The sequence below is a fragment of the Coffea arabica genome, chromosome 8e, assembly GCF_036785885.1.
Source record: "Coffea arabica cultivar ET-39 chromosome 8e, Coffea Arabica ET-39 HiFi, whole genome shotgun sequence".
Taxonomy (NCBI): Eukaryota; Viridiplantae; Streptophyta; class Magnoliopsida; order Gentianales; family Rubiaceae; genus Coffea; species Coffea arabica.
Window position 1 is genome coordinate 40,935,392 of NC_092324.1, and position 72,089 is coordinate 41,007,480.

The 72,089-nt window shown below is 33.5% G+C and overlaps 3 protein-coding genes and 1 long non-coding RNA gene across 4 annotated transcripts; 2 read left to right on the forward strand and 2 right to left on the reverse strand.

The window, feature by feature from the left end:
- Positions 1 to 22,233: 22,233 nt before the first annotated feature.
- On the forward strand, positions 22,234 to 24,492 carry LOC113704777 (zinc finger BED domain-containing protein RICESLEEPER 2-like). The gene is made up of 2 exons (XM_027226651.1): positions 22,234 to 24,342; positions 24,436 to 24,492. The coding sequence occupies exons 1-2, from the start codon at positions 22,234 to 22,236 to the stop codon at positions 24,490 to 24,492; spliced, it is 2,166 nt and encodes a 721-aa protein (XP_027082452.1).
- Positions 24,493 to 26,508: 2,016 nt separating this feature from the next.
- On the reverse strand, positions 26,509 to 28,529 carry LOC113703537 (premnaspirodiene oxygenase). Its single transcript, XM_027224934.2, has 2 exons — positions 27,419 to 28,529; positions 26,509 to 27,307 (listed from the first exon to the last, which is right to left on the reverse strand). Exons 1-2 carry the CDS (start codon positions 28,331 to 28,333, stop codon positions 26,690 to 26,692), a joined length of 1,533 nt encoding a protein of 510 aa, XP_027080735.1. The 5' UTR covers positions 28,334 to 28,529; the 3' UTR covers positions 26,509 to 26,689.
- A 6,195-nt stretch (positions 28,530 to 34,724) lies between these two features.
- On the forward strand, positions 34,725 to 39,907 carry LOC113702701 (viridiflorene synthase). The gene is made up of 7 exons (XM_027223829.2): positions 34,725 to 34,888; positions 36,250 to 36,520; positions 36,623 to 36,995; positions 37,433 to 37,651; positions 38,199 to 38,337; positions 38,693 to 38,938; positions 39,363 to 39,907. The coding sequence occupies exons 1-7, from the start codon at positions 34,769 to 34,771 to the stop codon at positions 39,651 to 39,653; spliced, it is 1,659 nt and encodes a 552-aa protein (XP_027079630.1). The 5' UTR covers positions 34,725 to 34,768; the 3' UTR covers positions 39,654 to 39,907.
- Positions 39,908 to 63,373: 23,466 nt separating this feature from the next.
- LOC140012571 (uncharacterized) lies at positions 63,374 to 65,574 on the reverse strand. The gene is made up of 2 exons (XR_011819750.1): positions 65,080 to 65,574; positions 63,374 to 64,975 (listed from the first exon to the last, which is right to left on the reverse strand). It is a non-coding gene; the product is annotated as an uncharacterized lncRNA (long non-coding RNA).
- Positions 65,575 to 72,089: the final 6,515 nt, after the last annotated feature.

The window sequence follows — 72,089 nt, forward strand, 5'->3', positions numbered from 1 at the left end:
TAGGATAGTTTAATTAGTTAATCCATCCTTCTTGTTTATTAGTTAGGCAAAGAATAAGAAGGAGGTGAAGATGGAGGAGATCAACTCATGTGACAAGGGTTACATTTCTTTCCAAAGTCTTTTATCTTTTGTACTTGATTCTATTATTTAGTTAATATACAAGTTTGGATTCTATGTTTATTAGGTGTTTCTAAAGTTTATGCCTTGGGTTTTGTTGAACTTTCTATGATTGTTAGTGTTTATTATTTGGCTATTTGATGATATTATTTTGAACAAGTTATTTATCACTTTTGCTCCTCTAATCGTGATTAATCGGCTATTAATTGTCATAATCTTAAGGTGTTTAGTTTCAATGAAAGTTGAGATTTAACACTAGTTTAAGAAAGTGATAAATCTAGGGAGTACACTCACGAAAGTAGAGGTGCACCTTTGTGGGTTTAGTAACTTGTTTCATGTAATTTCATAGAAGAAATGATCTTATAGTTAGTTTCATAAACACGAAAAGTAGGTATGAATTAACTATAAGTATAGTTGGTACACCACGAAAGCTGGTATCACGTATATTAAGAAATTAGGCCATAACTAGTCAAGATAATACCATTTATTTTACCGGTAATTTCACTTGCATGAGTTGTTAGGCATACCATAACCTAAGGAGTTTTTAATTTACTATTTTCTTGCATAAGTTTAGTATAGTTTTGTTTCTTTTAATTCATTGATCGTCTAAATAATAGAGAAACTTTAGTAGTGCCGGTAATTGTCCAATCTTCCTTGTGGGATCGATTGGATATATGCCATAAACTACTAATTTGATCTGTATACTTACAGTCAAAACGAGTATAAATTGGATTTAAACTTGTACACATATCAAAAACCCGTCAGAGAACATCCTCGACATCTATAGCATCTACAAATTGATTAAAATCAGCCACAACATTGAAATATTATCCTCCACTTGCTAACTTTTCATTACAAAATCTAATTGAAATCACAGGCTAATAAAGAAGCCCTTAAAAAATATGAAACACAGCTATAGATTTAACCAGAAATTCATAATCTCATAATTTCTACCCCTCAAAAACTTTTCATGTTTATCTCTTATCCCCTGTTCCTCTATAATTGCAAGTTTTTGAATTAGCTACTCTATGCGATAAATTCGGTAAAGACGTGGATAAGAAAAATAGGAATTATACACAGATATTTAAGGAACTAAGGGGGCGCTTGGTTCAAGCTTAGGAATTGGAATTGTAATTGGAATCATACAAAAAAACTTAGTATGGGTTTTGGACAAAGGTATGATTACAAATGGGGGTGCTTGGTAAATATTGGTAAGGAATGGGTATCAAATTTAATAATAAATTTTTTACCTTTAATTTCTTTTTTCTTTTCATATCTTTCTTCTTCCTCGTTCAAATGCTTATCCCACATACTCATCCACCATATATATATTCATATATAAATATTAATTATCTGTTTAAAATATATTTATAAATATTTATAAATATAAATATAAATATATTTATATAAATAAATAAATATATTTATTTATATAAATTTATATAAATAAATATATTTATTTATATAAATTTATAAATATATTTATTTCAAATTTGTTTTATAATATGTATAGTAATATATATTAATATGTATATTTCAATTATGTATATAATATATATAAATTATAGTAATATTAATATGTATATTTCAATTATGTATATTATATATATTATATCAATTGAAATAAATAATATATATTTATATATAAATATTTTTGTTTAAAAATATTTATATATATTTATAAATTTATTTATATTTATATTTATACAAATATATGTGTTTATATATATTTATATAAATATATTTATTTCAATTTGTATATTTCAATTAATATTTATATTTTATTATATATAAATTATATTAATATTAATATGTATATTTCAATTATGTATATTAGATATATTATATCTATTGAAATAAATATATATATTTATATAAATATATAAATATATATTTCAATTTTTTATAATATTTATATTAATATATATTTATATATGTATATTAAATATATATTAATATACATATAAATATATATTAATATACATATTATAAAATAAAATTGAAATAAAAAATATTATATATATAAATAAATAAATATTAATATATAGAAACAGAGACAGTATATATTTAAAAAAAATCCCAAAAATAATTTTTTTTTTAAGATTTGGGAATCAAATGTGGGATTCATCAAAACCCTCCAATCTACTTGGGTATTGAGAGTGGCTGTTTTTTCATAAATCATTCCAAGATTTCAAAACCTATACCCATTAGCCAAGCAACAATTTTGGGGTTCATTCCAATTCTTGATTCCTATACCCTCCAACCAAGCACTCCCTAAGAGTACACAAAATAAAGGCAAAAATTTGGGTAGACCTAGTTGGACCATGTGGTCTGATAGGCATGGGGAGTGTATATAAAAACAACCTCTGCCTCAAGTTTTAAATTTGTAACTTCTTGAATACCTTACACAAAACTGCAACTATATAGGTCATGTTTGAGTATAGGGTATTAAAGATCGATCCCACAGGGAAGATTGATCAATTACCGACGCTATTCAAACTCCTTTATTATTTAGACGCTTATAAATGCAAGTCAAGTAAATCTAAGCTACAAACATAAGAAAATATGACGTGAAAACTACAATAGAAAGATCCTAGGGAATGGAATTTCTAACCACTTTTAGCTAGCAAGATTACTTGGGTAATTGAACACTACTACCTCAGTTAGTTATGGCGTAATTTCCTTATGTATGTGAAACCTCCTCTCGTAGTGAATCAACTATACTTATAACTAATTCATACTTACTCTCGTGGTTATAAAATTATCTACAAGTTCATGAACTTCTATGAAATTACTATAAAACAAGTCGCAAATGTGCACCTCTACTTTCGTGAGTGTATTACTTAAGTTTAGCACTTTCTTGAACTAATATTGAATTGTAACTATCATTGATAATCCAATATCTTCAAATAATCACAATTAATGGGCAGTTAATCGTGATTGTAAGAACAAAAGAGCTAAATAACTAAGTCAAAGCAATAGCATCATCCTTCCAAGCAAATCTCACAAACAAATGATTGCAAGTTCATCCAATCCAAGGCATGAAACTTTAGTTAAACATAAAGCAAATGATAATACAATCCAATCTTGTATTAAAACTAACAACGAAATCAAATATAAGAGTTAAAGTGTTAAGAGAGATCAAACCCTTGTCACTAGAGTTCAACTTCTCCATCTTCATCTCTCTTTGCTTCCTTGTTGAGCTAATACAAGAATTGAAGAACAACCCACTAATTCTAAACTAATCATACACTAATCCAACCTAGACTAGAAAAATTAAGGATTTCTAGTTTTAGATCTACATTTTGATGGTGTTTTTCTCCCTCTTTTTCTTTGCAAAATTTGTCCAAGAGGAGTCCCTTTTATAGGGAAAAGGAAAGGCTCAATTATTGTGCAAGTTGCACAAGTTACGCTATTATTTTGACTCGAATCCACGGATTGTCGGCTGGATTGCTTCCTTGTTTCTGCTGAATTAGCTCTTATGCAAAACATAAAAGTTGTAACCCTTTGAGATAATTTCCAATGGCTCAAGAATCAAGCCATTTCGAGATTTATGGACTGAGTTATGGCCAAAATACTAATGATTGGTCAGAAAGCATTGTCGAAGAAAAGTTCTTCAGTAATTTGGACTTTTGGCTATGAAAACGTAAGAACTGGATTTTAGTGCCTCATAAGAATTGTAGTCCTTCTTCTTATCTTTAAGATGGTTTAAGAAACATCTCAATCTAAGCTTTGTAGCTCAAGTTATAGCCAATGTACCAAAATATATCATTGCTGCCAATGCTTTTCTTCTTGTTTCTTGCTTGCATTTTATCCTTTGATCCTTCATGTCACTTGATTTCCACTTCAAATTATCAAAAATCATGCAAATATCTTGTCAACTCCCTTCAAGTGATGATTGAATTATCAAAACCTATAAAAAAAACATGAAATTTGAGCACTTAAGTCCATAGAAATGCAAATTTTCTTACTTAACCACAAAATGCAAAACTTAACTAAAAACCTAATTATTTGACTCAAATTTAAATGAAAACACACTAAAATACACATAAAAAACCATATACAAATATGCAAAACAAGCACTAATCACACCCCCACACTTGAATCTTTGCTTGTTCTCAAGCAATGGACAAAAATAAACCAAAGCTAATGATCCAAAGTAGTGGTATTGCACACAATAGAGACTTATGTGTTAAGGTACAAAAGAAATGATCACCGTGTGAACTTTGAATCCCAATTCTAGTACTTGATAATATCAAACAAAGGAAAGCTTATTATACCATCATTTGATTAAATCCAATACCATTTAGCATCCCTAATCTAATCATGCTTTTCATGCAACTAACATAATCAACAAATGCAAAAACTAAACTTGTAACCTCCCCTTACAAGAACCAAGAAAATTTTCTCAATTTGACCACACATTTTGCTTTTTTTATTTTTATTTTATTTTTCTTGCTCTTATTAAGTTTTACTTGAGTAGTGAGCTTGTCTTTTGATGTGAAACCAAACATTCGTAGATGAATCCCCCTGGTTACTTGATCAAGTCACAAACTCTCGCTGCGTTACATACTCTTAATTCTAGTACCGTTTTACGTGAAAGTCGACATTTTTAAATGAAGACCCTCGGTTACTAAGTACTTTGAATCATTGGAGTAGATTTTGTATGATCAATAATCAAGCAGTCTTTCTCTTTTCCTCTTTTGTGAAAGACAAAACCACATTACTTGATCCTTGTAAAAACTAGAACGAAGGAGAAAATCACAAGAAAAGCTTCACATTCGTCAATCACACCAATCACACTTCTAAGACAAACAAACTAAGAATAATATACTTCACGAACTTAAAGAAGTTTTGGCATGATAAACTCCACTTTATAAGGTATTACTTTTCCTAAAATCAAAAGTCTAGGCTCACACAATAACAATCTCAAAGTCCTTTCATACAAGCTCATGCCAAAAAGTATGAAAGCATCAATTCAAATTTAAACTTCCTTTCCCCAAACTTAAATTTGACATTATACTCAGTAAGAAAGAAGATAAAAAAGAATTAGAAATGATACTCTTTATGTACTTTTGACATGATTCAGTTAAAACACAACAACAAAACATTGTTGGCAATAAATTTTTGGAAAAATTTTGGCAGAGTTTCCTCTTACAACTGGACGAAACTCTCTGCCAATAATCCCAACTTTCAACAATTTACATGTACCAACATCACCATCTATCCAAATTTTCAACAAATGCATCAATTTCCGCATGAATACCAAGGAATGCATTCAATTTCAACCATTCACCCCTACACTTCAATTATACAATATCCTCAGTGTGAAAAGGTAAAGGGAAAGAAAAAAGAATACTCTCCTAGCGTAATAGGTGATTTGTTGTGGTTGCACACCAAGTCTCTATTAAAAAAGCTCCTTTTGCCTGTATTCTTCAAACCTATAAAATAGAGACAAACACACTTAAAACACACCAAAGACATGAAACTAAAGATACTATTGGATTGCCTCTCAACAAGCACTTGTTTGTAGTCATTAGCTTGACTATTTCACCTCATTTTTCAAGGAGGTTTTGTCAATGAATAATCCACCATTAGAGGATCTGGTGGATCATTAAATGGTGGCTTGATAGCAAAGGCCACATATTCAAATGATATGTGAGATGAAAATGGCTTACCAATTTCAAGTGAGTCGTAAATATTACCTTGAATGTGCATTACTTAAGTACTCGCCAAAGGAAATGCCGCATGATCTTTTTAAGCTATAATACCTTTAAAACCTATACTTTCAATACATTTCTCAAGAGAGGTGAAATATGAATCATTAATACTCACCTTTTGAGATTCAAAGTAAGTCCCAAAGATATTATCATGTGAAATGGATATTTCTTCATTGAAACACACATTTGATGCATCATTTTCATCAAAATGTAATCCATTTCCATATACAGCATTCCCATCATTCATGCTAGGGTCATTTTTCATATTTTTAGAAAAAATAACTTTACACAAAACATGTAATTGTTCTTGTATTCTACCAAAATGAGAAGTTAATTCATCTAACCCATTCTCAATTCTAGCAAAATGATCGGAAGTCGCCGATAAGTGTATGTTTATGTGTTTTAAGTATGTTTTATTAGTTAGTTTTGGTGTGTTTTATTTAGTTTTATAGCTAATTAACTAGGATTTTAGTGAAAATATACATTTTGTGGTTTAAAGTGTAAAAATTACATTTCTATGGATTTTAATGGTAAAAATTTTATGTTTTTGTAGATTTAATGATTCAATCATCAATTGGAATAAATTGAGAAGATAATTGGATGATTGATGATGATTTGAAGTAATAAAAAGAGAATATGAAGCGCAAAAGATAAAATACAACTTAGTATACAAGAAGCAAGTTTTCTGGCTTTGACACCTTGTGGTATTTCAACTATATCTTGAGCTACACGCATTGGATTGAAGTGATTCTTGAACCATTTTGAAGCTAAGAGATAGATCTATATTTGGTATGAGACATTGAAGTCCAGTTTAGACGTTTTCATAGTCAAAAAGTCAAAATACAGAAGTGCAACTCTGTTGTCAAAAGCTGAAACAGAGCTCTGACCATTCGAGGGTATTTTGATCATTTCTCAGTCTACAAAGTTTCAAATAGGATGATTCTTGAGGCATTGGAAATTTAATCAAAGGTCTATAACTTTCATGTTTTGCATAAGAGCTAGTTCGGCCTTTATCATTAAGAAAATGGTAGTTGAAGTGGTGTCAAATTCACAAAAGTGAAAACGCGACCCTTGAATACGTGGCTTGAAGTCGCGTATTCCAAGGTTGTGTATTCCTCAATTTTGGCTGCAACTTGCTCTGCAACTTGTGTTTTGTTCACACAAGCTTTTTGACCCATTTTCCTGCAATAATATCGGTGGAAATAGCCCAAGACAGCTGCAAAAGAATCTTTACAACTCAAATCTAGCTTGTTTATGGGCTCAAGAGAAATCTTAACATGATTTAACACTTTGTCTTTTGCATGGAATTCCTCTATAAATAGCAGCCTTAGAGGACATTTTCACAACTTTGAAAGGCTCACAAAAAATGTAGTCTTCATTAGAATTTCCTTAGTTCATTAGTTAGAGTAGTATAGTATAGTTAGTGTAGTTTTTCCTTCTTATATTTATAGTTAGATTTGGATGAACATTGAGGAGCAAAGATGGAGAGCTTGATTTCATGTGACAAGGGTGATATCTCTTCTACTACTTTCTCTCTTGTATTTGATTTCATGTTTAGTTATAATACAAGTTTGGATTTGTATTTTTAACATGTGTAGTTAAAGTTTATGCCTAAAGTATGAATGAACTTTCTATATCTTGTTAGTGATGTTTATTTGATTATTTGATGATATTATTTTGAGCAAGTTATTTATCACTATTGCTTTTCCAATCATGATTAACCGGCCATTAGTTGTGATAATCTTAAGGTGTTAAGTTTGCAATGAGAATTGGGATTTAACACTATTTCAAGGAAGTGATAAACTTAGGGAGTTCACTCATGAGAATAGAGAAGCACCTTTGTGACTTTAGTGACTTGTTTTATGTAATTTCATAGAATAAATGAGATTGTAGTTAATTTTATAACCTGAAAGTAGGTATGATTTAGTTACAAGTATAGTTGATTCACTACAAGAGTAGGTTTCACATACATTAGGAAATTACGCCACAACTAACCAAGATAATAGCATTTAGTTAACTAATAATCTTATTTGCAAGAGTAGTAAGGAATTCGATACCTTTAGGAGTTTTCTAGTGTTATTTTCATTACTTTTATTTTTATGGTAGTTTAGATAATAAAGGAGTTCGAAAACCACAGGTAATTGAAAATTTTCTCTGTGGGATTGATACTTAATACCCTATACTCGTTCACGATCTGTATACTTGCAGAAAAATTGCGTATGGGGTATTTAGGATGTTATAAATGTAAAATTTGACTGTGGATGAACTAATTATTATATGTATACTCTGCGCTCGTCAGTCGCATTAGCACGCTTTTTTATGACTAAATCAAATTGATCAGAAGAATTTTCTAGCTAACTCCCAAGATACATTAGAATCATTAGCTAATCGTTCACTTTCCAATTGCCAAGGTAAAAAATGCATTAGCTAACCTGTCTATTGCAAATTCCCAAGATGGTTTAGATTCAAATTGGACAAATTCGGGTCAGTAATCATAAGAACATAAACAATCACTATATGATCATTGATTATTCCAACCGTAAACATAAGAATTACCCCAACTAGAGTTGCATTGATCAAAACAAGAATTATAATGCCCAAATTCATCATAATAATCAACATTTTGTATTTGAATACATGTATGAGTAGCATGATAATCTCCACACAAGTCACAAATTATATGATTAGAATTAAAAGTATTAACATTCTTCTTTTGCTCAAGCATGTGTGTAATAGTGTCCAATTGAACTTTTAATGTTATAACATCAAGTTTAGCCTTTAAACTCTATAAACCATCTTTAAACGAAATGCCTTCGGTAATTTCTTGGTTACCTCTATTCAAGGAGCTTTGCACTTGGTAACCATCCATTGCCAATCTTTCATTTCTCAAGCATTATTTGCCCTTGTATTCTACTCTCCTTGAGTCCCTAAACATGTCTTCAAAGTTGTTCAAAAATAAGTTTAGTCAATAAAAATAGGTAACTCGACACATATAAAAATAACACTAAACACAAAATAAAAGACTTAACAAGACACCACACATAACAAATAAGAATACAACAAAAACAAGAAAAGCAAGTAAAATTGTCTAAATTAATAAAGTAGTTCTTAGCACTGATATTGAACAAATCCTTCCCGACAACGACGCCAAAAACTTGATAGGCGTGTATATAAAAACAATCCCTGCCTCAAGTTTTAAACTTGTAATTTCCTGAATACCTCACACACAACTACAAGTATACAGGTCATGTTTGAGTATAAGGTATTAAGGGTCGATCCTATAGGGAAGATTGATCAATTACCGATGCTATTCGAACTTCTTTATTATTTAGACGCTCATAAATGCAAGTCAAGTAAATCTAAGCTATAAACATACGAAAATATGAAGTGAAAACTACAATAGAAAGCTCCTGGGGAATGGAATTTCTAACCAGTCTTAACTAGCAAGATTACTTGGGTAATTGAACACTACTACCTCAGTTAGTTATGGCGTAATTTCCTTATGTATGTGAAACCTACTCTCGTAGTGAATCAACTATACTTATAACTAATCTATACCTACTCTTGTGGTTATAAAATTAGCTACAAGTTCATGAACTTCTATGAAATTACTATAAAACAAGCCACAAAGGTGCACCTCTACTTTTGTGTGTGTACTACCTAAATTTAGCACATTCTTGAACTAATATTGAATTACAACTATCATTGATAATCCAATATCTTCAAATAATCACAATTAATGATCAGTTAATCATGATTATAAGAACAAAAGTGCTAAATAACTAACTCAAAACAATAGCATCATCCTTCCAAGAAAATCTCACAAACAAATAATAGCAAGTTCATCCAACCCAAGGCATGAAACTTTAGCTAAAGATAAAGCAAATGAAAATACAATCCAATCTTGTATTAAAACTAACAAAGGAATCAAATAAAAGAGTTAAAGTGTTAAGGGAGATCAAATCCTTGTCACTAGAACTCAACTTCTCCATCTTCATCTCTCTTTGCTTCCTTGTTGAGCTAATACAAGAATTGAAGAACAACCCACTAATTCTAAACTAATCCTATATTAATCTAACCTAGACTAGAAAAACTAAGGATTTCTAGTTTTAGATCTACATTTTGATGGTGTTTTTCTCCCCATTTTTCTCTGCAAAATTCGTCTAAGAGGAGTCCCTTTTATAGGGAAAAGGAAAGGCTCAATTATTGTTCAAGTTGCACAAGTTACGCTGCTATTCTGACTCGAATGCACAGATTGTTGGCTGGATTTCTTCCCTGTTTCTACTGATTTAGCTCTTATGCAAAACATAAAAGTTGTAACCCTTTGAGATATATTTCCAATGGCTCAAGAATCAAGTCATTTCGAGATCTGTGGACTGAGTTATGGCCAAAATATTAATGACTGGTCAGACAGCATTGTCGAAGAAAAGTGCTTCAGTAATTTGGACTTTTGGCTATAAAAATGTAAGAACTGGATTTCGATGCCTTCATAAGAATTGTAGCACTTCCTCTTAGATTTAAAATGGTTTAAGAAGCATCTCAATCCAAGCTTTGTAGCTCAAGTTATAGCCAATGTACCAAACTATATCATTGCTGCCAATGCTTTTCTCCTTGTTTCGTACTTGCATTTCATCCTTTGGTCCTTCATGTCATATGATTTCCACTTCAAATCATCAAAAATCATGCAAGTATCTTCTCACTTCCCTTCAAGTGATGATTGAATTATCAAAACCTATAAAAAAAACATGAAATTTGAGCATTTAAGTCGATAGAAATGCAAATTTTCTTACTTAATCGCAAAATGCAAAACTTAACTAAAAACCTAATTATTTGACTCAAATTTAAATGAAAACACACTAATATACACATAAACAACCATATGCAAATGTGCAAGACATGCACTTATCATGGTCCAAATTTTGCCACATCTTCAATTCTTGGGTTGGTGAGATGGCGTGTCAAAATTTAGGCCACGTAATCTACATAAACTAGATCTACCCAAGTGTTTGTCCATAATAAATAGGGTAAATCTTCTAAACATGTTAATAGGTCAACTATTATTTGTGAAAGAAAAAAGTAGAAGAAATAGAAGAATAGAGTAAGGTCTGAGATGTATAGTTAGAGTAGATGTTAATTGCTAGTAGCAAATAGTGGATTTTAAGATAATTTTCTCTATTATTGTCTATGAATTCAAAAATTAGGCAATTGTTTAGTTAGAAAAGATTAAAGTTAGGGTAAATTTATAGATTAAATGCAGCAAACCCTCCCCCCTAAATTTACAGTCCAATTGTAGTTGACCGCCCTCAACTTGAAAAGTAAGTGCTTTGCCACTCTTAAGTTCTTCAAAATAACGAATTCAATTTGCAATTATGTTTCAGGATTATATTTAGGCGAACATTCAGCATAAAGATTATAGACAGTACATTAAATTTGTCCAATATTCAAAATTTAAAAGAGATATTGTATATTGCGCAAGCACTAGAAGACTAGGTAATCGTCTTTTAGTTATTGAGAAACATGTCAATAGTAATTAGCACTAGAATTGTATTCATGGTGTTTAATTTTATTTCAAGAAAATACTCATTTTGTGTGAGATACTTTTTAATATTATATGGACAAAATTCTTTATAGGATACGTCACAAACATTATGAGAATTAGAGCAGAGATGTTCATCGTTTTTCATAAACTGCATGGGGGCTAATAGATATTTAATCAAATTAAACAATATGCATTCCTGTTGAACTTAGAAAGCACATTTTCAATAAGAAATAGAAGATTCAAAAAACATAGGTTTAGGACAAGAAACTAGTTAAAATTTAAAAGCTTAGACTGTTAAATTTAAAAGTTTAAATGTTTCTCAATATCATTTATCAAGTGAACAATTGCCAAATGTAATTAACATTTCAAACATTCACTGCTTATATGCTATAACAAATTATTATTTAGGCTTTCTATATGATCTAATACTAATTAGTAGGAGTTTTGCTTGGTTTGTAGTTTTTTTTTATTTTCAAATTATTTTGACATAACATTGGTAAATAGACTTATGTGAGTTAGTAATGTTATGAGGTTCAAACCTACATTCTAAATTTTAAATCTAAACCCTTGTGAACTGCAAGTATACGAATCGTAGCTTGTAATATCAAGGAATTATGATCGATCCCACAATGATCACTACCAATTACCAAGGTTCTTAACATGCTCTATTATCTAGACTAATGAGAATTCCAACAAAAGTAAATCAACAATTATATTATAACAATGTAATGAAAAATTAAAGAACTTGAAGAATCTGAACTCAACACAAATGTTCTAGGGTGTAGAATCCACTAGATACACCTAATTATGGAAGAAATGGTTAACTATCACTAATGTATTTGTCTTGTTAAGGATGTATTTCACTCAATCCATCGGAACTCACTTTTGCCAATGAATCGAATTTAGCCAACACTATAATTTCCTTACTTTTGTAGTGAAATCACAAGTAAAAACTTAATCTAGATTAAGAAATACCAAAAATATCCACTTAAGTGTACCACAACTTTTGTGTGTGCACCTATTCCATTTTCATCATGGTTAACTACTTTCATAGATAAACAATAATAATAATGGCTTGCAAATGATGATCAAACATTCACAAATATTAAAGTAAGAATAGGTGAACTAGTAGGTGCAAAATATAGTACTTCTTCCGTCCCATTGAAGTTGTCATGCTTTCCTTTTTTATCTGTCCCAAAATAATTGTCACATACCCAAAATAGAAAGCTTGTTTACATCCAATTTCAGCATTTACCCTCTTAAAATATGGGTCCTACAACTTTAACTCAAAAGTCAAAGTAAAAAGGAAGCACCACAATTTGTTGCATGAAAGGCACCCCCAAATGTATGTCATGCGTTGTTGATACATGATCTTTAGTCACGCATTTTTGAGCTAAACAAAAAGCTTCTTTAAGGTAGATGAAAACTAGAGCTAAAACTAAGTTAAACTAAGCTAGAGAGGAAAAATTTGTTCTTGATGCCAAGAACTAAAAATTGTCTAATGCATAATGTGTTTCTTCTTATAAAAGAGTCAAGAAAAGCAGCTGCTTGAGCCCCAAAATACTAATGCAAAATGTCCCTATATGTGACATCAAGGATGGAGAAGAAACAAAAAATCACTCAAGTTGGAAAGTTGTAGCTGACAAGAATATATTTTGCCTAATATTTTGTACATATTTAGGATGGATTGTGGTGGAATTGGGCTTAAAATGATGATGAGAATGGCTATTTTCATGATTAGGTAATAACTAGTTGATGTAGTAGGCAAAGTATGAAAAATTGTGTGAAAATGGAAAGATTTATTTGTTAAATTGGTTATGGCAGGGAGACAAGATATGCGGCGTTGGATACCAAGTCGCAGAGAAAATATATGATGCTAGATAGCAGAAGTCAAGCCAGATACTGCACCAGATACTCATCAGAGAATTTTAGAAGATGGGGTGTTTAACAGTATATGGCACCGGATAGTGAAATTCATTTTGGACACTGCGTCGTATACTTGACTAGAAAAAATCTCCAAGTTGCGCAACTTGCACAACTTGATGCCACCTTTTCAACTCTTTTTCTGGTGACAACTAAGATATCTTGACAGCTGCTAGTTGGATCTAAAACATCAACCTTTCTCACCTTTTTGCAACTTTATGTCATTTTCAATATCAATTTGTTTCAAGAAAGGGTGGTTGAAGACTTTTTGAGGAAGAAGTTTCTTGAAGAAGAGAAAGGTACTTTTGTTGGGATATCAAGAAGATAGAATAGAAGATAGGTGTTACTTTCTTAGAGTAGAACTTGCACTTTCTCTCTCTATAATAGAATCAGACTTTTAGCAAAACTCTTGATGAATTCTTGATGTAATCTTGACATTTTGAAGACCAAGGAGAATTTGGAACTTGGAGATCTTTGTTCCTTCAACCGAATAAGCATTTTCTTCTCCCTTTTTCTTTATTTCGTTGGATATATGTTGGGATTCATCAAAGATTTAAGTTTTATGAGTTTATTCTTCATGTCTATCTAATATATTTGTTCTAGGAGTGGATGATGCCTTGTGTTGAATGAGTAAATGAATGTTGTCTTTTGTAGTTGCTAGTTCATTTAAGCTTGCTTGAACATTTGTGAATGCTTGATCACCATTTACAAATTATTTTAGTTGTTATTTATCAATGAAAACTGGTAGATGATGATGGAACCGGTTTAGATGGAGTTTAGGATCTTAGCACACGAAAGTATTGTTGAGACTAGGTGGGTTTTAGTATATTCTTGAGTTTAATGGCACCATGTTTATTGTTTCACCACGAAAGTAGGAAAATACTTGTATAGGTGACACTCGATTTGTCGTGAAAGCGAGTTCGGATACCATATGTGAATGAGTCCTTAGCAAGATAAGTGATGTAGCATTTATCATTCATTTGAGCTATAGACAAGGACATTCGGTTGATTCCATATTCTAGAACTTGTGTTTTAGTTGAGTTCATCCACTAACTTATAGCTGTTACACATTAGTATCTAGAGTAGAATTTATTTCTCATTGTTGTGGTTTGTCTAGATAATAAAGTAGGATTAAATTCTAGTAATTGTGAGTGCTTCTCAAGGGATCGACCTTAACTTTTTTGTACTACAAAGCGACATGTATACTTGCAACTAGCGAGGGGGTTATTGAATAAAACAAGAGTGCAAGGGGAACCTTGTCAATAGCCGCAAAGAAACCCTCAAAGAATTGATAGAAACCACGAAGGGTTTCTTAGAAACCCTTCTTGGTTTCTTCCCTCAGCTTGTGATGCTGTATTTTGCTCATCAAACAAAGCTTTTTGGCCACAATCCCTGGATAGAAACCCTACTTCTCAGAATCTCTGGAGGTTTTCTCCTCCCCTATTTTCTCTCTTTTTGTTCTTCATTCTTTCTCCTCCCCTGTATAATATTTTCATAGAATTTCATGAGCTTGTAGTTGATTTCATAACTATGAAAGTAGTATGGATTAGCTAAAAGTAGGATTAGTACATCGATAAAAACGAGTATCTAGAGCTGTTAAACGAACCGAGCTGTTCGTTAGCTCGGTTCGTTTCGGATCGTTCGTGTTCGTTAAAGCTCGTTCGAAAACCTTAAACGAACCGAACACGAACGAAATTTTGTGTTCGTTTAATAATCGAGCGAACACGAACATGTTCGCGAATTTTAACGAACGTTCGTGAACAAGGACATAATTGTCATTTGATAAATTTTAGGGTTACTCATAAGAAATTCTAAAACTTTCCCCTGCCCTTTCCAGCCTTACTTTTGTTTTCATTCCCCGTTGCCGTTGGCCGCTGCTGTTCTAGACTTTCTACCGTCCAAATCTCCTATCACATAAGCTAGCTAGATTTTCTTTGTCTTTTAAAATTGGATATTGGGTTTGGGGGTGGAGCCTAAGTTGGTCCTCTGCTTTGTGGCTTCAAGTTTTCGATTGTTAATGGTGGTTGTCTGCTGCTGAGAGAGACCGGAGTTTCAGTTGCCCCAATCAACATCTTTGGTGGCTGGCTGACTTCGGAGATCGCATGCCTCCCTCCTTTGATTCGGTATGATTTTTCACAGATCTATGAATTTGTGTTTCTCAATCTGGAATTTTTTGAATTCATTAGATCGAATTTGATTACAAGCTTGAAGGGGTCAAAGTTTTAGCACTAATGCTAGCCAAATTGTCCCTCACTTGATGTCTTCAGCTGTAGCTTCGTCTTCTGGCATCTAATACTTGAAATCTTGGAATAATGTAATATTTCTTGTGCATATCATTTCCTTTTTTTACTTTCATCAAGACACATTTATTAATCAGTCAAAGGGTTTTCCTAGTCCCAACTTTTTTTTGCTTCTGGTATAATGACCAATATTGCTGGTTAGTACATATACTCCTATTATGCTCACAGGGGAATGAAGATTAGCTATTCCTAATCCAAAGGTAGAGGCGAATTCTGTACAAATTAATGTAATAGGAGGGCTGAAATTTTGGTGGAGTCAAGATATTTGCCGTTTTTATAATGACCAATATTGACCCATTCTTTTTTCTTCTTTCGGCTTGGTCTTGCAACATTGCAATAACGTCAATAGAATGCAGATTTGAAACTAAAAAAAGGTTACTAGGAAAACATATGATGGGAAATTACTTAAAACTATTAAGGTATGATTTCTTTAGCCATGAAATTTTATAGTCATTTAAAAGATTTTTATTGGTACATTTGAAAATTCACACTGAAAACTTAAGATAAAAAAGCATAGTGCCACAAATTAAAAAAGAATGTCTGAAATTTCACCTAAAAAATGGTGGACAAATTTATGTTAATAAAAGTTTTAGAAATAATACTTTCTTCAAAGCAAAAACTAAAAAGAAAAGAAAACTAATTAAGTTGAAACACCCGAAGAACTGTTTCCCTAGGTTTAGCTAAAGAAAAAGAATGATTAAAGAAAAAGGAGGGGAAAAAAACAAGATATAGGCAACCCTAGGGGAAGACCCTCCTAGAACCTCCCAACCTTGTAATTATCAGAGTTGGATCTTTTCTCCCAACAGAAATTGAACTCGATTGTTCTCATGAACTCAAGACCTCTGACACACAAAGGTAATCAGCAACCTTAAGCAAATAAGGATGGATGAAGCGACACCACGATTAGGGAACAAGCTAATCGATAAAGTCTGAATTGAATCCTAAGCCATGAACTCAAGAATTCAAGAGTAAGTTCGATTAAGAACTTGAAGGAAAATTCCTCACGATTTCTGGTTGTAATAATCTGTCTTTTACTCTTACAAGAGGTGCCTTTTTATAGGCTAAAACTAGGGCAAAATCCGGCCCACATAAACCTGGAAGAGATTCGGTCCGCATAAAAGAGCTTAAAGAGCTAGCTCTTTAAGGCTTTTCGATAAGGCCCGATAAGTAATAAAATACTCAACGCCTAACAACTACTAAACTAGACAGTCTTAAAACAACTACCAACTAAGCTAACAAGTATGAGATCATTCCTTCACTTCAAACGTACAAGTGAACAAAGTAACTTCATGATCCATCAAATCTTCAAACCTAGCTTGCTCCTTGCTTGTATGGTGAATGATCAAGGCTCGTAAAGCTTCTTTCACCTTCTTGGTTCTTGATCTTGTCATCGGACCACCAATGTTGATCAAAGGATCCTTGCCCCAAGGTTGAAGTTATTGCACACCCGTATCCGCATCATTCCCTCTTTCCTCGAAAAGATTCGTCCTCGAATCTTCAAAGTCTCCTCTTGAAAGTGAGTTGTCCACAAATCGATGGTGCGCTTAAAGGACAGCAATGTTGGAAGTAGACAAATGACTACGAGCCATGTTGCATGTCGTTTGGTCAGCTTCGGGAAGCTCTCAAACAAGAACATGCGCCAAGGTAGGAAAGAGCTTGTGTAAGGCATGTTAAAATCCCAAGTAGCAATCCAAAACTCTCTAATATAAGGTAGCAAACAATTGAATTCCACTTCATAAGGGTTACTCGAACTAGCACAAGTTGAAGTTGACAAATTGAGCACTTGGCCACCAGCTTTTGGCGGAGTGAATAAGCATGAAAGATCACCACATTTAGTTGGAATAAGCACAAAATCAGGTTGTAAGTCTTGAATCAAAACTGGAAAATTGTGGACAGCTTTACAACCTACAAAAACAAAATAAACTTCAACTTGAAACAAATTTGAAATCGGGTAAAGAAGTAATGGTACATTATCAACTAAATGGTAAGAAGGTATAGAACAAGTTTTAAGTGTGAAAACTCCCTTTGCCACTTCATTATTCCTTCCAGCAATTGATTCAACTTGAGAAGGCATTGCTAGCCTTTTACACTTTCCTTCAAAATCTGGATAAGAAATACAAGTGTTAGGATGGAAATTATACTCAAAAGAAGGTAAAGATGAAGAATGAACCATAGGTAGTAAATGAGAGTCAAAGTTTAGAATTCTCCCTTCATGGTTGGTTTGAATTGATTCCCCTTTGGTATGGACAGATTTGAATTGAAATTGTTCCATGAGGTGATCCCAAATAGATTTAATTCCTAAAAGACAAACTCCATGGAAACTAATGAATTGTACAAGTGACTTTGGAATGGAGCATGGCATGACTAACTTCACTTGACTTTGCTTAATCTGCACAAACGAAGAAACACTAAATAAAACAAAGGTAAGTTCGTTAGGAAAACAATAAGCCCTCACATTTTTGCTCAAAATCGTCTCACTTTCTCTCTTTTCTTCCTTTTTACCACTCATCTCATCAGATTTTTCCATCTCTTTATCTAGTTTAACATCCTCGATTGTTTTCTCATTATCAACCTCCTCAACAAATGGTTCAATAGGATGAGATAGTCCTTTGTTGGGAATAGGGTCGGCTATCTCCTTCTTAGAAAACTCACTTTGATAGCATCCATTTGACTCCATTTGTTTTTGGTGTAGAAGACGTTGATATGTCTCCCAAAATGTCTCCTCATGAGGTGATTCAACTCTAGGTTTAGGCCTAGAAAATGTTGAATGAAGCTTCTTATCACCTCTTGTATAAACCGGCTTTAAAGAGGTAGATTGCATGGAATCTCTCCTCTTAAGAGATTCGTTCTCTCGCTGAACATTGGCCCTTATCATCTCTCCCTCCATTTGTTTGTGGTACTCATCAACCGAATTAGAATCTTGAGTGAGTCATTGAAGCCGATTGTACAAGTCCGTGGTATAATAGGAAGGTACAAATCGTTTCCTCATCACTTGCTTCATTTCAGTCCAAGTGTCAATCGGTTGTTCCCTATTTCTCCTCCTTGTGGCACATACTTGCTCCCACCAAATAGATGCATAATCTTGAAATTCAATAGCTGCAAGTTTCACCTTTTTCTCTTCAGAGTAGTTGTGGACTTCAAACACTTGCTCAACTCGCCTAACCCAATCCAAGTAAGTTTCAGGGTCATTTTTCCCATGAAAGGTAGGCATCTTGGTCTTAATGGAACCAATATTGTCATCGGTTCTCCTAGGTCGGTCTCGACCTTCCCTCGCTCCCCTTTGGTTTTTCCTTGATCGAAAGGAGGTGTTAGAATGATATCCCTTATCATCCGCATCATGATTAGCACTCTGAACACTCGAAACCCTATTGTGTGTATCTCCGGTACCTCGCATCTCAATGGCAGCCAATCTGTCTAATAATTGTGTCATTACAACTTCATGTCTCTCCGCTTGTTTTTGAAGAGCTTGGAGCACCAGTTTGAGTGACACGTCGGTTTCAGACGGCTCAGGCATGTTCCTTTCTTGAGACATATTGTCCAACCTGCAAAACAAGTGTATCCTAGTCTACCTTGCAAGCACTCGTGTATCACTCAAGGAAAACACACTCATTCTCAATTTTCCTTCTCAAAGTTCTTAAAACAACTCAAACTCTCAAAAATTCCAGAATTAATTACCCTATAAGCAAGTAATAAGACACAAAGCAGAATTTTGTAAATCCTAGAAAAACTCTACCCGAAACTGGAACTGTTTTTTTTTTTCGTGCGTAATGATGCGGATACGGGTGTGCAATAACTTCAACCTTGGGGCAAGGATCCTTTGATCAACATTGGTGGTCCGATGACAAGATCAAGAACCAAGAAGGTGAAGGAAGCTTTACGAGCCTTGATCATTCACCATACAAGCAAGGAGCAAGCTAGGTTTGAAGATTTGATGGACCATGAAGTTACTTTGTTCACTTGTACGTTTGAAGTGAAGGAATGATCTCTTAGTTGGTAGTTGTTTTAATACTGTCTAGTTTAGTAGTTGTTAGGCGTTGAGTATTTTATTACTTATCGGGCCTTATCGGAAAGCCTTAAAGAGCTAGCTCTTTAAGCTCTTTTATGCGGACCGAATCTCTTCCAGGTTTATGTGGGCCGAATTTTGCCCTAGTTTTAGCCTATAAAAAGGCACCTCTTGTAAGAGTAAAAGACAGATTATTACAACCAGAAATCGTGAGGAATTTTCCTTCAACCAAAAGTCCTTCAAGTTCTACCCGAAGCTGGAACTGTTTTTTTTTTTTTTTTGAGCTACTGTTTTGCTGAGTTTTTGGTCAGTATTTTGGAGGGTAAGTGGTGCTTTTGGGATGTTCAAATAATGCAAGAACCAGTCCTCAAATTTCAGGGAAATCGGCTCGCAAAGACTAGCTCAACCGATTTTAGAAACCCAAGAATTTAAAGGCGGTGTGGCTAAGGTGTTTGTGACGGTTTAGGTTTGGTTTTGGAAACTGATTTTGGGGTGCTTGGGGTCTGGTTAGGTAGTTTGGGGTCGTTGAAATTCAATTAAGATTGGAAACTCAAGAATTGGAAACCAATCAAGATTTGGAGACTCAAGTTTTTTTTTTTTTGGGAAACCAATCAAGATTTGGAGACTAATCAAGAATTGGAGACCAATCAAGAATTGGAAACTCAAGATTTGGGAAACTTGATTTCCTTTGTGTGAGAGCCGATTCCTTCTCTTCTTCCTTTTTTTTTTTGTTCTCTTTTTTTTTTTTTTTGCTTCGGCTCTTCAAGGAACACAAATTCAGGTCACACCAACAAGTTCAAGAAAAACGAATGAAAGGTTATGCAAATTTCAAGAAGGCCCTAGTTCTTGATTTATTATTCAAGAACTTTCAAAACAAGACTTGGTGGTTCAAGAATTTCAAGAATTTTGTTCAAGGAGCTCAAGAACTTCCCCAAATTATGTTGTGGTGTCTAGGGTTTGCAAGAACAACAACCAATACTCAAGAAATAGGCAAAACAGAATTTCAGCAATACTCAAAAGAAAATTCCAGCAATACTCTAGCAACTTGAACACTAAAACAATATAAGGTACGTGACTCTTTTTTTTTTTTTTGTCTTTAAACCCTAACAACCCAAACACAAGTATAATAGACTCAAGAACTTGGACAGAAAACACAAAAAAAAGACAACACCCAAACAGTTTTTTTTTTTTGACTCGGATGAACAGTAACGTGAACAGTCGCTACAGTACGATGAACAGTATTTCGGAACAGTAACGATAAACAGTAATCGCTACAGTTTTTTTTTTTTTTTTTGACAAAAGACACAAACTAACAAGATATGAACAACTTCAATTAAAAGAGAATTAACCTGATGCTCTGATTACCAACTGATATAGGCAACCCTAGGGGAAGACCCTCCTAGAACCTCCCAACCTTGTAATTATCAGAGTTGGATCTTTTCTCCCAACAGAAATTGAATTCGATTGTTCTCATGAACTCAAGACCTCTGACACACAAAGGTAATCAGCAACCTTAAGCAAATAAGGATGGATGAAGCGACACCACGATTAGGGAACAAGCTAATCGATAAAGTCTGAATTGAATCCTAAGCCATGAACTCAAGAATTCAAGAGTAAGTTCGATTAAGAACTTGAAGGAAAATTCCTCACGATTTCTGGTTGTAATAATCTGTCTTTTACTCTTACAAGAGGTGCCTTTTTATAGGCTAAAACTAGGGCAAAATCCGGCCCACATAAACCTGGAAGAGATTCGGTCCGCATAAAAGAGCTTAAAGAGCTAGCTCTTTAAGGCTTTCCGATAAGGCCCGATAAGTAATAAAATACTCAACGCCTAACAACTACTAAACTAGACAGTCTTAAAACAACTACCAACTAAGCTAACAAGTATGAGATCATTCCTTCACTTCAAACGTACAAGTGAACAAAGTAACTTCATGGTCCATCAAATCTTCAAACCTAGCTTGCTCCTTGCTTGTATGGTGAATGATCAAGGCTCGTAAAGCTTCCTTCACCTTCTTGGTTCTTGATCTTGTCATCGGACCACCAATGTTGATCAAAGGATCCTTGCCCCAAGGTTGAAGTTATTGCACACCCGTATCCGCATCAAAACACATTGTTCGTAATCAGAATTCACTATTATTCTTTGCAGTTATTTAATTTTGTCCATTTTATTTCAAAATGAAGTAAATTAAGCAGTAACTATATCCGAGGGTGGGGTGAGGAATGCAATCATACGCCCTGAATGGGCTATGCAGATTCCTAATTTGAATTTAATGATTATTCAAAGTCTTGGGTGTTGGGGAAGCATTATCCAATATTATTTACTTTTAGCATTTTTGAATTAATTCCAAACTACCCACTTTGTTTTGTTCTCCTGTTGTTAATTCTTGACAAGTTGTAGTTGTAGGAGGAGCATATTTTGCTTCTCGCTTGCCTTTTTTTTTTTGGTTGAAACTTGAAAGGCAATTATTTATTTGAACATTGATCTTATTTTTTAAAGAATTCCAAACTACCAATAGTACTTTCAGCATGTATTAATTTTATGTCTTTGCTTCGTACATAATTTTGCAGAATATGTTTGGTTAATTTTTCATTGATTACTAGTTTTATTTTTCATTCATCAAATAGGGAATGTCAAGCTCCCCTTATAATTCACATCAAGGCTCTTCCACAAGTCCTATTATGGATCCTAGCAATGAAGATGTGATACTTGTTGGTGGTGAAGAGGAAGATGATGAGATGCATGAAGATGTTGACATTGAAATACTTGCTGAAAACAAGGAAACAAATGAGGCTAAACCATTTCAAAAAAAGAGTAGAACGTTGAAGTCTAAAGTATGGAGTGACATGGATCGAGAACCTCAAACTGATGGATCAATTAAAGTGACATGTAAACATTGCAAAGAGGTATGGAAGATGAATGCTAGTGGCACAACAACAACTTACACTAGGCATTTGAAGAATTGTCTACAAAAGAAACTAGTAGATGAGGGGAACAAAAGGATGCAACAACAAGTTCTTTCCTTCACAACAGAAACACCATCGGATGGCATGACCTCAATAACAAACTTTAGATATGATCATGCTAAGGTACGGGAACTTGCATCCCATATGGTTTTGGCATATGAATACCCTTTTGCAATGTTGGATCATGAAATTTTTAATAAGTTCATGAAAGCTGTTTCTCCATATTATATAAAGATTAGTAGGCAAACTGTGAAGAAAGACTGCATTTCTACTTATGAATTGGAAAAGAAGAAGCTGATGTCATTGCTAAAGGGGGTCAGTAAAATCAGTATCACAACAGATTTGTGGAAATCAAATCAAAAAATTCAATATATGGTTGTAACTGGGCACTTTATTGATTTCAATTGGGTGCTACAAAAGCGTGTGTTGAATTTTTGTAATGTCCCTCCCCCACATACTGGAGTTATTATAGCTGATGCTCTTAACAAGTGTTTTAATGAATGGGGCATAGAGAACAAAATTTATAGTATTACCGTGGATAATGCTTCGTACAATGATGTGTGTGTTAGGAGGCTGAAAGATGACTTTTTGTTGAGAAAACAATTAAATGTTGGGGGAAAATACTTTCATGTTCGTTGCTGTGCACATATACTTAATCTTTTGGTGCAGGATGGTCTTAGTCAAATTGGAGAAGTGATTGATATTGTTAGGGAGGGGATTAAGTACCTAAATTATTCTGAGTCCCGCCTCATTGAATTCAGCAAGATAAAGAAACAGCTTCGTTTATCTCCAAGAAAGTTGATTCTAGATTGTCCAACACGTTGGAATGGGACATATTTGATGTTAGCTTCAGCTGTAGAATTTAAAGATGTGTTTGGGAGATATGCAGACATTGATCTTGGCTTTCATTATGTTCCTAGTGAATATGATTGGATGAGAGTTGAAGAAGTGTGTCAATTTTTGGGTATTTTTCATGAAATAACTAATATGATTTCTGGAAGTGAATATCCAACTGCCAACATTTTCCTACCTGAGCTTTATAGAATCAAGGAGCTTCTGAATGAAAAATCTGTTAATCCTTCTAGCCATATAAGGGCTATGGCTGCAAGCATGGCTTCGAAATTTGATAAATATTGGGGTGAAAGTAATATTCTGCTTTCTTTGGGTGCAATTTTAGATCCAAGATATAAAATGGTACTCATTGACTATGCCTTTCCAATTATTTATGGTAGCGAAGCAGCTCCCATATACATTGCTGAAATAAAAGAGGTTTTGAATGACCTTTATAATGAGTATGTTTCTTCATTCACTCCATGTTCTGCTGAGGATGTGCAGTTGCCAAAACGCAGAAAAGCTGAAATTAGTCATGCTTGTAGTTCAACTTCTATGGTGGTAGAAGAAATTGGAAAAAATGTGTTAACTGGAAAAGCTAAGTTTGAAATGCATGTGAGTAGCCAAGAAGAAATGCCACCAGAAGAATCTGAATTAGATATTTATTTGAGTGAAAAGAGATGCAGTGGTGCTACGAGTGCAAATTTGGATGTCTTGAGTTGGTGGAGACAGGAAAGATGGAGATTTCGGGTGCTGTCAAAATTGGCTGCTGACATATTAGCTATTCCAGTTACTACTGTAGCTTCGGAGTCTACTTTTAGCGCTGGTGGGAGAGTCATTGATGATCGTCGTGCTTCCATGTCTGTTGACACAGTACAAATGTTACTTTGCGCTAATAATTGGGTTCGAAATTTGCATGGCCTTTCAAAAAGTCATTTAAAGGTAATATATCATATATGTTATGTTTCTTTATTTCTGCAATTTTTATAAATTTACCATTCTTACTTAATTCTGATTCATTTTTTCCTTTGGTAGGAATCATCAATTGTTGATGACTTCAAGGCATATGAAGAAGTTATACTTCCAGATTGAAAGGATGCAGCTCATTGTACTCATTTTAATTTCTAAAGTTTCAGTCTTCAGTTGGTTGTGTGGAAATTTTCAATGTTTGTCATTCTTAATTCCTCTATATGCGTGTATGATGTCTAGTTCCTTTTGATTGATATTTTTAAAACTGATTGAAAACTTTTGTAGTTGATTATTATTCTATTCTTTGCAGAGTCTTGGGGAAAAAAATTCGAATGCCTTGGTCCACCTAGCTCTTTTCAACTACAATGAATTTGGTCCAGTTACTTCATTTTCTTTGCCGTGGCTGATGGATTCAAATGGCTAGATGAAGTGGATGTAATAGTAGTCAAATTGTGAAGTGGAGCAAATCTGTACTTGTCTTATGGCTGGATTTTTATATTTGAAGGACAAATTACTTTGTTTTATTTGTTGTTTTTTATGTTAATGTTGGTTATGCAGTTAATGAATGATGGAATTTAGTCATTTAGTATTTTAATTATTTTTTAGAATGATTAATGATTTGTGTGGCATATTTAAGGCCTAGAATAATCTGGATTCGAACTTTTCGAGCGTGTTCGCGAATGGCTCGTTTAACATAAACGAGCCGAACACGAACATGAACACGAACACGAACTTTACTTAACGAGCCGAACATGAACACAGGTTTAGAGTTCGAAAGTTAACGAACGAACACGAACGGAGTTCGAATCGCTTAACGAACAGAGCTCAAACATGAGATACTCGGTTCGTTTCGGTTCGTTTACAGCTCTACGAGTATCACATACTTTAGGAAATTACCATAACTAGATAAGGTAATGACAATCAATTAACTTGAGAAATTCACTAGCAAAAGTAGTTAGAAGTCCAATCTATTATAGTTTTTACTTCATTTTAGTTCATGCTTGTAGTATAGTTTTACTTACTCGTATATGTGTTTGTCTAAATAATAAAGGAGTTAGAATAGTATCGGTAATTGATTAATCTTTCTTGTGAGATCGACATTCGAATGCTGACTATATATACTCATGTACGACATGTATACTTGTGGTAGTAAGAGTTGAGTTTAATTAAAATTTCACGTCATTAGCCATTTATTCCATTCTTTCTCTTTCAAATGTTTTTCCAATTTTATTCCCTCCTACTTTATAGAAGCTAATTAATGAAAGTGAATTTCCAACAAAAAGTTTCATAGGTTTAGATATTTTTGGGCCATTCTTATTTGTGGTACATAAAACTTAAAATTCTTATTATGTTACAATAAGATTGTACCAAACTATGAATATTTGTTGTGAAAAAGGCCTAATGTTTTGACATTTATGTATTATTCCACTGAAGTTTTGATTATTATATTATCATATGTAGTTGTATTGGTCTTATGGATCACTAAATGATCGTTTTATATCTTTCAGCATTAAGGATGATATATATATATTTTGTGGTTAATTCACGTAAGACAACTGTTCCTTGCTATGATCATTTTTATGCAGCACAAAGCGTTAGAAAAAACATGAAATTTGTTTGGAAAAGAAAAATGTAAGAAATAATTGAGAAGGATAGTATGTTGAAGGCAATTTATTGCCACAGCATGGCAGGAAAATTACTTATCATTACATCTCCATCTACGATGAAGATGAATCCAATAACAAATTATTGCTATGTTTAGCCAAATTGGATTACCATCTGTTGCAAATGTTAAATTAAATAAACAAGACCTTTGTCAGATGTTGTGGTACTCTCGTTGATTTTTATTTACTTTTCCTTATAAACATCACTATTTCATTTTACTTCATAAGATTTACACTAAATGCGTGCAGAAAATACAACAAAACATGCAATGGCTACAAATTGATGAAAAATTAACAAGAAAAACAGATCTGAAGGATTGACAAACCCTGCGCTTTGAAGCTCCAAAGTATATTTCAAATTCAAATAAAGATCAACTATAACTAAATGGAAATCTATGCATGTCTTTAATTGTCAGATCTACTAGTTAATTAATTGTTTTGAGCTCAATTACTAGTAAAAGTTAAAACCCGGTGCTGAGTTCAATTGCTTAGAACTTTTATTATTTTTTTTTTTGACATTCCTAAGTCCAACAACCATACAGCTGCAGCTGTACTGAAATGAAACACAAAGAAATGTTTAAGAGAAGAAAAAAAAACTGGTGATATTCAGCTGATCGCCAAAAGTGAACCTTATTATCTTTATGGGGGTTGGCGTATCAAGCGGTTGGATCATACAAGGTGGCAACCAAGCAAAGTTTGTTTTTTCTTGGTGCTGTTATTCCGCAGGTCTCCGTCATGTCTAAGCCATTGGAGTTGATACCACCCGGGAGTTTCCAGTCGAAGTTGTACAGCAGTTGAGCTAAAGGAAGCTCCACATTGGCTAAACCAAATGAAATTCCTGGACAAATTCGCCTTCCTCCACCAAATGGTAGATATTCAAACTGTGTTCCTGTGAAATCAACTGGATTGTTGTGGAATCTCTCTGGCTTAAAACTCTCCGGATCATCCCAGTACTTAGGATCTCTTTGGATTGCCCAAGCATTAACGAAGACTCTTGTTTTGCTAGGGATGATATATCCATCTATTTCACATTGCCTCCTGCATTCCATGGGAACCAACAGAGGCAGAGGAGGGTGTAATCTTAGAGTTTCTTTAATCACTAACTTAAGATATCTTAGACCTTCAGTATCCATCTCTTCAATTTTTTCCTTTCCCAAGAAGGCTTTTCTAATCTCGTTCTGTGCCTTGGACATCACTTTTGGATTTCTTATCATCTCAGACATAGCCCATTCAACCAATGTGGCCGAAGTTTCAGTTCCCCCCGTGAACATATCCTGCATCATATAATTGCACAATTATCTTATACCAAAATGATACAATATACACACACACACAAACACACACACACACACATATGCATATGTATATGTATAACCAATACTTACAAACAGTATAGCCTTGATTGTTTTGTTGGTAATTGGAAATTGAAGGTCACCACTTTCTTTAATCCTTAATAGGACATCAATTAGATCTTCTTGGCCGAACTCGCCATTCACCGTTTTCGATCTTGCTAAGTTCTCAATATGCTCATTGATTACGCTTTCCAAAATCACATCAATCTTGTGGTGCAGCTTCTGCAATGTGGGCTTCATCCAACTTAGACGGTGGAGAATCTTCTGGGATGGGAACAGATCAGAGATGTCAAACCCACTCGTTCGGGACAATACTTCCTTCATTAATTTTATGAGCGTAATTCGTTCTCTAAAGACTTTTCCGCATGCTGCTCTGCAAATCATGGAACTTGTGAATGAGGAAATTTCTTCAGTCAAATTGATTGGTTGTCCACCAATAGTGGAACCCTGAATAGATGAAATCAGATGCAAAACATCATCTTGCCTAATAGAGCCAAATGATCGAACACTTTTGGCACTAAGTAGTTCCATGGCGCATATTTTCCGCATTTGTCTCCAATAGTCTCCGTATTGAGAGAATGCAATGCTTGAACTGTCATAGCATATGATCTTGCCAACTAGGATTTCCGGCCTGTCTGCAAAGACATGATCATGAGTTTTCAGAATCTCTTTTGCCGAATGTGGCGATGACACCACGACAGCTGATACTTCACCAAGCTGTAGATGCATCAGATCACCATACTTTTTAGCTAACTTTGCGAGAGCATGATGGGGTAATGAACCCAGCAAATTATGCAAATTTCCAATGAAAGGTATCTTCTTTGGACCTGGTGGCAGCTTCTGGGTAGCATTTACTGTTTTGGATTTCATCCATTTCTTTCCTAAAGTTAAAATGAAGGCAAGGAAAATGAAGGAAGCAATCCAATTGAAGGGGGTATCCATCGTCATGGGATTAATCTGTTCTATGAGCTGTGTGAGCTCCTTCTTTCTCTTTATACTATATGTTATGTGATCCTTGGAATTTGACCAGGTAAGAAGTGCTGTACCAAAGAAATGAAGTTAATTTATGTCGTATTACTCGAAGAAAATTTGCAGAGATCATTCACATGAATTGGTCAAAATCGTTTTAAAAAAATTTGTCAAAGTTGTTTAAAGAGTAATTCAATAGCTATTTTAGTCCAAAACCCAGTACTGTGCTCGTAAGTAGCAACTATCAAACTTCGAGACAAATGGATTCAGCTCCTTTGTTCTGTGGTCAACCACATAGGCTGTGGATGGGTGAGATTAGAGCCGTACTGGTTCGACTGGATCACAACTGTCTATTTCAGAGTTCAGAAATTTTTAAAAGACGGTTGAAATCGAGCCTGGTCAATAGTCAATACAGCCGACTCCCAAGTCCCAACCGTCCACCTGACTGGGCATTTCCTTTGCCTCCAAGCCCAATTCGAGACAAGCATTCTCCGAAAATATTTTAAGTGTTGGCAATTACCAACTAGTCAACTGTTCCTAATTCGAGTGTTGTATGTTCACCAACCTTCATTTATTTCGTCCTCCAGTTCTAGGATATAAAAGTGTCAAACCTGCATCTAGGATTTTGCTTTGTCTAATGCTCTTATATTTTGGTTATTTTTTCTGCTCAATATTTTACTTTTCCCCGTTGTCAAACTTGGCAGGAAAGGCTGAAAGCAACTGGCTGCGGATATTCTCATACATATTAAGTTTATATATTTTGATCACTTCAATCATTTTAATTTTTAAATAAGGATATTATCGATATTTTCTTACGTTCCGTTACAAAAAATCATTTCCATCACATTGACACTTTACCAAATTATGAGGGAGTTACGTATAGTTTTTGAAACTACGAGAGGGTCATATGAAAAATCACTAAATTGTAGGGGGATAAAGTGTATTGGAGGGGCCTCCCCAGGATTCGAACCCTTGACCTTAAAGGTCTTTGGATTGAATGCCTGGTACCAATTGCACTATAGCCCAATTGGTACCAGGCATTCAATCCAAAGACCTTTAAGGTCAAGGGTTCGAATCCTGGGGAGGCCCCTCCCGGTACCATCCTAACACCTTCTTGACCACCAGGGAGTCCAGGCTCCCCTGCTCCCCAAGACGGTTGCCGAGGTGGACAAATCCACAATTGGCCTCCACAGTTACCATACTGCTTTGTTAAATCATAAATGCCCTTATATTTTAGTTCAGTTTTTTGCTCAATATAATCTTTTTGCCCATTGTCAAGCCAAGAAGGTCAAAGGCTCCAAGCCACTCATAGGCAGAATCAGAAAATTTTGCTTGAGGGACGAACTCTAATTCAACTAAAACTTAAGTATATAACTTGAAATATTTTTAATTTCTTACAGGGACAAAAGTTTAAATTTACACATAAAATTTTTTAAAATTTTAACTTTTAAAATTAAAAATTTTAATTTTTCAAAATTTCAGGAGGCAGGGGCCCGTCCCTGCCACCCCTAGCTCAGCCTAGCGTGTGTAAATTTGAAAACTTTCGATTTTCCGACCAAATTTAATTTGAATTAGGAAATTTGAAATCGAAAATTTGGAAAACAAAAAGGAATACAGAGTTTTCATAATTGAAAGTGGTGAAATTGGTTTGAATTTTGGGCCATGATTCTTAAAAGCAAAAATTTCGATTTCGAATTCACAAATTAAAATTAGAATTCAGCTACCTAATTCAATTTCAATTTCACATATGTAGTAATATATAATATATGTAAGTCATTATGTTATATAATAATAATATTATAATACCTCAAGCCAACTAATCTAGGTTATTTTTTAAAAAATAAATTCCAAACCAATTTTTTAATATATAAATTCAGTTAATTCAGTAGAATACCGAATTCCTAATTGAATTCAGAGTGAAATTGAATTTGAAACTTTTGAATTCAAAAACGAAATAAGTCGAAATTTACCAGGCTCAATTTACCAAAATTTTCAAATTCAAACTCTCAAATTACCGATTTCAAATTCAATGCACACCCTTAGTTCCGCCAACCAAGCCGCTGGCTGCTAATCACTAAAAATCTCAATGCCGCCCTCAAATTTATGCAGAAACAATAAGAGCCATACATCACTCGGGTAAGGTCATGTCCGCTGGCTGCTAATCACCAAAAATCTCGATGCCGCCCTCAAATTTATGCTGGCTGCTAATCACCAAAAATCTCGATGCCGCCCTCAAATTTATGCAGAAACAATAAGAGCCATACATCACTCGGGTAAGGTCATGGTCATGTCCGCTGGCTGCTAATCACCAAAAATCTCAATGCCGCCCTCAAATTTATGCAGAAACAATAAGAGCCATACATCACTCGGGCAAGGTCATGACCTTTCCCGATGACCTTGCCCGAGTGATGTATGGCTCTTATTGTTTCTGCATAAATTTGAGGGCGGCATTGAGATTTTTGGTGATTAGCAGCCAGCGGACATGACCATGACCTTACCCGAGTGATGTATGGCTCTTATTGTTTCTGCATAAATTTGAGGGCGGCATTGAGATTTTTGGTGACCTTACCCGAGTGATGTATGGCTCTTATTGTTTTTGTTGACCTTGGTTCCTAACTTTTGATGTTTACAAAACAATGGATAATACTAATATTTCTTCAAGATATACTTTCAGTTATGAAGTTATTTGATTCCATGAACAAGTGCAATTGAAAGAAAACAAAGATTGCTGAAAGCTGTCGGACGCTTGTGATGACAGTACCGGACGTCCGATAATCATTGCACAACTTCGGACGCATGCTTTGGACGTTCGATAGGATTCTTCGAAATCGACGAAACCATCGGACGCTGAATATGTCTCCACTGGACGTCCGATAGAAACAAGATGATTTCTCAAATCTCTTTGTTTGCTGTCGGACGCACAAAGAGCTTGCATCGGACGTCCGATATAATTGAAGAAAATTTCTCAAACTCACTGCCTGCTGTCGGACGCAAAAAACAGGAGTACCGGACGTCTGATACTCCAACGGCTAGTTGACTATTCAGCTACTTTCTATCCGTTGGAAGCTTTAATAAGGCACTTTTTTGGTCCTATATAAATAGTGGTTGTTAAGATACATAAAACAACTTTTGCACACTGAAGATACAAAATATCTAGAGTGATTTTAGTGAGAAAATACTCATCAAAGAAGATTTGTAATCTTAGTGGTGTGAGGTTCATTGTAAGCTTTTCATTTGTGAGTGAATACTTCATGAGTGTAGCTCTGTGAGGGTTGTCCTGAGGGATAGTAAAACTTCCTGACTTGACCGACGGGTGTTCGGGGCAAGGAGGAGGTGAACTAATTCATCAACTTGAAGAAATTTATTTAAATTAATCTATAAGCTCAGGAGGAGTTGGGTAGTTAATTGGTTTGCAATTCTTTCCTTTCTATTTACTTATTGTTACATTTGTGATCTGTAAATTGTTTATCTCTTCTACTTGATTGTCTTCGATCCTTATAGTTTCTGCATAAATTTGAGGGCGGCATTGAGATTTTTGGTGATTAGCAGCCAGCGGACATGACCATGACCTTCCTCGAGTGATGTATGGCTCTTATTGTTTCTGCATAAATTTGAGGGCAACATTGAGATTTTTGGTGACCATACCCGAGTGATGTATGGCTCTTATTGTTTCTGTTAATCACCAAAAATCTCAATGCCGTCCCTCAAATTTATGCAGAAACAATAAGAGCCATACATCACTCGGATAAGGTCATACACGGGCGTCTCTGACGCTGCAACGTGCGATTATTTTCTCATGTGCTTTGGTACCGTACTACTGAGCAGCTGATGAATATGCATTTTGCTTAAGGCCATTATTTTGCTTTGGTAAAATGTTGACAGTATTGACAAGTTTTTGGCTTTCCACAATGTCGTCTTGCAGACTTGCAATTAGTCGAGAAAATGGGGACGATGTTGTTATGGTCAAGCAATAGTCACGACATGGTTGCTCCACGTGCCCAGTCAGCAGTCAAACAAAAATAAATCGATAGATTCAAACTAATACTATTCCTCTCTCTCTAATATCTCTAGAACTTTCAATTTCCATCTGAATAGGGGCATAAAGGTCCAAACCAAAATTGATTGTCGACCACAAAAACAAAAGGTAGATAAAGAGAAATTAATTAGACCTTGAACCAACAAACTTGTCTACTTTGTAAACCATTCAATATCTGTTAACGCAATTGGTGGCGCATGTTCAAGTTTCTTTTACGGTCAACTAGTCGGTTAGTCCGCCTGATTAGGCCTTACTCTCGAGGTGATCCTTCTCACATGATTGGCAGGGAGTTCGAAATCTTACCTTGATAGATATATTACGTTAAATTAAACCTAACTTTTACACCTCCATTTAATACACTCCTCAAATTTAAATACTTTTTAAAATTAGTTTGACTTTTATCAAGAAGTAATATTCCTTTGTCCCACTTTGAGCGTTTTGATTTTTTTTTACACACAATTTAAGAAAAATTAGTTAATTTTATTGAAAAAGTAAATCTAATTTATTATTTTTCTAAATACCCTTACATTAATATTTGAAGTGTGACTATTCAATATACCTTTACATTAATTATAACAACAATATTATGAAAAGTTGCACCATACAAACCATGAATCCAAGCAATTAATGAATAAGGTAGGTTATACTCATTGCTAACAATGTACATTAAATAAGAGTAGGGGTGAACAAATTCGGTACCTACTGAATTCATATCCGAATTTAAATTCAATTTAGTAATTTGAAATCGATTTGTTAATTTGATACAAAAATGATATTTATCAAATTCATCGAATTCTAATATGGTATGAAATAGGTAATAAGATTATGAATTTGGTAATAACCAATTTCAAATTCAAATTCGATAAAATAAAATAGGGTACCATATTACCGCATTCGAATACCAAATTAGTTTATAAAATTATATAATATATAGGTAAGTGCTATTTAGTATTATTATGCTATTAATAATAGTTAGTATATGGTAGTATCATGTACTTATGATAATAATAATATATAATGATATACAATATACTATTTTAGTATTTATTCATTATTATATGACTATAATAATACAAATATACAACAATACATAACATAACTATAATACTTATTATTTTATACATGACTAGAATTAGATAATAATTAATAAGTATAGGTATAATATTAAATATTAAACAATAAACATAATTAGTAATTAGAATTTAGATATTGATAGTTTGGTACATCATTAATGTTTGAATTATTGAATATTTGAATGTGTAACTTATAACTTGCAAGTATTAGTGTGCTCTAAAATTACATTATATATTTAACATGAAAATTCATCTATTGTGACTTGTGAAATGTGAACTTGTAAAGTGTGCGTTAATTTGAATAACTTTTGAGTTCAGTTCATTAGTTCATCAGCTGATTAGCATGTTTAGTCTTTTCTGACTTGTAGTTGTACTGTGTATTTGCATTTCAGATTTTCAGTTGATGAATTTTGGCATTTGTAATTTGTGTGTAATAATTTGGATGTTGATTTCCTTTGACTTGGTGTTGTAGCTTGTAAGTTTGCAATTATATTGATTACAGTAGTAACTTAGCTATTAAACTTGATAACAGAGTTTTTTTTATTTTTTTTTATTTAAAGTACAAGGATTAAGCCACTGCTATCTAATGCCTGATATATGGGACCCCTAGCCTGTCTAACCCCAGGAGAACTTTAATCCTACGTGGCAGAGATGCTTCCTCATTGTACAACACATTGTGGCCCAAATGAGCCGAAGCAATTGCATCAGCGACCATATTCGCTTGACGATAAACGTGACTGAGTGTCGCTTGATAACAGAGTTTAATTAGGTTGGAAATTACAATTAAAAGATTCAACAGAAAATTTTTTTTAGATGAAAACGGTTAACCCGAATTCATTACCATTTTCGAATTCAAATTCGGGAGTGAAATGAATTCGGGTATTGCTAATTCGAATTTGAAAGCGATTTAAATTTCTATAAGTCTAATAACCGAATTTACCGAATTCATACACCCGAATTACTGCATTTGCACCGTTTGCTCACCCTTATTTACAGATTAACTATATTTTTCAATTAAAAAGTAGACTAAATTTGAAACAGATAAAAAGAGAAAATAAAACTATCAAAGTTGGACGAAAGAAATAAGAAAAATACAAGTACCCCGTTAGCCAAACCCGATAGATGTAATATGGTTGTATATATTGATCCAACCAATTTACCTGCGCAGCCTTTTCTGCCTAACTACTCAAGTGTTTGGATCTATAAATACGCAAACGGATTCCTCTGGCTGATCATCAAACAAAGTAGTCATACTAAGATACAACGTAGTTAAGCTGAATATTCCCCCAACTAGCACCCAACAAAATGGCCTCAACTGAAACTGCCGTTCCCTTGAACAATCAGCATGAGATTGTCCGCCAATTAGCAGACTTCCCAGAAAACATTTGGTCTCATCGCATCGCTTCTTTCACTCTCGATAAGCAGGTTATACTTCCTTTGATCCTTTCCTTCGGGGAACTTAAGTTGCATGCATATGTGCTGAATCGAACATCAAAGGATGATTTATGTGGCACATTTGTTTGGCAAACGTTCTCATTATCTCATTTGATCCCCCATCCTTTGTAATTATTGCCATCAATGCTGATGTGATTATGCCTTAATAAACCACATGTGATCCTCAGTGTCGCTTTTACATTTATACCAAGTGTCCTATTTATTTAACTTGCCATGAATTGTTTATTTAAGTTTCTTCTACTTTCACGTGATAAGTGGAATTCGAATTGGATTTAGCACCAGATGGTTGCACAGAGGATCCCAACTTTTAATAAACTCTCTAGTCATGTCCATGTACATATTGTTTCTAGGAGCACTAAACGTTTGATCAGTCATATTTCCTTTCCTATAAACCACGACTTGACACTGATTGGCTGTTTTTGTTTCTCTGAGTAGCATGGTGGGCTACATGCATTAAACTTCCTCAACATTACTATCAGTTGAATTGTACACGCCAACTTTTTAAGTAGACACTTAAACCATGCTTGATTTTTTTTTTTTAGAGAAAAATACATTCCCTAGCTTAATTTTGTTTATATTTCTTTTCTCCTTATTTATCATTTCCTTTTTTTTCCTTGTCTCCTTCATTCTTTTCCTTTGCTTTTTTTTTTTCTCGCTTTTCTCAGGTTACCTAATTGTTCCTTTTCCAGTTATTATTTGTAAACTTGTCACATTTTGTTAAACTTTCTTTTATTTAATAGTATTATTTTTCTTGTAATATGTATATTTGCTTGTTTTTACTATCACTAATACATGGTAGACAACATAGCATATGCTTGTTACGGTAATTAATATGCAAATTTAGTCTAGACACCTAATAATTTAGATACATTAAGAAAACCAAAACTTATATTTTGTCATTATATAACAAGAGAAAACAAATAGATAACCAACTACTATATATTATTATTTTATATTTTTACCTATTCAGAGGGTAAAAGAATATAGAAAAATTTCTGGAAAGGTAATCAATGTAGAAGGGGTACTTCCATAAAAAATAACAAGTAGGGTTTTAACTGCCAAATAGAAAAGTCTAAGGGGTAGAATGCTAATGGGGATAAGGTTGACAGCAGTTGAAAAAAAAAATAAAAAAATAAGGTTGATAGCAGTTTTGTCCATTTAACCGTAAAACAACACATGTACTTAACTTCGAAGGGAACAAATATGTTACAATGACAGGGTTTGAGCTGTTTCTGTCTACTGTTTAGTTTCTATAATTCTGAATTTTTGAAGAAACTTAACTAGACCAATTTGACGATCTCAATGAAGAAAGATTTGACTGACTGTTTCAGGGATATGAAATGTGTGCCAAAGAAATTGAAATGTTAAAGGAAGAAGTGAGCAGGCTTTTGGCAATTGAAAAACCCATGATGGAGAAATTCAATCTTATAGATAATATAGAACGACTTGGCATCTCGTATCACTTTGGCGACAAGATTGAAGACCAACTACAAGAATATTATGATGCTTACACCAACTTTGAGAAGCATGCAGAGTGTGATTTATCGATTGCAGCACTTCAATTCAGACTGTTCAGGCAACATGGTTTCAATATATCTTGTGGTACACTACTTTCTTGCTAAATTGACTGCTTCAAAATTGTGACTAGGCTATGTACAAAAAATAATTTTTCTAACTATTATTGGCTAAATAAATTCCATCCAGGCATCTTTGATGGGTTCCTTGATGCTAATGGTAAGTTTAAGGAATCTTTATGCAATGACATAAAGGGTCTCCTAAGTCTTTATGAAACTGCTCATGTCAGAACACATGGTGATAAAATTTTAGAAGAAGCCCTTTTTTTCACAACTACTCATCTGACACGGGAAATTCCCAATGTGGGTTCTACTCTTGCAAAAAAAGTGAAACATGCCCTTGAGCAGCCATTGCATAAGGGCATCCCAAGATATGAGGCTTATTGTTATATCTCCATGTATGAAGAAGATGAGTCTAGTAACAGGTTGCTGCTAAGGCTTGCCAAATTGGATTACCACTTGTTGCACATGTTGTATAAAGAAGACCTTTCTGAGATAATCAGGTACTTCCATTGAGGCACCAGCTCTCCAGTGGGCGGGTCTAAGATTTTGTTATCAACAATAACACCACAAGTATATAATACATGCTTTTTAGTGAAATTTTAGGTTCACTTGGAGTTTTGTAGGACAGTACAACACCAACAGTTTCTGAAACAACATTGTATTCATTTTATGTTGATTTGAAACCTTCAAATAACTATTTTCTTTGTAGATCGCATAAGCCCTAATTAAGAAAACTACCTTCATTTTAAGAATTACCACAATTTTACGAAACGCAAACTACTGAAAGAGTTAGCGGATTTAACACTCTTTTCCAATATTTTTCCTAACTGTCACATCAAATGCCTTTGTATATATTTCCATGTTTCTGCTTGACAGCTTCGTTAATGACCGTGCAACTTTCTGTTTTCATTTTTTGATTATATTCATGATAAAACAGGTGGGGGAAGGAATTGGACATCATATCGAAGGTTCCATACGCAAGGGACAGAATTGTGGAGTGCTACTTTTGGGCTGTTGGAACCTATTATGAACCTCATTATTCTCTTGCTCGAATGACTTTGACAAAAGCAACAGTCTTGGCTGGAATGATTGATGATACCTATGATGCGTATGGCACCCTAGATGAACTCAAAATTTTTACGGAAGCTGTAGAAAGGTATGCATATATCTACATCTCCTATGTAGTCATACTAATTAAGGATTTGCTCAAACTTGCTATGCATTGATGTCTTGTTAAACCTGCATGCTGCTAAGATGAAAAATTTATATTCCAGTCCAGAATAATCATAGTTTAGAAGATAAGGGGGAAAACATCACATGATAGGCTGTCCACGAATTCATTGAGATTGAATACGAGATTGACAGAATCGTGAAACTCTTGATGGATACATTGTGGTTCGCATGCTCAGAATAGGTGGCTTCAGTACAGTAGCTGTAGAAGCAGCAAGCCACCATAGCCACTAGATTACAATTGTTATAGGTGAGAGGGATGGACCTAAACTTAAAATAGCTGTATCGGAACCTCCTCTTATTGTAACCCAAATTAACCATACAACCTTGCAAGTTCAAGAAGAAGAAAGAGAGCATTTAACTGGCTGTCCAATTATGTGGCAGCAAACCATTACAGAAACAGTAGACAAATTTTTCTATATTGTTGCTGCATAACAATTTGCGGTGAAATAGGAAGTTTTCTTTGCTTGCAGGTGGGACAGCAGTGGAATCGATCAACTCTCAGACTACATGAAGGCAGCCTACACTTTGGTTCTGAATTTTAATAAAGAGCTTGAGGAAGATTTAGCTAAAAAGAAGAGAACCTTTGCATTCGACAAGTATATAGAAGAAGTACGGTATCACGTTGCTAATTTATAAAACTATGTTAATTTGATGGTCTGTGTTAATATTTAATAAGTGTCTCTGCTACTAATTCATCGATTAAAAGCTTTTTGTTTACAACGCTAAATCGATTGCTGGGCTGAAAAAACATAGACAAGTTTTACTGATATACCTACCGGTCAAACTTTTAATTCATGTACTTTATACTACAAAGTTTAGTGCATGGTGTTTAAGCCTAGATTAAGACGCTCAAAATCTTTGATGCAGTAAACCCATAGAAATCATCCTTATACTTCTCATTGTTGAATACCTTAATTAAGCATTTCTAATCAAATATTTCCATCCATTCTTTGGTTTTAATCAGTGGAAACAATACGCGAGGACAAGTTTCACTCAGTCGAAGTGGTTTCTTGCGAATGAATTGCCATCTTTTTCTGATTACTTGAGCAATGGAATGGTCACAAGCACATACTATTTACTGTCAGCAGCAGCTTTCTTGGGCATGGATAGTGCCTCAGAGGATGTTATCAACTGGATGTCAACTAATCCCAAATTCTTTGTTGCGTTGACAACACATGCCAGATTGACTAATGATGTTGGCAGTCACAAGGTTTGATTTTTTTTTTTTTGGCATTTAATTGGTAAACAAGACTAAGCCGACAAATAGAATTTCCAAAATGGATTAACTCACTGATCACATTTCTTCACATGTCGTTTTAGTTTTTTGACCAACTTCATCATGAAATCGTACATTTTGTTATCAAACTTCTATCTGCTTCGCGCAATCAACCTAGTATAATCTTATGATTACTCTTGTTTCTGGATCTTATTAATTTTCTATGAAAAAAGTCGCACGTAAAATATGCATATTCACTCAGACATGTATGCTTTTCATCAATTTAACAAAATATAGTTCTGTTATTTATGTAATTTTTGCTTTATCAATAGTTAGTACCCTTTTGTGCATCTTATTCGAGTTCCCATATTTTATGTCTATTAAAATTTTGATCTATTTAAACTCTTTGCATTTCAAGTTCGAGAAAGAAAGGGGCAGTGGCACAGCAATTGAATGCTACATGAAAGATTATAATGTGTCGGAGGAAGAGGCAATGGAGAAGTTTGAAGAGATGTGTGAGGACACTTGGAAGGTTATGAATGAGGAATGCTTAAGGTCTACTACAATTCCAAGAGAAATTCTCAAAGTAATTCTCAATCTAGCACGAACCTGCGAAATTGTTTACAAGCACCGTGGAGATGGATTCACTGATCAACGTAGAATTGAAGCCCATATAAACGCAATGCTTATGGACTCCATGTCTATTTGAGGATGACACTGGTTACATTATCAGTTCCCATTGGAATTGGCCCTATGTATCAATTCATTATGAGTTCTGAAGTGTGTGTGTGTATGTTTTTTTTTTCCTGTTTTTAATTGGCCCTAGAGGTCTTCTAATGCTGACAGAGAGGGAGATCGATTCTCCTTTCTTCCGTCTCCTCCCTTTGGTTATGGTTGTGTATCAAAACAAATATAAGCTAAATAATGGTTCTGAGATCGGAACCTCCTATTGGATTTCTTTCATATTTGTGAAATATGTATACATGCATGATCACGGACAGGGCTGGGGTGTTGGGAGTATTACAATGAACTGACAAACAAATTAATAAGAATTGGCTTCAAATCGTGATTGTATATCACTTTCCTTTAGGATTTATTTGTCCGGTATAACATACAATAATCTTGGACAAATATCCTTTAGGATAAGATGAAGTTTGTTTGTCATAAATTCTTGTACAAAGTAAGACGAACTCTCTTGAACTAAGGAGTGCTTTTTGAGAGGATTCAAAGTTGTAGAAAAGTGATTTTCTACAGCAAAACACTTTCTACTTGATCTCTTTATATAGGAGAGATTGTTTAAAAAACAAATGGACTTAATAACTACTTGTATGAATAGATTCAAGGTATTGTATACAAACTCATGTACTTTAATTCATGCATCACATAATTTTATGATCAAAGACATGAATCTATCCTTACATTTAAGGATCCCCACATACATGAATATATTCACGAATGAATATATATTTATCACAATGTATGTACATCTTAGAATCATTTGATTCATAATACAATACATGTATGTACATTCCAGAATCACTAGATACAAATTTAAAAATTTTCAACAATCCCCCGCCATTTTCAAAATTTAGAAAATGGACTTCCAAAAGGTCACCGATTAATCTCATACTCATATGCATAAATAATGGTGTTTTTCAATTGAACAACTATCTTAGTGAAGGTTCTTTAAAATCAATCCTACAAGATGATAGACAAGCTTTGATCCACTTGTTCATTGGATTAACCTCATAAACACATCACACATTGAGCAATGCACAGCCATAAGTTCTTCAATGATACGTTTTACGGTCTTGTATCACTATCCTTTCATAAATGTTACAAAGCAAAGTCATTAACTTTGCGGTTTGCCGAAAACCAACATTCATATAGGTGATATCTTAGTACCCCCACCATTGATGGCACTTTTAAGATTCGTTAAGAGTCCAATAACTCACTCTTATATTTGCACTGGCGAGAATAATATGAACTATTCTACCTTGCGATGTCTAAATTTACATAGTGCACCAACCACTAGAATAATGTACTTTCACTTATTGAATTCAAGACTAGACGTTGTATCTAGTGTTGAATTGAGGTTCCACCATTAGTGATCAATAATTTTGGACTTTAAACCCATTCCCCTTGATGTTCTTAACACCAAGTTCCTTGATAACCCTTTTGTCAAAGGATCACTTAAATTTTCATTAGATCTCACAAAATCAATTGATATGACTCCATTTATGATCAAATGTTTGACATAACTATGTTTTAAACCAATATGCCTTGACTTACCATTATACACTTGACTATATACTTCAGCAAGTGTAGCAGCACTATTACAATGTATTGATAAATGCGACAAAGGTGTTGGCTACAATGGTATATTAGAGTAAATTTCATAGCCATTCAGCTTCTTTACAAGTCGAAGCAAGTGCTACAAACTCTACTGCTATTGTTGAATCGGTGATATAAGTTTGTTTCTTAGAACCCCAAGAAACTGCACCTCCATCAAGCATAAAGATCCAACCACTTGTCGACGAGTGATTATCTTTATTAGTGATCCAATTAGCATCTGAAAATCTTTCTAAAACTGAAGGATAACCGGTATAACATATACCATAGTCCTTAGTGGCTTTTAAATACTTTAATATTCTGGTTACACCTTGCAAATATAACCTACTAGGATTGCTTGTATATCTGCTCAATATACCAATAGCATATGCAATATCATGTTTAGTACAAGTCATCATTGCATACATTAAACACCCTATAACCTTGATATATTCCAATTGAGATTTTAGATTCCCTTTATTTTTTACAAAATTTATTTTGGAATCCAATGGTGTTAAGGCTGGAATACAATAACTTTGATTGAATTTGTTAAGAATCTTTTTAATATAATGCGATTGAGATAACATTATATTGTTCTTGTTTCTTAAGATTTTTATGCCAAGAATGACATCCACCTCACCCATGTCTTTCATATCAAATTTGCTTGAAAGCAAAGTTTTGGTTACTTTAACTTGCTCCAAGTCAGTTCCAAAAATTAACATGTCATCCACATATAAATCATTAAACTTGCTATAAATACATTTATCAGATTCATTTATCTTGAATCCACTAGCAAGAATAATTTGTTCAAATTTCTAATGCTATGACTTAGGTGCTTGCTTTAGTCCATATAAAGACTTTATAAGTTTACACACCTTATACTCTTGACCAGTTACTACAAACCCTTTGCGTTGTTCCATATATACTTTTTCATTCAAATCACCATTCAAGAATGCTGTTTTAACATCCATTTGGTGAATGACTAGATTTTGGATAGAAACTATAGTAAGTAATACTCTAATTGTTGCAATTCTAGCTACTGGAGAATATGTGTCAAAATAGTCCGCACCATATTTCTGTGTAAATCCTTTGGCCACCAACCTGCCCTTGAACTTATCAACAGTTCCATCATTCATTTTCTTCTTGAATATCCACTTACAACCAATTGATTTTGAACTAGGTGGCAAGTCTATTAATTTTTAGGTTTTATTATCCATAATTGAGTCCATCTCATCATTTATAGTTTCCTTCCAAAAAGGTGCGTCTCGAGATTTCATTGCTTCTTCATAGATTTTGGGATTAGTCTCAGTATTGAAGCAATAAAGGACTTGATTGCTCAATGTATCTCTAGTTCTTTCAACTAGATACATATAGAAGTCCAAGCCAAAATCTTTTTTTGACTTTCTAGCTCTTTTGTTTCTTCTCAATTCAATGGTTTCATTTTCATCATCTTTTGTCAAATTCACTCGATTTTGGAATAACATCTTTTATGGAGGTGAATTTAATTTTTTCAAAAATAGCATCCCTAGATTCAATTATAGTATTAATAGAAATTAAATCATTAGGTTCAATTACCATAAACCTATATGTTTTACTATTTTGTGCATATCCTTAGAATATACACTTCACACCTCTTTCTCCCAATTTCCTTTTCTTAGATTCCAGGAGTTTTACAATTGCCCTACAGCCCCAAACTCTCAAATAGTTTACATTAGGCTTTTTTTTATTCCAAAGTTCATAAGGGGTTATAAAACTCTTTTTATTAGGAACTCTGTTTAGGATATGATAAACCATTAACAAGGTTTCACCCCAAAATCCTTGATTTAGTCCAGAATTTGATAAAAGTGCATTAATAATTTCTATCGATACACTATTTTTCCTTTCGGCTACACCATTTTGTTGTGGCGTATAAGAAGTAGTCACCTCATATTTTATCCTAATAGATTGAAAATAGATAACATCATAACACCGTCTACCTCTATCTGTTCTTAGACATTTGATAAAGGTTTCACAATGAAATTCAACTTCTGATTTGTATGTTTTGAATTTTTTTCATTATTTCATCTTTTAAGTGTAACAAGAAAACATGACAATATCTAGTATAATCATCAATAAAAGTCATAAAATACTTTTTACAACCCAAAGTAGAAGTGCCATGCAAATCATACACATCGCTATGAATGAGATCTAAGATTTTTGAAGATCTTTCAACTTTAGGAATGGATTTCTTGTGATTTTTGTCAGCATGCATGTTTTGTATTTTCCTTCAATTTTGTCACAATATGCCAACAAATCAAGTCTCATCATTTCATGCATTCTATTGTAGTTAACATAACCAAGTCTATTATGTCACAATCCAAACGAAGACTCAATCAAATACCCAGAAATGATAGGTCATAATTTGTTGCTAAATTTATAATTATTTTTCCCTTGATTTTAGCCAAATATTATTTTAATTGATAGATTCTACTTATATTTGGTTAATGGTGCTAATTGTACAAAAAGGAGCAAAGCGTGATTAAAAGTGACAAATTTTCAATTAATTTGATGGTGGTACGTTCGAGACCTCTATTCAAGGCCAGAAAGTCGGGATTTATATTGTGCAGTTTTCCAATCCAAGTCAAATTCCAAAACTTGACAGCTGTTGAAGTTTCCATTTTCTTTGCATTCCACGTCAGTCTCAAGGAATGGGGAGAGTTTTTAGGAAATTGAATTGTAATAGGAAACTCTTTAAGAATTTGATTGGTATTAGGAAACCAATCAATTAAGCAATTCGGCAGGGAGAATTCGACATATAGCTCTTGCTTAGGAACAAAGCATAATTATTCTTGTTTTCTTGACCGATAGAGAGGAAGACAATTGTACGCTACCGAAGTAGATTATCTTTTGGGATGGCTTGTTCTCCATTAATGGAGATCTAACTTCATACTTCAAGTCGAAAGCCAACTTGAAGGTGTGGTTTTAAATATCTGTGAGATCGAATTATTTTTATTTATTTCTTTTATTTATTAGTATTTGTACGTTTTCTGATTTAATTTCTTATGATTGTTTTGTTATTTGAATGTCAAGAGGCCGATATTCGAATTAACCTAATAATTTACCGCCAGATTAATTGATTGAATCCGTAATTGTTTAATCGATTAACACCAGTGGCGACTAGCGTGATTGGTTTCATGTTAGGGAAACATATGATTTAACTTAAACAAACGCTCGTAGCGTATTTGTTGATTACAGTTGGATTTTTCTAATTCTTAATGCAATCAAGAAATTAAATCTTACAGTCGTACCTAGGGTTATTTCATTTTTTTATTTTTTTTTATTTTTAACAAACAAAAGGACCTGGCCCCACTTCAGGCGCCAACCCTTATTCGGGTTGTTGGGCTATTTCCCATTTTGGTTACAAGGCTCGAACACTGGACCTTGGGTGTACTAACCCTTAGTGAGACCAGCTCGGCTGCCTTGGAAGGGCACCTAGGGTTATTTCTTGGTTAGAGAAATAGTTAACGGTCGTACCTTGACTATCGAAAAAGTAAGGAAATATTGGTTGTTTATCGCATGTATGACAATTATAACCAATCTAGTAATAAGTAATTGAATTATCTTTGCATCAATGATTAGTTGAATGGATCGTGTCTGAAAAGTTGTATCTTTGGCTAGAGTCGTATTGGTTATTGATTAATTCCTGTTTATTTCTATTAGTTGTTTCATTAGTTGGTTAATTAGTTATTTTATATTTTCCAAAAATCCCCATGCTCTAAACTCTAGAATAAATGAATTATTCCCAATCCCTGTGGATTCGACCCTGCTTGCCACTGTCTACTAGTTAGTAATTTTGTTAGTCAGTCAATTCTTGTATATCGGATTAAGCTAACTCTTCGGAGTCAGGGTGAATCAAGTAACCCATTGCACATCCAGAATCCCTGTTCTAGTACCTGGAATTGATTGTTGATTGCTTTTGGTGGTAGTTAGGTTTTTATTATTGCACAGGCTCGACACCTGTCAATTTTTGGCACCGTTGCCGGGGATTGGTGCCTGATTAATTTGTTTCTTTTTGAGTTCATCTTGTTTTCATTTTTTTATTTTTCTCTTTTTTTATATAGTTTATGGCTGCTAACATTCCATATTTTGGTAATAGACTGAATTTTATTTCTGGAAGGAGTTATGAGACTAATGTTTTTTCTAATGATCAATTGGCTGTTGCAAATTGTGAAAGTTATTTTGCCTCAGATCTTTCAACCGACATATACTCCGCATTTCAAGATGGCCTAAGTGCTCCAATCGATAATTTTGGAGATTTTTCACCTCAATATCAAACGTGATATGACCCTTATTCAAACGGGTATGATCAAGGATGGTGGGATAATTCCAATCTTAATTATACAAAAGGGCCAATGGGTTTTCAATGGCAAGAGTCTCAACAACCATTATCCACGTCAGGTATATCTCTTGAAGAAATAATTGAATCACGAGCTACTAACACATATCGATTTCATCAAGAGATACAAGCGAGCATTTGTAACCTTTCGGATCAAGTGAATCAATTGACATCCAGGATAACGCAATTGACTTCTCGAATGTGTGAAGAATTGCCCTCACAGACCAAAATCGACCGTAAAGAAGATGAGAGTACAATTATCTTGACAAGTGACATGGAGCTGCGAGAGGCTCAAGAAGAAGAATCTAAAGATGCAGTTGAAAAGGGAATTGAAGTACAAGAAATGGAACCCCAATATCAAATTATTCAAGTAAATGAATCCAGTGAACAATCTTCAAATGTGATGACATCTCCTCCATTCCTTAAACAATATTCTCCTGACTTTTGTTCTTTAATTCTTGTTAGTAAGATTAATTTTATTATATCAGACGATTTTGAGTTTCATGACAGGAATAAGTTAAGAGTTACAATGGCAAAATATCTCGAACCAATAAGTGCTCGTGATGGAGGAGTGAGTGAAGAATTAATGTCATTACTTGTTTGTTTGGCGCCATCTACTAATTCATGGAATATCGTATCTCGTGTGCTCAAGGATTACTCTATTTACGAGGGATATCAGAACTACATAGAAGATGAAGCACTGAAACGAGCTACACGATTTTATCCTTCGTGAATGAACATGGCAATGTCTAGCCAAAGAAATTAAAAAAAGACGCTGCTTGGGAGGCAACCCAAGACCCTTTGTTTTTCGTTTTCTTATGTTTCTGAAATTTTTGTTAAGTGTTAGATGAGTTTAGTGATTTGTTGCTTTTGTGGCAAGAAACTAGTAGTTGGGCGTGCCCGCGTCTAGTGATCACGCCTAAGGAAGGCAATTTTCGTCTACGGACAAAAGACTTTTCCATAGTTAGACGTGCCCATGCCAAGTGGTCATGCCTAAGGCATGCAATTTTCATCTGCAGGCAGAAGACTGTTCAATAGTTATACGTGTTCAAGCCAAATGGTCACGCCTAAGGCCTAAAATTTTCGTCGCTTCGGCAAAAGACTCTCCAATAGTTAGGTGTGCCCACGTCATGTAGTCATGCTTAAGGAACTTAATTTTTGAGAGTTGGTCAGAAGATTCGAGAGCAGTTAGGCGTGTCCACGTCTAACGCAGTGGTTCTAAAAATTTAAATTTTTTTTTTCTTTCACTCTCTTCTCTCTTTCTTTCTTTCTTTCTTTCTTTCCTTTTCTTTTTCTTTTTCCATTTTCTTTTTCTCTTTCTCTTTCTTTCTTTCTTTCTCTTTTCTTCTTCTCTTCCTTTCCTTTTTCTTCCTTTCTTTCCTTTTCCAGCCGTAAGACCACAACCTTAGGACCTCAAATTCCGCTGCTCGCGCCGTTTCTGCTTGTCACTATCGTTGCCACACCATGCTATCGCCGCTGGCCACTTTCCATGGCCATCTCTGGTCTCGTCGTTAGTTTGGCATCTCTATTTTTCGTTTGGGGTAAAATGGAGCCGCTTGATTTAAAACCCTGGCCGACGCCACTCATTTTCACCATCCATTGCTGGCCGTTCGCTATCACTTCACGCTGCCCTTTCCATCCATAACTGTCCACAACCCTTCTCAATTACCAGGGAAGTTTCATTGTCCTTTTTGCTTCGTATTCTATTTATTTTATTTCTTACATTAGGGACAATGTAAGATTTAGGTGTGGGGGGAGTAGTATATTGGTATTTTATTGAAAAAGTGCAAGTGTAGGCATTTTGTTGGAATTTTTTTGTTTGACTTTGTCAAATTTTATCCAATTTTTGCCACGTCTTGTGCATTTTTGTGGTTGTTCCTGATAAATGATGGTTAGATGTTTCAAATTTTTCTATTGCTAAGATTTTACACTCTAAGGTGTTAAGTATGACATGGTTAAGTTTAAGGGTATCTCTTTGGTGAATATTTGAGATTTTGTGACTTTTGCACTTTTTGATTAATTTCTCTAAGTATTGTAAATATTCGTCTAACATTTTTGTGCAAATTAGTTCAACTATTAATCTTAGTTCTCCATATTTAAGAAATGAAGCGGGTTTGTATGATCTTTAATTTTATTTTTGATGTTTATTTGAATCATGTTTGGCTATACTCCGCTAGATATCATTGCCTAGTAACCGGAGGTCTTCACCACATGTGTCGATTTTCGCGTCAAAAAGCGACGATAGCTATGAGTATGTGATTTTTAAGCGATGAGAGTTGAGTAATCGGACTCCTTCGTTTGGCAAATGTCGGAGTTCGCGTCAAAACATTTAAATGGCTAAAGACTAAGCATTTCCCTTGAAAAAAAAACTCAAGTGTGGGGATATTTTAGAAAACAAAAAAAAAATGTGCTAATAGTGAAAAATGTGAAAGTGTTTAAATGAATTGTTAGCCCGCTGATCCATGAATTTTAATATTGTGATTTTGCTTAATAGTCGAACCGTTTGCTTATGGATGCTGGTTGAATATTTTATATTTTTAGATTAGTTAGTCATAAATTGAAAGAGCCCTTGATCTTGAAAGCTAACTGGAGAGATATTTCTTGAAAATTGTCACTAATACTTGACATATGTTTTAATTGTATCTTGGCAATAGAAGATTTGAATAATAACCATTGTTTGAATTTGATTGCTTGATTTGTGTTCTCATGCTTGAGGATAAGCATGGTTTAGGTACGGGAAAAATTAATAGGTAATAATTTGTTGCTAAATTTATAATTATTTTTCCCTTAATTTTAACCAAATATTATTTTAATCGATAGATTCTACTTATATTTGGTTAATGATGCTAATTGTAGGAAAAGGAGCAAAACGTGATTAAAAGTGATAATTTTTCAATTAATTTGATGGTGGCACGTTCGAGACCTACATTCAAGACCAAAAAGTCGGGATTTATATTGGGCAGTTTCCCAATCCAAGTTAAATTCCAAAACTTGACAGCTGCTGAAGTTTCCATTTTCTTTGGATTCCACGTCAGTCTCAAGTAATGGGGAGAGTTTTTAGGAAATTGAATTGTAATAGGAAACTCTTTAAGAATTTGATTGGTATTAGGAAACCAATCAATAAAGCAATTCGGCAGGGAGAATTCGGCATATAGCTCTTGCTTAGGAACAAAGCATAATTATTCTTGTTTTCTTGACCGATAGAGAGGAAGACAATTGTACGTTGCCGAAGTAGATTACCTTTTGGGATGGCTTGTTCTCCATTAATAGAGAACTAACTTCATATTTCTAGTCGAAAGCCAACTTGAAGGCGCGGTTTCAAATATCTGTGAGATCGAATTATTTTTATTTATTTCTTTTATTTATTAGTATTTGTACGTTTTCTGGTTTAACTTCTTATGATTGTTTTGCTATTTGAATGTCAAGGGCCCGATATTCGAATTAACCTAATAATCTACCGCCAGATTAATTGATTGAATCGGTAATTGTTTAATCAATTAACACCAGTGGCGACTAGCGTGATTGGTTTCATGTTAGGGAAACATATGATCTAACTTAAACAAACCCTCGTACGTGTTTATTGGTTAGGGTTGGGCTTTTCTAATTCTTAATGCAATCGTGGAATTAAATCTTACGGTCGTACCTAGAATTATTTCTTGGTTAGAGAAATAGTTAACGGTCGTACCTTGACTATCGAAAAAGTAAGGAAAGGTTGGTTGTTTATCGCGTGTATGACAATTATAACCAATCTAGTAATAAGTAATTGAATTATCTTTGCATCGATGATCAGTTGAATGGACCGTGTCTGAAAAGTTGCACCTTTGACAAAAGTCGTATTGGTTATTGATTAATTCCTGTTTATTTCTACTAGTTGTTTCATTAGTTGGTTAATTAGTTATTTTATATTTTTCAAAACCCCCCATGCTCTGAACTCTAGAAGAAACGAATTATCCCCAGTCCCTGTGGATTCGACTCTGCTTGCCACTGTCTACTAGTTAGTAATTTTGTCAGTTAGTCAATTCTAATATATCGGATTAAGCAAACTCTTCGGAGTCAGGGTAAATTAAGTAACACATTGCATATCCAGAGTCCCTGCTCCAGTACTTGGAATTGATTGTTGACTGCTTTTGGTGGTAGTTAGATTTTTATTATTGCACAGGCTCGACACCGATCAAGAAACCATATCATTCTTATTATTTCTAATAGCAAATACATTCAATTTAAACATCCCATTGCAAGGATAACCCTTGCCTACAAACATACCACCCTCAGACAAAATAAACTTGTCAACCTCAAATACAAGTTTAAAGTCAAATTTATTCAATAAACTAGCCGATACCAAGTTCTTACTAACTTTCTGTACATAAAACACATTTGTCAATGTTACAACATTGTTGGAAGTAAATTTTAATTCTACTTCTCCAATACCTTGAACTGGAATTGTAGCAGAATTTTTCATGTAAAAAACAATGCTTTCATCCACTGGTTTCATGGACTTGAAAAACATTTTATTGTTGCACATGTGTCGCGTAACACCAGAATCAACTCACCAAGTAAAATCATCTTTCAATCATATTGATCTCAGAGATCATGGCCACAAGATTTTTGCTTGTGTTGTTGGAAGACTCTTGCTTTTCCTTTTTATTTTTAAGAATCTTGCATTCACACTTATAATGTCCTTGTTTCTTGCAGTAGAAGCATTGTCACTTCTTCCTTTTCTTGGATTGATTCTTGGATTGTTGGCCCTTCTTGTTTCCTTGGGACTTCTTAGTTTGTCCCTTTTCAACCACATGCACTTTTGAAGTAGAATCTTTGTTCTTTTCAAGGATTTGTGTATCCTTCTTTTCTTGCATGCAAATTTTCTCTTCTACTCGAAGAGACTTAGCAAGAATCTCAAGAGAGATATTCTCTTTTTTATATTTGAGATCTTTCTTGAAATCTTTCCAAGAAGGTGGTAATTTGTCTACTATAAAGCAAACAATAATAAGTTCATCCATGTGCAAATTGTATTATGTGAAATGATTAAGAAACATTTCAATTTCACTAAATTGCTCCATAACAGATCTATTATCTGCTATTTTATAATTATTAAAAGAAGAGGCAAGAAACCTCTTACTTGTAGCATCTTCTTGCATGTACTTGGACTCCAAACGATCCCAAAGTTCCTTGATGGTAGTAATTAAATGGTAGACATCAAATAGGCTGTCACTCAGAGTATTAAGGATGTGACCATGGCATATTTCTGACATTTTCGGATGTCTTCAAGAGTTTCTTCATTGAGATTGATGATCGATGGCTTCGGGATGGTCAAAGCATAGACCACTTGGAGTGCCGTGAGAAGGAAATGAACATGTTTTTGCCTATGAATGAAATATCTTCCATCAAACCTCTCAAACTTGACAATGTTGGATGCCAACTCTTTCAAGGTACCAGCCATTGTAGAGTACAAATAAAGCCTAAAGATTGTTAGGATGGCTGAGGAGCTAGGCAGGATTGACCTGCCGCACATGCTAGTAGTGGAATTCTTTGGAGATGGGGGATGGAATACCGGGTTGCTATAGGCATGGCTACCAATGGGTTTGGTGCGCTAGGTCTAGGAGACTACCTTGTATCCGGATGAGATGGTATGGTTGGGGTCTCCGTCGGGACACTTCACAGTGAAAGATGGGTGGGAGGCACTGCGCCGAAGAAGAAACCTATCTCTGGTTGATAGGTTCGTATGGAATAGAATCCTTCCACTCAAAATCTCCGTCCTAGTTTGGAAAGTGCTACGTAATTTGGTCCTGGTGGAGGTGAATCTGCAAAGGCGAGGCATCACGATGGCATCTCAGTGTAGCTGTTGCTCTTTGCAGGAGAAATCCTCGAAGCATCTTTTTCTGGGTCGGCCAGTGGTGGAGCAAGTTTGGGACTTCTTTCGCGGACGGTTCGGTATCCTTGGAACTAACTCGCAGTCGGTCTCGGTGGAGTGTTTATCTTGGTTTTTTTCAACATCATTGGTCTTGGCAAATCATATACGAACGATTACGCCATGTTTAGTTTTATGGTGCATATGGCAGGCCCAAAATAAGGCACGGTTTGAGGGGGCTCGGTTGGATCCACAGGGGATAATTTGGGCAGTGGGAAGTATGGTGGAGCAATTAGGGAGGGCGAAAGTCTTTTCCATAGCACATTTCAAGGGTGACTCGGAGGACCCATGGGCTCGTTTAGCTACCTGGAAGCCGCAGGTGACAAGGCGCTTGGTGACCTCGTGGTTGCCGCCACCGAAGGGTGTGGTCAAGTTAAATACGGATGCCAGTGTGACAAGAGGGAAGGTATCAGGGGGAGACTTGCTGCGGGACCATGAGGGTAGATTGATTTTTGCGTCCTATAAAGAGTTCGGGGAAGTCGATGTACTGACTGCTGAGAGTAGGGCATTGTTGTAGGGTTTACTCTTCTATAACAGAGTTTGGGTTCAACAGTTATTGGTGGAGGTGGATTCGGCGGGACTCGTTCAATTGCTAGACTTAGAGGCCTTGGCAAAATGGCCGTTATGTAACTCGTTATGGCAGATTCGAGCCCTACTTCAGAGCTTCAATGCCACAGCTAGGCACATATTCAGAGAGGCGAACGCTGCGGTAGATAAGCTAGCAATGATGGATCTCCAGGGTGATTTTTACAGCATGACATTCCAGCAACTCCCGAGGGAGGTTAGAGCTACTTTGCTTTTGGATAGTAGGGGAACCCCTTTTGTTCGTACCCAAGGTGGGAGGGAGTAGCCCTCTTGTCGCACCTTGAGACCGATGTAGCCTGTAACTCTTTGTTCTCTGCCTTTTAGCAATGGAATAACTCTTTAATCAAAAAAAAAAAAATTCAACCTTAACTTCAGTAGCCACTCAAAGAAAAGCAAACACTTGTACTACCTATTACTTTGTACTTTCAAGTCTCAATACTTACATGTAAAAACAGGGACCACTGGTGTACCTATCCAATATTTGGTTGTAAAACAACTATAATATCAATCACTTCACACTTTAACAAAAACCACATAATATTTTATGGTAAAACAACTACAACATCAATCCCTTAACACCTTAATAAAAATCACAGGTATCCATGTCCAAAAAATGCTTGTGAACCAATTAGAAGGTGGTGGCTAAACAATTAGATTTAATAATACTGACCAATTGTGTAATTCTCCGACCACTACTTGTAAACAAAGGCTTAATTATAGAAAAACATTCGTGTGAATATATAATAACTACACTGAACCGACCAAAAATTTTATTGGCTTAACATTTAACAGGTTAACCATTCTTCTGTCCCTATAAATTACACAAATAAACAACAAATTATTTAAAATAAGCTAATTCATTACAAACCTATGCCACTCATTATTTTGTAATCATCCACAAAATATATATATGTATATTACAGCAACCCAACTTCTAATGGTTTCTTTAACAATACCCAACAAAACAGTAAATTCTTTATTTGTGGATAAAAAATTAAACAAGTCTTAATCTATTACTCAGATTTGGATTAGTACAATATTGGGGTTTTTACGCTTTAATTACAACACCACTCAAGTTTGTGAATTTTTTTTTCCAGAGACCCACCCCCTCTTTTTGAGGTTAGGCCTAGTCCCCCTCTTATAATGTTTTGCTTATTTTAATAAAATTATGGGTTGGCATCCATCTTTGTGTATGGGATTAGCCAAAAATATTTTTTTTCCTAGAAATATAGGAAAATAACCAGGCAGAATTAATCCAATTACAATTGCAATAAGCAAAAAGGCAAAACTACTGATATTGTCAAAAACCCAAACACATACCTCATGATGCGATGGTAATGAAGCCAATTTTCCTCAATTTCTTTAACCCACGATCTAAGTCTTAACTAGGTCAATGGATTTTGTTGGTGCATAATCTCTCTCCACTGGGTTCCTACAGAGTTGAGAATTGAAATCCTCAAGTTAATTTTGTTTATTGCTAGAACTTGATCTCCAAAAAATTTAAACTAAGAAGAACGGAGGACGAACGAACAAACCACTCGTTTTGCTCAAATTGAGATCTCCCCCTTTGAAATAGCTGATGGTTCCTCCAAACATGATCATACTTTTCTGTCTCATATTTCAGTTTTTTCCCTTATAACGACAGCATTTTCTTGTGGATTGGTGTTCATTGTCTAATTCCCATTTTTCAAATCTGGACCATAAAATTGCAGCAAATGGAAAGTAGGCCAAACTGTGAGGTCCCAGCCCCAGTAGATTCAATGTGAGACAGTACTCATGAATGGGGACACTATTATGTTTATGGTTCTATGTCTAATATTGGTTTGAGAAAGGAAAAATAAGTAGTAATATCTAGACAATAGCTCAAAACCTACTATCTAAAATTTCTGGATCCAGTCTGCATTCAACTTTACATATTGGTCTTATTTGGAGGATTTTCTCAGGTTTTTCTCTTGAACACTGGGTGCATGTAAAGACCATTTCATTTTAGACATTTTCGCATACCCGACATGGGGCGCGTAGAAAATTCTTAGCGCAAACACGATAAAATGCATGGTTTTCCTCAACTTCTCACTTCCAACCAAGAAGTCCACTAATCATTTTCTTGTTTCGCAATAGTACTAGAAGCACTTATATGTCTGTGCTGAAAAATTACCAAGTTCCTAGCTTCCAGAGATGATACTGTGTCGCATCAAAATCCAACCTGCAAAATTTAAGTTCCTCTCAATAAAAATAAAATATAAGGATAAAAACTGGAAAAAAAAACCCATTAGTATAATGCTGAATCAAGAATTCTAATTATATATTCCAGACCAGGAGTCCTATCACCGCTATAGAATTTTTTTTTTTCCTGGACGTAAACTGCATTTTATTGATAAGGAGCAGACACTAGAGCCAGTACGCATACGCTATCTACTTACATGACACAAAAATTTGCTGAGAAATTCCCACGCCAAGCTGAGCACCTCCGATCCACAGACCTTGATTACAAGTATATATTTACAACAGAAATTGTGGTGCACAACTATCTTTGGACTATAACAAAATTATAAAAAATGCTGATTAAAGGGAAAAAAGGAGGCTACTTATTAGGTATTAGGCCAACTATTTGAGATATGAAAAACTAATTTAATAGAAAACAAGAACTAACATGAATAATAAGTCTCACAAGAATTAATGTGGTTAATTACCAAGCCTATATCTATGAAGAAAACAAAATCTGTTCTTATTATGAGAGAAAAAAATTACAAAATTACAACTTGGTTCTCAAGTTTAACCTTGTGTAATCAATCTTTTCTACTAAGAAAACTCTCTCACCTCTTTTCTTCTGTGTCTCTTGTAGAATTCCAATCTAACTGTTTATTGAGAAAGTTACTAGGCCAAGAACCAAATAACAATAGGAAACAATTGCTAATTTCTAATTCATTCAACTAAGTAAATAATTAGAAAATTAATTTCTTCCACACAAAATAAGAAACTGGCTTAAAAGAAATTAACCAATTTGCTAGCACTACTTAACCTAAAAAGTGAAGACTTTCTTTTGAATACGGATTGAGCTAACACCGCTTTCTTGGCTCAAAGCTCCAAGGACTAAAACTAATTGGCAATTGATGTTGGAGTGGGGTTTGGACCAAGACTGTTTGATTTTTTCCAAACGGTAAAGTTACACACAAGTTAGATTAAAATTAGCCGAAACACTCCCAGGGTTGAACCTGAAGTTAGATTAAAACACCAAGACTGTTTGATGGGTTGATCTTTTATTGTTGTTAGCTTTCTATCTGTTCGGTACAGTGCTGATATTGCTCTAGAAGTTTTGCTGATGTAATAGGTTTTTTCCTTTGTAAATTTATATTGCATACATCAATAAAAGCAGCTTTCTTTTGCTTAAAAAAAAAGAATATGGATTCAACATCATATAATTTTGTGAAAGCTCAAATTAGGAGTGAATTAATGTTCTAGTTAGTTGGTTGGCTAGCTGTAAAATCTTCTTGGTAGTACCTTTTTCATTTAGTAAAATGGAAATTGGTGACGTGTGATTTTTTATTTTTAATAGTGTGAGTGAGAGTATTCGAATTTAAAATTTTTCACTTACACTCCATCCCTTTTTGTGGTTGTTTATTGGATCGTGAAAACCAAAAACTTATAGGACTCAAAATTTGTCTACTAACAGCTTGTTCAATCACTTGAAGTTGAAAAAGCTATTTGTCGAAGTTCTTTAAATGTCTTGGTGGGTAGTAAAGAGTCTCAACAGTCCCAACTGAATGACCGGAAACATTATTCATCATGTAGTCCTAGGCTGAACACGAGTACTGGATTAGGGGCTGAGCGAGCCAATTTGAGTGATCAGTTAAATAAATATGAATTTCGTGTCTAAAATTGACTAAGTTCTTTAACAGTTTCGTGTACAAATGCCCTTTGGGCTATTCCGTTTCCAATCTCTTGCTTGAACCCTTATCATGATGAAGTTGAAGACTCAGTGTGTACTATACTGATAATTCTAGACTGGGATTTGAAACGAAAAAAAAAATCTAAAGTAGGGTTTTGTGAAATAAAGAAAGACTTTATTGCCTCCAAAACAAAGGTCTTTGTCCTTTTTTTAATTCTTTTTTACCATTTACCAATTTTTTCTTTAATCTTTCTTGGCCCCTGATTAAATTTACGCTGATCAAAGTATGTTGTTAATTTCTAACTGCCGAGGCTGCAGGTTACCATATGTTTTGGCTTAGTGCTCTTATTTTAGTTCTGTTCCCCCATTGTCATGCCCGGCATGTCAAAGGCACAAAGCCACCGGCTGATGATTATTGAAAATTCTCAAACCACCCAAAAATTTTGCAAAACCACACAGCGCTACGTCACCCGCATAAAGGTCACACATGGTATCTTTTGCCATGTCCAATTTAAGATTCTTTTCTTTTATGCTCTAGTGCTGAGCATCTAATGACTATGCATTTTTATTTTCTAATGACTATCTTTTTTCCTTCAATTTGTTTTGGAAGTCATGCGATTATTCATGAGCATAGTTAAAAATATCATTGCGGTTATTTGTCATATTTAAAATTTAAATAACTTCTTTACCTTTTCTATAACTTCTCCCTCCCCATCCCCCCTCTCCAATTAAAGTAAAACTTACCATATGAATACACATATTCATGATTCTTATCTCTTTTTTTTTTTCTAATTTAAAAGATCAATAGTAATTCTCCATTTATCCCCTTGATGAGTCGAAACCAGAGCCTATCGATTACACGTGAAGCACCTGATCAGGTGACCTGTTGGTTACATTTCTTATCCCTCTTGTATTTTTGGCATGTTTGCAAATTAATTTTATTTTTTCAAAGAATCAACAACTAGTATCTGTATTAATGAGTGCCTAGTAGGCATTCATCAGCCAAAACCAAGAAAATTAACATATTCTGTCCAATGAAGTTACATTCCCGAAATAAAATCTCAATAAAGTCAACGACCTTACATATATGGAACAAGATATTCAAGTTTGTGGGCATAGTATGACAGTTAAATTTTGGAGTAAGGAAATTCCAAGAAAGAAGCTCTAAATAGGTAGCTGCATAGTCCTCAAAAATGTCTTACTAGTAAGAATTAGGTAAATAACCAAATCATTCAGCATATGACTATTTAAGTATGAGGACATAGGGTTGTTACAAAACAAATTTTCCTTAGGGCAACTTCAGAAATAAAATCTAATTTTTGCAATTTAGTCCCTAATAGATTTTTTATTTCTCAATTACAATTGTTTCTCTTCTTTAATTGCTAATTATGCTTCATTTAAATCCATTTGATTTGTAAATTCCAAATGTTTTATATTTATTTATATTTTTGTGCAATAATAAAGGGAATTTAATATATGTTTATATTCTCTTTTAAAGTGTTGTCAATTAAATTAGTGCATTGACCCATTTGTTGATTTTGGAAAAGTAGACAACTCCCCTTCTCCTCACTTAACTGCTACTTTAAAATGGAGGTACCCCCTATTATCTTTTAAATCCTTTTATGTGTTCCTATGTGCTTTTATGTGTTTATATGTTTTATGTGTTCTTTCTTTTATTTATTTATCTGATGCCTTTATTCATTTTTTATGTTTGTTTAATTTAAATCTTATGCTTATTTGGAGGGTATTTAAATGCCCAAATTCTAATATATAGGTTATATCCTCTTATGCAAGAAGTATAATTATATAAGTAATGTAATAAATAGGTTTTATTTTGGCAAGAAATGTAATTAGTTATATAAATGTAATATATAGGTTAGGTAGGATTATTATCTTATATTTTCCCTTTTATATTATAATTAGGGCTCTCAATGTAATAGTTAACTCTTGTTGCTTGCGTGTTTGTGCGTTTATGTGCTTACATGTTTTACTTGCTTTTTCTAGAATTTTACATCTAGATATTATGCCTATGTATTATGTGCTCTACATGCTCTATATGCTCTATATGTTTTTGTTTTAATTATGCTCTATATGCTTTTTTTTATTGATAATGAGTGTATGACGTTATCACATTAGTCCAAGCTAGTTTTGGCTATCCTCCCCAATTTCTCACTAATCCAATGGTAGTAAGAACTTGTAGAAATGGATTAGTCAAATACTAGACCCTTAGGCCATTTGTATACTAGATTCATATTTTATGTGGCATTAATTGTATTTCATGCATTTTTTTTTATTTTAGGTTATTTCCATTTACATGATATATCCTCTTATTCCCTTATCCCTATGTGCACAAATCATATCATTTAGACTTGCATTTCATTTAGATAATTAGAAAAATAGGTTAGTCTATTTGCTTGTTTAGGTTAGAAGATTCATTCTTTGAATATGAGAAATGGACGCGTATGGTTATTTTAGCCTTAACACGCTCTTACCCCGTCCCCTCGATAAGAAAAAAAATTGTGTTACAAATTTAGTTTCCCGTACTCATTATACTGCATTCCCTTCTCCTAGGTCATGTATATCTATTTATATCTCATAATTTTCTTTTTCGAGTCTTATTTTTTGCATATTCATGACTTCTTTAATGGATCATACTTGGACTTCACAATTAATGTGATTTGTATCAATTAAATTTCGAAAAGATATTTCGTTCCTTTCGATATCCCTAGGTCTAGATTTGCATCCATATAGAAATATCTAAATATGATAAGTTTTAGAGGTTAAATTAGAAAAATTTTTGACTAAATCTTGCAACTAGCCTTGATTAGGTTAAAAGAGTGTTTTAAATTTGAATCGATCAAATTTTTTACCTTTCCTTTTTTCAACCGTGGCTCCCGAACTCTTTTATTTCATTTTCAAAGATCTGGAGTTGTCTACAAGGGTTTTATTTGTTTTCACTTTAAAAAATATATTTTAGATGATTTGGTGCACCTAAACTCAATACCAAGTGGCGACTTTTTTTTTTCTAAAACCCTTTTTAAACAAATTTTTTAATTCAAACTATCACATTCTCTTAATCTCATTTTAGGCCCTTTTTCTTTATCTTTTAAAATCAAAAACTCATTTTTAAGCACCTCTCTTTTATTTAAAAAATGGCACGAGACCCCGAATCTATTATTATAACAGTGTTTTTTCCTTTCTTTTTGGGGTAATGTCTAGCGTGCTCTTAATATGATATTGACATGCCTAACATATCCTTATCTTCTTGTACTAATAATGATTTCAAAAAATACTCCTCCAATTATTCTGTTAGATTTACAATTCTTCTTCCAGTGAACAACCACTTCTATTAATTAGATTCCTATCTCTAAATTGGTAGTCTCTTCTCGAGTAAGTATTTAACTAAAACACGGTATCGTTTATAACTAGTAAGTTTTTTTTTTTCATTAGAATTGTTTAAACAAGCTTATTACATATCACTGCTGCACTTCTTTAATGCTGCAACTCCACCGACAATGACACACTAACGCATTCTGTGGAAGTACAATAATTCAGTTCAGTACGGAACGGACTGGTCCCAAAACTCCGTTATAGGACAAGAATGGTCCTGTCAATCAACGTTACTACTAGGGTAAATTCTGTAGTGTATTCACATATTTCAAAGACAGGTGTGGAAAGTAAATTATATGGCAAAGAAGCTGGCACGTAGCAACCTGACATGCACGGAGATGAAGGGAATGTTTCTAAAAAAGTAAGTGATGACCTATAACCCCGGTTTAGAAATGTGAATGTAGCGTACTGCAGAAGTTGGAAATGTATTGGGGTGTGACGGAATTAACATAAATATAATGGACCTACGAATAAAACATCGAAAAGGAAGCATAAGCAGTACTATCTATTTACGGGCATTACATCAACAAAATACTATCTATTTATGGACATTTTACTCTGAATCATTACATTTATGTAAAATACATAAATATGTGTAACTAAAATTGAAGAACTGTTACACTAATATTTTTACGAAAGGAAAATTGGTTGTCCTGTATTTAACATAAACTGATTTTTATGAAAGTAAAAAATATATTGCCCATAACATACCTATTCTTTATGATTTTTTTTTTTTTTTTTTTGCATTACATCAACAAAACACTAGCTATTTACGGGTATTTTATTCTGAATCATTACATTTATGTAAAATACATAAATATTTATAACTAAAATTGAAAAAGTATTACACTAATATTTTTACGAAAGGGAAACTAGTAAATTTTGTATTTAATAAATTTTAAATATGTGAAAGTAAAAAAGTTTTGCCCATAACATACCAACTCTTTATGAGTTTTTTGCATTACATCAACAAAATACTAACTATTTATGGGTATTTTATTCTGAATCATTGCATTTATGTAAAATACATAAATATTTGTAAATAAAATTAAAAAAGTATTATACTTATATTTTTACGAAAGGAAAATTGGTTGTCCTGTATTTAACATAAACTGATTTTTATGAAAGTAAAAAATATATTGCCCATAACATACCTATTCTTTATGATTTTTTTTTTTTTTTTTTTGCATTACATCAACAAAACACTAGCTATTTACGGGTATTTTATTCTGAATCATTACATTTATGTAAAATACATAAATATTTATAACTAAAATTGAAAAAGTATTACACTAATATTTTTACGAAAGGGAAACTAGTAAATTTTGTATTTAATAAATTTTAAATATGTGAAAGTAAAAAAGTTTTGCCCATAACATACCAACTCTTTATGAGTTTTTTGCATTACATCAACAAAATACTAACTATTTATGGGTATTTTATTCTGAATCATTGCATTTATGTAAAATACATAAATATTTGTAAATAAAATTAAAAAAGTATTATACTTATATTTTTACGAAAGGAAAATTGGTTGTCCTGTATTTAACATAAACTGATTTTTATGAAAGTAAAAAATATATTGCCCATAACATACCTATTCTTTATGATTTTTTTTTTTTTTTTGCATTACATCAACAAAACACTAGCTATTTACGGGTATTTTATTCTGAATCATTACATTTATGTAAAATACATAAATATTTATAACTAAAATTGAAAAAGTATTACACTAATATTTTTACGAAAGGGAAACTAGTAAATTTTGTATTTAATAAATTTTAAATATGTGAAAGTAAAAAAGTTTTGCCCATAACATACCAACTCTTTATGAGTTTTTTGCATTACATCAACAAAATACTAACTATTTATGGGTATTTTATTCTGAATCATTGCATTTATGTAAAATACATAAATATTTGTAAATAAAATTAAAAAAGTATTATACTTATATTTTTACGAAAGGAAAACTAGTAGATTTTGCATTTAACAAATTTTAAATATGTGAAAGTAAAAAAGATTGCGCCCATAACATACCAACTCTTTATGAATTTTTTTGCATTACATCAAACAACTACTAGCTATTTATGGGCATTTTACTCTAAATCACTACATTTATGTAAAAAATATAAATGTTTGTAATTAAAATTGAAAAAGTGATACACTTATATTTTTACAAAAGAGAAATTGGTAAAATTTGTATTTAACATAAATTAAATATGTTAAAGCAATATTAAAGGTGATTTTATTAGTTACTTAATTTGTTGGTAAGAAACAAGGCTTCTTTTGCAAAATTTGTTCATTAGATTTTTCCAAATAATTAGGATATAAAGGTAAATTTTCACAATCTTTTTGTTAGCAATAGACCCTAATTTCCTCCTAGGCAGTGACGAAGCCAAGATTTTTTCCTTGGAGGGAGGGCCAAAATGATTGACAAATAAAATTATTTTAATATGTTATGTTCAAAATAAATTTCATCTATTTAAATATATGGCATCCTAAAATATCAAATATTAACTTTAATTATAAAGGTATGTCTATTTAATAAATATGTAGTATAGTCATAACTAAAATTAAGACAAGAAATAACACTTGATTAAATATCTTATAGAAAAAAATGCACTTTTCATCCTCAAAGTTTGGGTGGTTGGCCAATTTTATCCTCAAAGTTTCACCCCCAAACATATTGCATCCTCAAAGTTTCGTAATTTTGGCCAATTAAGGACAATTGACGAGAAATGAAAAATTGATCGTTAGAACCAACGATTTTACCCAATAAAAAATGGGCAAAACTGAATGGAGCCATTTTTAAAGGAATAATTGCAACGGACAAAAAGCTCAATTCTTCTCCTTCTTCCCTCTGCCTTTCTGCAACCCCAAAATGTTTTTGCCAATTTTTGGAGTTTTAACGACCGTTATACAACTTTCAAAACAAATAAATTCATTCTAAATTTTTATTTGGGATTATTTCATAAACCAAATCGTGGTCACTTTCCGTAAAGTATCACTTTCCCATAAAAGACTAGCTCTTTATGGCTTTTCTCCATTATAAGAACAGAGTACTTATTTTTTCATAATTAAATTTATTTATCAAATAAAATAAAAATAAATCCATTTTCTAATAAAAGACTAGCTCTTTATGGCTTTCCTCCATTATAAGAATAGAGTACCCATTTTCTCATAAATAAATTTATTTATCAAATAAAATAAAAATAATCTATGTTTCAATAAAAGACCAACTTTTTATAGCTTTCCTCCATTATCAGAATAGAGTACCCATTTTTTCATAAATAAATTTATTTATCGAATAAAATAAAAATAAACCCGTTTTTTAATAAAAGATCAGCTCTTTATGACTTTCCTCCATTTTAAGAACAGAGTACCCATTTTTTCTTAGACAAATTTATTTATCAGATAAAATAAAAATAAACCCATTTTTTCAATAAAACATCAGCTCTTTATGACTTTCCTCTATTATAAGAATAGAGTACTCATTTTGAAGGCAAAAAGGAATTTATTTATCGGATAAAATAAAAATAAACTCATTAATGTCAATATTGAGATATAGCAAAATGTTGGCCCACCTCTCAATGTGATTTTCAATGGGATAAGATTTGCACAGTACATATAGCAAATTGTCATAGCCCATGTTCCTTCACATGTGTGTAGAGGCGGTAATTGTCATGGATTGCTTACAACTTATTCCCTCCAAACCTTTTCTTATAATGGAGTTTCTGATTTTATCCAAGTAAAAAATTATTTCAGTGAAAAAAGGAAAAATAGAAAATTTATGGAGGAAAGTCACAAAGAGCTGGTGTTTTATTGAAAACCATCGACCCCTTACCAAAGACGATCAAATGCAGCTAAATGATTTTCTTGCAAGAAAGTTGCCGAAAGCAGCTTTGTGACTGTAGTTGCTACTTTTTTTTTCAACCATTTTTTTAGCAAGAGGTATCATTAATGTCAATATTGAGATATAGCAAAATTTGTATACGAAATAACAAACCAATTTGTCATTACAAATACAAAACGAGCAATAATATATTACAACCAATACTATCAACAGTACAAAGCACAAAGATACTCAAATCAAATTCTAATTGGGCTTTAATATGTACAACCAAAATTGCTAGGGATAACAAATGCTAAGATAGACCCTGTGCCAATATACAATGAGTATCATGTTTGCATTAATTGGCGAAGTCCATAATCGAAGTAGCTTGTAAGAGCTTCATAACCATATCATGTTTGCTCTCCTCCACCATTTTTTATTTCTTCAATTACATGCGTATCCATTACTGAATAAACCAAAACACAGAGTCAAATACTACTAGAGAGACGCGACTACATATATAAACCTCCTTGGAGGAAAAGAAATACTCTGTACAGATTATAAATCAAATGAAAATGACATTTTACATTTCTGTTGGTCAGAAACTTTTAGTGAATATCAAATTTTGGTTCAAGACTATTAAAAGGACCGGTTACCTGAGCTGGGTAATGGTGTTTCATGTCTTCTCGAGGTCTACTAACAATGTCTTGTTCATTCCTCGAAGATGATGATTGACCACCTGATGGTGATGCTGCATCCCCTCAAGTTGAAGAAAGTGGGACTCCCATGATTGTTCAAATCAAATGCAGCTTTGTTTTCTCAGCTTATGCAGTCTCATATTTAGTTTAAATTAATGTGGGGGTGGAGAACAAAAAATCCTTGCTATTATTTTAACCATCAATAAGTTATGACAAATGTAAAATATTTTAGTTAGAAAAATTTTAGCTTATGCAGAGTTTATTTTTTAAAATGCCCATAAATGCAATGACCATCATAAGTGTTATTTCAATGTAGATATATTGGACCCAACTTCTTGAGCCCGCCATCAAGAACCTCCCGTACAAGCTTATGCTTTGCAAAATAACACTTTGCTACCAAATCCCCTTCATATCTTGACTTATACTAGAAATTAGAACAAAGACATGCAATCAAAATTAACGAAATCATAAGCAATCCAATAAAACAAGTTTCTAAAATCCATGATCCAATGCAAATGTATAAATATATCTCCCAGGTCCCAATTCGCAGAATAGTTGCTGGAAAATTTGAAGCCTTGAGCTTCTCAGAGGAACCAAAAGCAGCGGCCCCTTTAAGCTCTTTTTTACTTGAACTTGCACCCTTAGGTGAATTAGCTTGAGAAAGCCTCATTTGGATCAATTCCAAAAGGGAAGGACTTTTCCTCAGCCTCAATCCCAATGGACTCGGCTCGTCTAATGGGTTATACTGAGCCGGCGGTGCCACCGGAAAGCCACCCACTTCCCCACTTCCCTGCTGCTACAGCCAAACCCCCCTGAAAGTACATCAGAAATTGAACTTTCCAATCATACAGACAAGACCACATAGAATAAAATCAGGAAAAAAAAACCCAAAATTCACACAAACTCCTAAACTGATAGATGTCCAAGATCCAATTTTGACGGGGCCGTTTTCATTTTGCCTTCCAGTAAGACCCATTTCTCTACTCCAACTGAGATAAGCATTTCACTCTAATCCACTGAAGTAGAAGTCTACAATTTCAAAAAGTTTTTCTTGCGATTGTTAAATTGACCAAAAATGCAAGAAAAAGGCAATTGACAAAACAGAGATGAAAATAACATATTAAAAAACCTACACCATCGCTTTTCCTTAAAGTCTGCCATTGCATCGGAAGGGTCTTTAAAGTGTGTCCATGATTGTATAAATTCAGATCTAGATGCTAGAGAGGAAGAGGGGAACCATATGTCTATGGAAAACTGAAAATTGATAGAGAGGGAAAGAGAGATAGAAGGAGAAAGGTGCAGGGGAGGTTGCGATTGAACTTTCGAGCGCTCTGATCTGAGAACAATATTTGGGAAAGTAGCCTTGTAAGTATGGAAGGTTTGGAATTCATGTGGTGCTAGGCTTGACAAGTGCTGTGCCGGGAATGGTTAAAAAATTTTCAATGCGCGGCTCTGCTAAAAATTGGAAGGGAGCAAAATTTTGAAATTTTCACAAAAAAGCACCCATGATTTCTCACCAATAACATAGAAACTTTGGCCCACTAGAATTAGTATTTGGAGGGAAGCTTTCCCGCTCTCCTTTTGGTGAGAATTTTAAGCGAGAAAAGTCCTTGCCCTCGCAGAGTATATGATGGCTCCAATTTTTGGTGAGGTATTGTCCTTTTCCTTGCTATAAGCCTCTTAAGAGCGTCAAGCTTTCTATTTCTTCCTAAAGTTGTTGTCGCTAATACCCTTTTTTGTTGTAGTGAACGAGCACTAGCATACGTGCATACGCTTTAATTATTTTTACCCCCCATTTATTTTTCTTTTAGTGGCTTGTCACGCCACTCCACCCTATTAGGATTAGGTGACCACTTGGACGTGTGATCACGACACGATGTGTGTGTAGCACGATCCGATGGGTCACTCAATCTTCCGCTTTAAGCTATGGGTTGATAGCCTTTAGCTTTTCGTCGAAGGTTGAGGATTTTGATAGATTCACTCAAACACGTAGCCGTGACACGATGTGTGCGTAGCGGTGTTTGGGGAATCGCTCGAGCCACCGACAAAGAACCTTGGGATTGATGACCCTTGGTTTCTAAGTCTGAAGGCTCGGGGACCTAAGCTTATCGAGTCTAGATGCATTAGCGAACCCCACCCTCATGCATCCATATTAGAATTGCCTTAGGGTAGAGTTGGCCTTATCCTGAGCTAGGGACACTATTCACGAGGGGAGGGGTCCAACCCCTTTCTCCCTTTTCTTGCTTTATTTCTTTGTATTGATTTCGTTGCTACAATGTGTTATGTGTATTTATCTGGCTGAACTAACTTTTCTTGGTTTTATGTCCCCATTGCATTCACAAACCCTATCAAATAAGAGGTCTGGCATGACCTTCTTTTAGAACCTACCCTCGTAGATAGGTTATTGCACGTTTAAGGATTTTGGTATATTGCATTCATAGATTTTGGTAATTGCATAGCATTTTAGGCCTACCCTGGCAAATAAAGGGTTCCTTAGGTCACGTTTCATTTCGAATTGCATATTTACATCGCTTTAATAACTGGCATCATGCATTAAACCCTAGAAAGGGAATGCCATTTAGGGGATCCCGCGTTAGGAATAAGCCGCCTTGCGTCTCGGATACTTAATCCAAGGAGACTTGCACGTTTACATTTTGTACCATCCCAAGGGGTAGTGCACAAGGTAAGGTAGGATCCGATCATTTTCATAGAGTGATCTTTGGAATATGAGCGTCTAATAATCACTTTTTGGCCATTTTTATCAAAGTTGGTAAAAATCCCTTGCGCAAAGGACATTAATTTGAAGAAATTCACAAATGATTCTTCCTATTGAGACGATGAATAAATTGAGGCCAAATCGTGATTTTAGAAGGCTCATGGACTAATTTTCTGAAACCATCAATGGCCGAACGATTCAATCGATCCATTTTGTCAATTCCTAATCAATTTTGAATAAATCAATTCATTTGACCAATTTACCCTTTTAGGGTGATTTGGTCGATTTTTGCATAAATCATCAATCTCCATTTTATTCATTGGACCAATTTACTCATTTCTTAGGTCAACTCAATCAATTTTGAATAAGTCATTCGATTTCATTTGACTAGTTTACCCTTTTTAGGGTGATCTAGTCAATTTTGAATCAATCATTCGATCCATTGGACCGATTTGCCTAGTTTTAGGGCGAGTTGGTCAAATCATCATTTCACTCGATCTGTTTGATCAATTGACTTCATTCAATTCATTTGATTAGTTTAATTCATTCTTAGGGTTATCCATTCAATTTTGAATAAATGCATTTGACCATTTTACCCTTTTTGAAGGCGATTCGGTCGATTTTTGAATAAATCATCCATTTTATCCAATCCATTTTGTCAATTCATTCATCATTTGACCAATTCATTCATTTTGACCAATTTACCCTTTTTAGGGTCATCTGGTCGATTTTGAATAAATCATCAATTCATTTGACCTGTTTCCCTTTTTAGGGTAATCCGGTCGATTTTAAATAAATGGTCAATTTCATTCAACCCATTTGACTAATCAGGGTTTCAATTTCAAATTGGGAAATTTAGTTGATTTTTGAGAAAACCATCCATTGTATCCAGCCATTTGATCAGTTGGAGTTTTGACCCGTGCTCCACTGAAAAAATTTGGTCAACGAATTCCAATCTCTTCGATAGGAAGTTCGTCAAGGTCAAACCCGTGCGTTTTTGCAAGTTCTTGTATCGATCAAAAGTAATCAATCCCTTCGGACGAGGTCCTCATTTTGACAAACGTCTCTTCTCATTTCAATGGGCCAAATTTTTCAAATTATTTTTCACTCCATAAGCTGATCGGATCCATCAGGTATTGTATAGTGCCTGCTCTGAAGGATTGCATTTTCATGCTAGGCCTACCCTTGGCACAAAAAGGGCTCCCCCATAGGACATGCATACCGATTTTATATTCTTTCTTACTAACTCTGGGTATTTTCCTTTTGTTTTCCCCCTTCCCCCCTGCATTCATAAGAATATTTCAATAAGGCAAAAACATTTTTCTATGGTTGACGATAATTTTGATCTAATAAAGTTTGAAAATCACAAGTATTATTTGATTCTTGGGCAGATCCAACAATGGAAACCTGAAAAACCCATCTGAAAGCTCTAGGCTAAGAGCTTCTAAGAGATTTCATAATTGTTTTCAAGGAAAATTCTATATATTTGACTTGTTAATATATTTTTGTGTCAAAAGAAAAGGAGACAAAAAGTGTATATGTGGAGCTCTTTACAAGTTTCTCTCTTCTCATTTGTATCATAATTGAATGAGAATTTTTGTTTCAAACTTTTTCAGCAATAAAATTTTTGGACAATCATTGTCTTGTACATATCATTCTTTATTCTTATTCATTGGAGATTTCATGATGAATTTTGAGAAATAAAACAAATTGAGATTTTTTCAACCTCTAGCCTAAAAATTCACAAGTGTATGCTTCCTAAATCCTTACATTTGATCGGTGATCCAAGTTATACAATAAGAGTGCTCAGAGGAAAAAAGAGGTGAATGATCACTCAAAAAGCCCCTTGAGATACCTTTTCTCCTTCACTTAACCCCAAAATAAAATCAGTCACATTGATTGATAAATTGCAAATTGAAGCAACTTTTTGCTTGCAAATGCCCATTGGTTTAACCAGATTCAATTCACATCTAAGTGAAAGCAAAAATGTGCATTACTCTTGTTTGTTTTGAAAATTTGGAATGATACTTCGAGCAATTTTTTCTCTACCTATACACATTTTATCATTTGCTCTCCCATTTGAGCCTTTGAAAGAATAATTTCGCTTCAAATAAGAGCCCTAATGATCACTACCCTATGTTGGAAAATTTTCAAATATAAAAAAGGGGAATGAATTTTCAATGACCATTTCGTTACTTTGGTTGTCATGAAGCGTAAGAATGATGCTTTGGCCATCATTTCTCCAACCCAAACACTGTTTTACCCCTTGCATCCTCATTTGAGCTAAAATTGGTGGTTCTTTTCGAAGCACCTATGATCGCACCCCACACTGGTGTTTTATTGAAAAATATATTTAGTTTTTCATCCGATAAATAAATTTATTTATGAAAAAATGGATACTCTGTTCTTATAATAGATGAAAACTATAAAGAGCTTGTGTTTTATTGAAAACGGGTTCATTTTTATTTTATTCGATAAATAATATTTTTTTTTAGAAAAATGGGTACTATATTCTTATAATGGAGGAAAGTCATAAAGAACTGGTTTTTTATTGAAAAAAGAGTTTATTTTTATTTTATTCGATAAACAAATTTGTTTATGGCAAAATGGATACTCTTTTCTTATAAGGGAGGGAAGCCATAAAGAGCTGATGTTTTATTGAGAAACGGGTTCATTTTTTTTTCGATAAATAATTTTTTTTATCCGATAAATAAATTTGTTTATGGTAAAATGGGTTCACGGTTCTTATAATAGAGGAAAGGTATAAAGAGTTAGGATTTTATTGAAAAATGGGTTTATTTTTATTTTATCTGACAAATAATTTTTTTTAAGAAAATGGGTACTCTGTTCTTATAATAGAGAAAAGTCATAAAGAGTTTTTTTTTTTTATTGAAAAACGGGTTTATTACAATTTTATTTCAGCCAACTGTGACCCATTTTCCCATTAACCTAAGTTAGACGGATTAAATCATTGAATTTGTTAACCACAGTCAAAATTAACACAGAAGCAACTGACTCAAATTACTCAATCCTTTATGGCTTATACCAAATGAATACTAGGAAGCTTATTTGAAATAACAATAAAAATATTCTATAAATGATTAAAATTTAGTACATTAGTTAGTAAGTACTTGTAACATACTTGTATAATGCATGATTATATGTATAATTTAATATTCTTTTGTACTTATATATTTTAAAATATTTTGTGAAAAATATTTTGACCTTTCACATAACCTTAGAAAATAATAAAATTTTATCGTATTATAAAATAATAATTTTATCTTATTATATTCATAGGTTTTAAGTTATAAAAATTGTGATATAGAAACAAGTGATATTCTACATGTAACTAGGAAGATTTGTTGTTATTGTTATCCAAACTTTCAACTTTTTCAAAAATTGAAAATGATTACAAACTTACTATTCTACAATTAGTATAATTTGTTAATTAGCCAAAATTCTAGCAAAAGGCAAGCAAATGCAACTTGTAATCAATCCATTCTGATGCATGAAAAAATAAGGTAGCATTCTGCAAATAAATAAAAAAATCCACTTTATATAGTTCGTTGTGACAACCAGGCTTATCCCCACTTTTGTTTGAGTTTTGATTACAATGGATATAACCTATTCCCTCCAAATCCCAAATTTTGAATTATAACATTCAACCAAAACATGCTCAAACTCTCAGGCTCGGTCATACAAGGACAACTAGTGTGAATATCCGTGCTACGCACGGTACTTACATTATTAAAATAAATTAAAAAATTATACCATTTTAATTTGAAAAAAGTTAAAAAAAATTATACCAACATAATTAAAATTTAAGATTTGTCTAACAATAGTTCAAAATATGACAAAAACTGTAAATCATTCAAGAATTGTGTTTTTGCAAAAGATGGATCTTAAAATAATAATAATAATTTATATTAGAAAATGAATGATATATGGATAGAAATAAATGTAATTGCATGTTTTTTTATTTTAAAATGAAATACTTACCAATATTATGCATTCCATTTGATAATCTTATATATATATATATGCATTATGAGAATATATATATGTATGTATATATATGTGTGTGTGTGAATTAACTACCTTTGAATTAATTTTTATTCAAAAAATTATTTATTTTTAATGCCTTTATAATTTGTGAATGATTGTGAGAGTAAAATATATTATGACAATAAGATACGTTGAATTGTGAAAATTGTAATTTAAACAGGCTCCTAAATTTTGGATATTTGACTTTCGTAGTTGCGAATTTCTTAAATTAACGGTTAGTTATTACTCTAAGTGATATGGTAAGTGTCAGTAATAAATGTGAGATGTGAATTGGAATTTGCAGATATAATTTTACAGGGGTGGTTATTATCCGTTAGTTAAAGTTTAGGAGTTTGAATTTTATGGGGTAGTGGAAAAAACATAAGGGAAATGTGGAAAAAATATAAGTATGATTATAGGATTTGTAGGGTCGGTTACATGATTAGTTAAGAGATAAATATTTTTTAATTAAAAAAATGTAAAATTCTATTCAAATAGCATTCAGACTTTTGATAATTTTGGAAGCTCCTTATCCAAAACCCCCTCAGCAATACATTTAGATATAGATACTAAACGATAGTTATGATAGCGAAATAGTTTTTACCTGATATAATACGTTGTTGCACTTTTAGCGATCATTTGATTTATTGTTGAACATATTCGCCTAAATAAAATAACACCTAAAATTATGGAAGTAAGTTTCCTATCTAAAATAGTAAGTTAAGTGTAATAGATTAGTAACTTTTATACCTCAAAAGGTAAATTGGAATAAATATTAAACTTAATTTTTAAATAAATAGATTACTACTTGATATCCCAAACTTACTCTTTTAAATAGTAAGTTTTTATACATAAATAGTAATTCTTACTAATAACATGGCAATAAAAATGATTAAGGATCAAAATTTACCATTTTTTGGAATGCATGTACAATTTTTACATTAAAACCTTATCTCAAAGTAGTATTAGGAAGTTTATTTGAAATAATGATAAGATGTTTTTATTAATGATTAAAACTTAGTACCTTAGTTAGTAAGTACTCATAATATACCTTAGTAAGTTTAATTCAAGTAGTAGTAAGTTTTTATCCATATATAGTAATTATTACTGATAACATGGCAAATTTGATTAATAATCAAGATTTATTGATTTATGGGACGCATGTACTATTTTACTTTAAAACTTATCTCAAACTAGTATTAGGAAGTTTATTTGAAATAACGATAAGATGTTTTATCAATGATTAAAACTTAGTACCTTAGTTAGTAAGTACTCATAATATACTCGTATAATACATGATTATAGGTATAATTTAAAATTTGTTGTACTTGTATATTTTAAAATACTATGAAAAATAGTATGAACTAAACCTACTCTCCA

Excerpts from the sequence above, each read along its gene's own strand:
- LOC113704777 (XM_027226651.1), top strand. The coding sequence starts at position 22,234 with ATGTCAAGCTCCCCTTATAATTCACATCAAGGCTCTTCCACAAGTCCT. Across the intron at positions 24,343-24,435 it reads TTTCAAAAAGTCATTTAAAG|GAATCATCAATTGTTGATGA; the intron begins GTAATATATCAT and ends TTCCTTTGGTAG.
- LOC113703537 (XM_027224934.2), bottom strand. The coding sequence starts at position 28,333 with ATGACGATGGATACCCCCTTCAATTGGATTGCTTCCTTCATTTTCCTT. Across the intron at positions 27,308-27,418 it reads CAATCAAGGCTATACTGTTT|GATATGTTCACGGGGGGAAC; the intron begins GTAAGTATTGGT and ends TATATGATGCAG.
- LOC113702701 (XM_027223829.2), top strand. The coding sequence starts at position 34,769 with ATGGCCTCAACTGAAACTGCCGTTCCCTTGAACAATCAGCATGAGATT. Across the intron at positions 36,521-36,622 it reads TGGTTTCAATATATCTTGTG|GCATCTTTGATGGGTTCCTT; the intron begins GTACACTACTTT and ends AATTCCATCCAG. Across the intron at positions 37,652-38,198 it reads TTTACGGAAGCTGTAGAAAG|GTGGGACAGCAGTGGAATCG; the intron begins GTATGCATATAT and ends CTTTGCTTGCAG.